The following is a 68708-nucleotide window of genomic DNA, read 5'->3' on the forward strand; positions in this document are numbered from 1 at the left end:
AAAAACAACTGTATCACAGAAATAGAGCAGAGAACCTGACTGGTGGTGATGGCCATCTATAAGTGGCAGAAGGAGTCAGTGGATAAGAATTTCAGCCAGTGGCCCCTTGCACCAGTGGTTGCCGTCTCCTGTCACACTGCTCATTCCCCTCTGTGTCATAGGGCTGTAAGGAGCTGCAAATGGCCTTTTCAAAACACACGACAGCTGGAACACAGGGCAAAGGTGACCCATGCAGTTGGGAGGGGCATGGGGGTGCAGAGAGGGGAGCAGCTGCAACCTCCAGCTCCTGTCTCACAACTATATGCCAACTCCAACCAACAAACCCACGATGCTGGATATACTGCAGTGTAGACGATCATGAAAGTAAAAGAAGAGCAATATATCAATATCTCGATAACATTGTGCATGATGTTTTGAAGATGTGTGAAGTTTGAATATATCGTTCATGGTAAAAGAACGATTTTACAGATTATTAAAAATGAAAATGAAAAAGTGATGTGTTTCTGCACTTTTGTGATACATTTTTTACAAACATTTCACATTTGTCAGATAATTAAACCTCAACTAATATGTTTATAGACATGTCTTAACACATTTCTGTTGGTTTGACATAATATCATCTGACTATCATTATCTCAATCATCAAGGCAAGTTTATTTGTAGAGCACAATTCGTACACAAGCCAATTCAAAGTGCTTCACACAACTGGAAAAATGGCATTAAAATACAGAAATCACAAAACAGTTCAAGACACAAAAGAGAAGAGTGCTGTAAATAAGAGTGTTATTATAATCTTTATTAAGAGTCTAAGATGTTTTTTATGAGAGTTTTTCTACAAGAGTGTTTTTTACTAAGTTATCTTTTTTTTTTTTAATCATTATTATGTTTCCCCACTGTGGGACAAATAAAGGTTATCTTATCTTAACTTAAATCGTTTCAGTCATACGCACAGCAATATAATGAAACTATATGGTAACAGGGGTGAATTTAAACTTGCTGTAACCATATTATAACAAAATAACCATTTAAAAAACAACAAACTAAAGCTCATCCATATACAGTACAACAAGGTAAACACACTTTACAAAGCAGATGTGTCAATGAGCTTATACAATGCAATAACTATAATAACAACAAAAGCCTTAACAACACTTCAAACGCCTCAGCCGCAGCCTGTCCATTATTACCACGTTATTACTGCTCTGTGGAGCTCTGTGTGCACCAGGTCTCTGTAGGTGTTTTGCTGGCAGGGCACCCAGTCGCTACTTGCTGCCGCTGTGTGAATCCTCGGAGTAGTGCAAAGTTACTGTGTCCACTGGCAATGGAAGGAGGAGGAGGAGGAGGAGGAGGAGGAGGAGGAGGAGGAGGAGGAGGAGGAGGAGGAGGAGGAGGAGGAGGAGGAGGAGGAGGAGGGAGGCCTATCGCGAGACTTGTGCCGTTATGAACCTGCTTGACACACAGCAGCTCTGAGTGCAGCCTGCCTCGCCAGGGTCGGAACCGAAGCTCAAGACAAGCGCAGGAGAAGCGAAAACATCTGGCCGCCCATCATGAACGAGCAACGGGATTAAAAAAAAAAGATTAAAAAAAAATACCATTCGACAAAGTTTTTTTCAGAGGAAACAAATGTAAGTGCCTTTTATCTGCTTTTCCCGTCTCACATCTGCGCGTAAAGTTAAAGAGTCGCTCGCTTCTTTCGAGTTCCTCCGCCGTTTAAAAGGCTCCGAGCACCGCGGATTTCACTGCGATCGTCCACTTTTGCACTCCAAACACACACGCACTAAAACACAAACGTAGTAAACGATTAAGCGATTTTTTTTGAGGCAACTTTCTACCATTCTCGCACGAGCCCAAACTTAAATCGCGGGTTTTTTTTACGCACGCGTCCCTGCGAATGGAACCGTGAGTGATCGTGAGTCGTGTGTGGGGGAGATAATAAAGTTTAAAAGGTGGTGAAACGTCGCTATGCACCTCTGTCTATTCTGGTCGGTGTGTTTTGTGCGCGCTTATAGCCCTGGGTGCACATATGGCGTAAAGGGGAGCACAGCTGGAGGTAGCGTTTCCATTGCGGTGATGTCAGAGCAGCTGACTCCACAGCTTGCGGTGTAATTAGCAAACAGAGCGCCGGTTCACTCACTCCGCACTATTTCTTTTTACACATTGGCTTTCCGTGCTTTCCCTCCCGATGGCCCGGTGTCGCTCGGTGTTTGTCCGTAAACATCAGGGTTGTGAATGTGTGCGCGTCTTTCGTTTCTCCTCCTCACTCCAGGCAGACAAGGAAAAAAAAAAAAAAAAAAAAAGTACGGACACCGAACAAACGCTTCTCTTGTTTGGGAGACCTCTGGGAGAGTGGATCCGCTTACGCTGTAATACACGGGTCGGTACAGTGTAGTGTGTGGGTGCAGAGATGGGTGCTGGAGCCTCTGGGGGTGTTTGAAATATACAGAATATACACACATGACCAAATTGTATGTTAATCTATTGTGTTTTTGTACTGCATGTGATTTAAAGTTGTGTTATTTCTGAGGATGGAGTCATTTGCCTCCCCACGTGTGTGTGTGTGTGTGTGTGTGTGTGTAGTGAAATGCCCTTTGCTGGCTTCAATGACTTTATCCAGTATCCTGTTTTTCCTGTTTTCCTCAGGTTATGAAGGAAGAATGGAGTTCCCAGACCATAGCCGCCAGTTGCTGCAATGTCTGAGTCAGCAGCGTCACCAAGGTTTCCTCTGTGACTGCACTGTTCTTGTTGGAGAGGCTCGATTCAAAGCACACAGAGCGGTGCTGGCCTCCTGCAGCATGTACTTCCATCTCTTCTACAGGGATGAGCTAGACAAAAGGGACGTTGTGCATCTCAACAGTGACATTGTGACAGCCCCGGCTTTCAGTCTACTCCTTGAATTTATGTATGAGGGAAAGTTGGAGTTCAGCACTCTGCCGGTGGAGGATGTGCTGGCAGCGGCTAGTTACCTCCACATGTATGACATCGTCAAAGTCTGTAAAGGCAAGCTCAAAGATAAGGAACTGCTGTGCCTGGAGGAAAAAATGGGCGAGGGCTTGGGCCTGAGCTGTCTGGACAGAGAGAACTCCTCAGACAGTGAGCTGCACAGTAAGCAGCTCGTGCGGCGACAGATACATGCTCTGTCTCAGGGGGCTCTGAGGGCACCAGTACCACAAGATTTTGACATGAACAACGGCGAAGTCAAGCTGCCTGTCACTGACTGTGACAGGTCTACACAGGGCAAGCAGAAGGCAAACGGTCACTCTGGCAGGTCCCCGGATCTTGTAGGTGTCAATTATGTGTCAGCAGAGGCCGAGCCCTGCCACCCAACAGCTGGAAAAACAAAAGCTGATGTCAGTGGTTCTACCATATCGCTGTCCCAGAGGTCCCGGGCTTCAAATGACATGGACTGTGCGCTGGATTTGTCTTTCAAGCCTCTGTCTAGCAAAGATCCCTTACACCCCTCCTACGTCTCGGGACAGCTGGCCCTCGACAGCCAGCAGCAGGGCACTGAGCCACTTGTTAAAGACGAACACGACTTGCTGTCAGAGCAGGAGGACAGTGAGCCCATGAGCCCTGAGAGCCAGCGCTTTGGGAATAGTGCCAGGAGCTCAGTGGTGACAGGGTTCGCTGCCCTCTTCCCAGGCAACAACGGCCCCACAGCCGTCCTACTCTCCCAGGAGGAGGACCTGATGGACGACGAGGGGGAGGCATGTGGGGGGAGAGGGGCCTCCGGCCGAGAGCTGGAGGAGAGGAGGGGCCGACTGCTGGTGGACAGTGAGGAGGAAGAAGAGGATGACCTGGCCTCTTCTGACATCTCTACTTCCAGTGGGGTGCTTCTTCCCCCGGGCCAACAGGTGTGTGTGTGTCCCCTCTGCAGCAAAGTCTTCCCCAGCCCCCATGTGCTGCAACTGCACCTCAGCTCCCACTTCCGTGAAAAGGACGGCCCTCGCTCTAAGCTCTCCCCCGACGGCTCCGTCCCCACCTGCATGCAGTGTAACAAGACCTTCTCTTGCATGTACACGCTGAAGCGGCACGAGCGCACTCACTCTGGCGAGAAGCCCTACACCTGCGGCCAATGTGGCAAGAGCTTCCAGTACTCCCATAACTTAAGTCGGCACGCGGTGGTGCATACTCGTGAGAAACCCCACGCCTGTAAGTGGTGCGAGCGCCGCTTCACACAGTCCGGGGACCTGTACCGCCACATCAGGAAGTTTCATTGTGGCCTTGTTAAAACACTTGCCATTGGATAAATGCCTCTCTCTAGTGCCATGACAAAAGCCCCTTCATACAGTCAATACTACTGAACAACTTCCACGCAGTGTACTCACGGTTTACTGGATCATATTAAAGATGTAGCAGCCCTAAAGATTTCCTCCTGGACTGTGTCATGGCGGCTGTAGTTGTGGTCAGAGGGCGCACAAACTGTTATGTCATGGCTGCTGTGAAATTCAGAGCTGGATTTATGTTTGTGTTGAACAAATCAGATGATGCACTTGTTTGTCTTGTTGGTGTCGATCTGTTGCGCTTATTTGAAAACATCCTTTATTTAACTGAAAATGGATGTGATAATAACACTGTAGGTAAATGCATTTGTCAGAGTTAGACTTCATGTATATGGGAGATTCTACCGTCCACAAGCAATATTATTATTGACTCCAGCATTATTTTATTAATAATAATATTATTATTTATTTATTTTTCAATCTGTTCTGTAAAATCAAATTGCTTGGCAGCAAAACTATTGAATGATTGACACTGGAAAAATTGAAGGATTTTGCTCTTTGAAATTTTGAATTTTATGAAGGAAGATGCAGATTTAGAATGTTAGCTAGAAATAATTCGCTTAATTTTTCTTCTGTTTTTTAGTTGCTCCTGCCACACTAAACTTTGCAGAAATAGTTTTCTACTACTTTTTCTACTAAGCTATTTCATTATGAGAAGGATACTGTCTGTTAACACTGGTGCCTACACATCCACCTAGAGTACTTACTTCAGTGACTGCTTATCACATTTATGATGAACCAGGAGGGGTTAGTCATCTCCCCTGCAGTGCCAATTGACCTTACTTTGAGAATTTTAAGAATGTATGAAAAAGTCAGAATTGTGTTAAATACTTCCAGGTTAAGTGGCCTTGTCCTGGTTTAGCACCAGTTTAAGTGAATCAAACTGAAGGTTTGTGTGCTGCCGTAAGCAATCAAAGCTATGCTCCAAGTGCCATTGATGAATTCAAATCTACTGTTATTCCTTCCAATTAACCCTTACATTCTAGCTGAATGTTTTAAGTGACTACTGATATAGTGGGCGCCGCCTTCGGTGACGCCGCCCGTGAGAGAAGCTTGTGCTAGGTGATTTTCAGATGCTGTGTGGACTCCTACTGGTGTGTAGCACTAAATGTTTGAAATGTGTCTAATCTTCCTGAGAAGACTTGATCAGAATTTATTTATTAGTTTAACTTGGTTCAGGGTTTAGTCTAGTTCTTATTTCTTTGAAAGACAATGCGTCTTGACTGCTAACTTGGTACTCATTAACTGGTATTGGGGCTGTCTATTTTCTCTGTGCAAATCGAGTTACTGTATTTTAATATGCTGTGTAGAAAACTCTTGAGAGAATGGGAGCTTTTCCACACAGGTCATAGAGAAGCACTTGTTTTTAGCATGCACATAGTTTCAACACTATTGCCTAGGCTGCTATTTCGTACTATTTGTATATTTAATGTAAATATATATTCTTTATTTATGGAGCTGTTTGTTTTCCATGTCACAACAACATGTACGGTGTCTTCATTCGGAGACTGCAGTTTTCTTAATGTGTCTTCCTGGCGGACTCTCCGTTTCAAAATATTTGTCGCCACCACAAATCAGAAGAGCGAGCGCTGTTCTGCCACAGGAAACAGTTGTTCACAAGCACAGACACACTGATCGCCACTGGATACCTATAGAACTGGGACAATACGGGCCATTGTTGCCACCCCCCTCAAAGTCCCAGGTAGTTCTCAAGGGATCATTGTGTATCACTTCTGCTGTAGCTGTAGGGGTAAAAAAAAAAAAAAAAAAAAAAGAAACAAAGGAAAAAAGCTCTCCCTCTCTCTCTCTTTGCACTTTTCTGTATTGAATGGAGCCATTGGAATGTGAGAAATGTATTTAAGCAAAGGGAGACCAAGGAGACTGTAAACAGGTGTATTGTTCAAAAGCATCAAAGAACCCCCCCCACCTCTTCTATTATTCAAGCATGACGCAGATAAACTTGTATTGTTTCTAAGGAGATGACACACCTAACTTGCACATCCATCCAGAGAGAGCTTTTGTAAATGTTTCTTGTTCTGACAATTTTCGTATTTAACATCACTGGGGATAATATGCCTTTCGAGCGCAAATCATTTTAGTCAATCTATTTAAACGGCAACAAGCAAGAATGTAGTTTTTTCTATAGCGGTGAAAGTTTTGTGTACATTTGTAAAGAGGTAGTGAACTAACGATTTGATAAGTGGTCCGCCGTTCTTCTTCATACCTTCCAGGATGGTCACCACTCGTGCCTTGTTGTAGAAACATAAGCAGGTGTTGCGTCTGGAAAAGCCCTTCCACTTCACTTTCACTGACCGCACCGAAAAGTGACCCATGAAGTTAAAACGATTGCATCATATCAGTATGCGAATCCGGACATATGTAGTGTTTGACGTTTTTGCTGCTTTTTGGAGAGATTACACAGTGATTTGATCTTTTTTTTCTTGTTTGTTTGACAAGCATTTTATTATTTTGTTTTTACGTCTATACTACTGGGAGCGCTCAGTTCCTCAGCTAATGTTGTCGTTGAATGTGAACTCCGAGATAGTAAGCGGAGGGCGTTTTGTTGCCTGGTCCATGCTGTATCAATCTTTACACTTTATACTGGAACTCTGCAGGTTACAACTGTGAAATTGTGTATACTCATGAAATATTTATTACGTCAATGCTTCTTGTGCAAAAATTTGACTTGGAGATTAAAACAAACAAATAAAACCAACACTAACTTTGAAATGTCCAACGGAAAAATCTTTTAATAGAATTTGTAGAAGTGCCATTAGAATTTAATATAATTTTTTAAATAAGAAAAGTCTATTTTATAGTAATCAATTGCTTCAGTGTTAGTGGTGTAGAGATTTAGACGACAATCTTTATGCAGAATTGACATTGCTTAGTGGCATTTTACTTTTAACCGTATGTGCTTTTCTTTGGAGTGTGCTTGTGTGCGTGCTGTGGAAATGTGACAATCTTGATTTAGTCTTTGTCATTAAGATGCATAGAATTAAATGGAACAACTTATGTACATCGTCTGTGTTATTTCTTCAGCAATGCAAATCAATTTCTTACATAATAGCTAGACAAAAGTTACTCCGAAGTTTATGATAAAAAATCTTCTTAGACACATCAACTCCAGTGCTCCAGACGACATGTGTGGGCAGCACTGCAGTGTGTACACAGACAACACAATGGGATAATACTTCAGGTTTTACAGGCCCTGTCCCACGAAAAACATCAACTCAAGGACGGGGCAATTCCAAGGATGGCCCCCCATTGTCCCAGGCCTGTTATCAACAACCAACACAGAGATAAACCGCGTCTTATTCCATCCAACTACCCTCAAATGTTTGTATTTCCTTCATTCACTATTGTTTACTGATAAACACTCGCCCCAAATATGTGTGTCTAATTGTGGGGGTGTTAATGCCAATTCACTGGACATTTACAATAGAGAGAAGTTTTAATTATTTCCCCGCCTTGCAACATGAAAGCAATCCAGCTGCTCTGCGACGTGAGCCCAATGGGGATGTTCTCAGGTTCCCACCACCCTCCCCCCTACAATACCCCAGTTCACCCCTTCTTCTGGGAACGCCATAGAGAGGGCCACACATCCCTAACTACCCCTGCCCCCCCAAAAAGTCTAACTAACCCCCTTCAAAAACAAAAAAAAAAAAAAAAATAGGCATGGCCCCCAAAACCTCAGCCTCATCCCTGCCTCTCTCCATTGTGTGCGTGGGTAGTAGCTCAAGCCAGGCCATTGTCTGGGCCCCTGCTCCCCGGCACGTACTTTTATGCACAAACAGACGACACGGCGGCGCTGCTCGGGCCAGTCTGCTGCAACATAAAGACAACAATGTCCTCCCAAGATCATTCAACGCAATAAGGGCCCATCCACACCGAAGCAGCAGCAGTTTCACAGCACAATAGCGGCAACATTTCACATCTGCCCCCAATTTGGATCCCGGTGCATTTCTTACATGGGACGAAGGGAAAGAGTGAGGCCATGTGATAGGGCTTATAGCTGCAGGGTGACGAGTCTGGATGTGTGCAGAGTAACTCGATGGTGTAATAAAACATTCCTCTGTGTGTGTGTGTGTGTGTGTTGGTACTTGCAGAGAAGTTGAGAGGTAAGGACGGGGAAAGTTGAGACTGTCCGAGCACCTCAAGAACAAGGCCAGCGGTGGGAGCCCTTGACCTCTGCGGGGAGGCGCATTGTTGGGTGGGGTGGAGAGGACTGCCAGGGACAGCTGGTGTGTGGCCCGTGTTTATTTATTTATTTCTTAACAAAAGACAGGTGGTCACACTTGAAAAGGGCAGAGGAAACACATGCGCACACTTGTGTACAGAGAACACACATGCACAGGTTGTTTTGGCTCTCTTCACATGAACAGCCGCGCATACACTTAACATCCACTTACTTCCTTTTGACTTTCAGGAAAGACAGTTTGGTTAATAAGCTAGAGACGCCCACGCATGCAACCCAGTCAGAAAAAAGTTGCCCCCACATAAAAGCTAAGCAAATCGTTATAGTTTAATATTTAAGTCTCTATAGGAAACCTTTCCCGAGTGTTGCTTCCAGCTTTATTTTGGTAAAAGATAATCAAATATTGCTTTTATTTTGTAGGTGGATCACACAATATTGATTGCTGTGTGCACATATCAACTAGTGGTCTCTCGCACTCTGTCACACAATATTTCCATCCTAAGCTGACATTACAATGACTTAAATTAATTTCCTTTAATATCTAACCTTTGTCACTACATGCCTAACATTAATCCTCTTACTCCTTATATTATTATGATGTTGTAGATCCAATTCTAAAGGATTTCCATCATGGAGGGGAACTGATTTCTGTCCCCAAAAAGGAGGCTGGTTCCCATGAAGTGAGTGTGTAAAGGTGTTGGTCCCCACATGTGATAAATACTCATGGCCACACACAAGGCTTGCCTTTTTTGGAGTGGCTCGCCCTGATAGTGCCAAGACAGTGTGTCCTTGGTCCACTGTACAGCTGTCACTTACTCACTCGTTGACGCATATTTATAGTAGCAGCATCATTGGGCCCGACTCTCACACGGCACACTCAGACCACAGCTGGTCCCCAAAAGAATGGGCCAAAGACAAAGCCATGTGCCCCCGCTGGCCCACTGCAGTTGGTGCTGTCTGGGGCTCAGTGGGTGATGGTGTGGCCTCTCGTTGCTTTTCTTCTTCCCCTTTCTTCTCTCACACACACATCCAGGGATATACATGTTACAGGAGGAGAGGAGCTGTGGAAAAAGGCGTAGCGTGACCCCTCTGTCTCTCCTCTGGGTGTCTCAAGTGGAGATGTGCTGAAAACAACAACAGCTGCAACCTCCTGTTTTGAAGATACACAGATAAACACATCTTTACACAGTTAAGTGAGCAGAGGAAGGAGCTAGCTGTGAAGAGCTGCCCTGGCCTTTTAACTTGATAGTTCATTATTTTTTAACTTTCTTAAATGACAGCATTAGCATTAAGATGGGAGTAGGACTTGTGGACAGGGCAATTGCTATGGATGGCTTGAATTCTATTGTTTACAACTTACTATGTGGCAGTGCCAGATCAATTTGTCACTGTCAAAAATTGTTGCCATGGCCAAAATATTAGGAATGTTTTTCTGTTACATAGTTTAGTGTTTTATCTTCATTATATGGTAAAATACTTGTCTTTGCTTGGGATGAGCACAAAACAGTGAGCTTATTTCAGAAAAGAAAAGATGTGAAACTTTTAAAAAAGGTGTGAAAACTTCTGCAATAGGGTCGGTCTTCCTTTCTACGATATGCACCATTTCAAGTTGCTATCAAACATTTTGCAGACAACTTGACGCTGTCTGTTCACTGAGCCAGAACTCAAGCAGTGTACCCTCGGACACCAACTGCAGCCTCCCTGAAGACTGGACCACACCGATGCTCCTGAGTAAGGATGGAACAAGACTGTCCATAGGCATGTTTGGGTAACGCTCAAGAAGTGTTTTCATCTAAAATATTGTAAAATCCACAATCCATGCATGTACCAAGACCCAACAATACATATACAATACCCTGTGTGCCCATTTGAGGAACCACAGCCAACAGAAAGTGATGACTGCATCAAGGTTACCCAGCAGTGGGGTGATTGTAGCCCTTTTACTGTCGAGGTCCAATCGTGTAAAACCTCTGGGGGCCGTTTTAATAAATTCAATAGCAGAATAATCAAGGTTAAACTGTTATCATGCAAAGGCCACACTGTTCTTACTACAGTAAAGAAAGGGTTCAAACTGTTCTCGTTATGCAGGCAGAATAACTTTGTGACTTAGGAGCAGTTTCCACATTTACTCAAAATCTTTTAATCCAGAAAAGTGGGTTCGAGAACAAGGAAGTCACCTAAGGGCTACGTTCTAGTGTATGCTGCCCTCTGCTGGCAAAGTCAAGACATGCAAAAACACTCCGTTTCTAGCTCGATTTGAACATCATTTATCCATCATGTACCTGAAGAAAGAGAAGCTGCATGCTATTTGTCTAGTTGTAGTAGTGAGGTTTCATATCTAAAGAAAAGTTGACATTTTGGTGCTTTGTTATGCCATGTCATAAGATCATAAATTATTCTGCTGACTCTTTGGCTATAGGTTGATATGGAAAAGCAAAAAAAAATACTGTATTATTGTAAGACATATGAATTTATTTGATTTGATAAAATGCACAGGAAATATATACATACACACAATAGCATTTGCATTACATACAAGAGTGGCGAGGGTATAAAAAGTCATAATTATATCTCATTACACTACATATGTTCAAGTATCGGGGCATTTTCTTTTGCTTTTCCTCACGTCGAGCAGCCACAGCATATAACTTCATCATATCTGCCACTGTAACTGAAAAGTCAGGCATGTTTCAGAATTTTGTGTAATAATTTGTATTTAAATGAAAGGCTTGATTTAAGTAAAAGTCAAAAACACTTACTCTATGGAAGTGCAAACAGAGCAGCAGGAGCTGGAGCAGCAGGAGCACTGCCTGGTGCAGGAGGAGCAGGCTGCTCGCTCACACTGGGAACATGGCGTTTGTATGCCCAGGCTCTTTAGACACACACAGCAGCTTGTCATCCCACTGGAGGGACCTAAACACAGACGTAAACATAAGGATCTAGCCCAAACACTGGGAGCTAATCAGATTATAGCAGACACTTTGCTGCCATCTAGTGGATTAGTTCTCTCAGAAAACTACCGGTACTCCCAGTCATGTCCCAATTCTTTGGTCATTTTGATAGAGATCATAATTATATAAAGCCAGTTTGCAGTCATTACATTGTAAACCAAGTTTTCAAGAAGAGTTAGATCAGGTCATGACAGTTTATGAGGTTGTCTAGTAACTGTCAATTGATAGTTGGTTTCTCATTCTAGCCTGCTCGTACAGTCCATGTGCAAAGATGCACTCCAGCCATTTCCTGGTGAGGATGTGGTGTCACTGGTGTGCAGGTAAGATTTGTGGTGGCCTTAAGTGCCAAATTAGTTTCAGGGCAACTGTAGCTACCACCACCAAGTGAGAAAAGTGAACGGATAAGCTACCATTTTAACACAGTAAACTTGGGGCTCATTTCGCCTCAAATCAAACTGAAGCTGTTCCTGAAACTTTGAGGACAAATGTTTGGACTCTTTGTGAAGCAGAGACACGATAGTTTTGGCCTCTGATGCCAGATTTACTTTAATACAAGGTCACAAACTGCAACGGTAAATTCGTTTTTAATTTTCTTTTGAAAAAAGAAAAAATGTTTTTTTCAGAGTAAAGCTGGTGTCTGGAGGAATGGTCTGATTAACACTAGTTTGGGAATTTGTTGCGTTTTTGACAATCCTTAACAGCTGAAGCCAATTTGACTAAATATAACATTTAGGAAAAAAGTCCAGGCAGAATCCATATTATTTATCTTTTCATATTTGAATAAATGAAGATTAAGTCCCAATCGGGGGCTCAGCTTAGGCGCTATGAGAATCTTACTGATTATTATTAAAATAATATTTTTTTGGCACGAAGGCTTTACTAGACAGGACAGCAGCGTGAGAAATGACCTGGCATATGTGCTGCCGCCTCAACCACTGGGCAGCACTTGGAAATTATTTTCGAGTTTGCCTTTGTTGTTGTATTGTTGGGATAAAATCTGAAATGGTAATTTATTTGCAACAGTTACAGGACGAGAATCTGAAGATATAGTTTAAAACATCCCATGTATGAGTCAGTTAAAAGACTACGCCCATATCAATAAACAGATGCGGCCCATGCGCTGGCATTTTAACACATTTTAGTGCCTCATCTTTAAGAGTAGTGTGTGCTACAAGAAGGTCAAAGCAAATGTTAAAAAACTAGATGGCTTAAAATGGCATGTTTTCACGTGCTCACTCACTTCTGGCACATGTTGCCTTGGTTAGTTTGCCGTCTTGTCCAATGAGAGTCTGTCCCTTCAGTAAGGACTGGCTGCTGGCACAGTCCTCTGGGTCAAAAGGTTTTTGGCTTGTGCCCTTATCGTCTCCAGTCCATATTTTGCCCATCACAACCTTGGCCCCGTTAAAAAGCAGGTTCTTCGTTTTATCTGGGGGTAAAACGACAATAAGTAAAACAAAACAACTTTCTGTCTCCATGCATTTAATGACAAAACCCAACGCATCTGTTCAGGCGATTGTTGACAACACGAATAATGCACATTATCCGGTGAATTAAAAACACGATATTAAGTAATTAATAATTAACTAAATCACATTACGCGTAGTTAAGCAAAAACTCAGCTACGTAAATAAGAAAAGAGCTACAGTGCTACAACATGGGTTGGAGGCGGGCAGAGCTAGAAACACACGGAGCTAAAGATACAGAAGCTAGAAGAGCTAATGTGCTACACGTGGGCTTACCGTAGATTTCTTGCCTGTACTCGTTTCCCAAGACTCCGTTTTGACATAGCTCATTTTTTCCAACATGAATCTTATATTGTGAGGAAAAGCTTTCAGGAAAAGGATAAGCTCGTTTTGGCATTTTGGCCCAAACAATCCAAAGCTCCTATGGCGCAGCAGTGAACTCGTGTGATGGAGGTTTGGTGCGGGAAAGAGACAACAGCAGTGAGCCAATCAGAAGCGTATTTTATTACCACGTGATCAGCTCCATCCAATCTGGGATTGATGCGAAAACCACGTGACATTTGAGGCGGGACACAGAAAAAGCTCAAAGAGAATATTATATATTTTCTTGCACTGCACTACTGAATATGTTTCTGCCTAAACATTCAGTTTTGACATATTTTGACGTATAAAGAGATTAATTGATTCAGACTTAAAATAACTTGAAATGTTTTCCACATCAGATTTTATTGTGTTTGGTGAAGTTTTCCTGACGTCTTTTAGAACATCTGGATCATGCACTCTCTGGACTTCCCAACGCCAACCCATTTGACTGAAAACAGAATAACATGTCACAATGAAGTCCCCAGGAACTATATAATGTCACACATTTATCTAGTTATTATGTAAAACATACTTGGGACTCCAATATGATTCTCGATGAAGCGGATGTAGTTCTGTGCCTTGGCGGGGAGGTCACTCCACTTTCTGGCTGCAGATGTATCAGTCTTCCATCCAGGGAAAGTTTCATATTCAACTTCCACTTTTTGCAATACATCCATATTGGCTATAAAAGAGGTAATAGTCTTATTAAAATGTCTCAAAACCATAAATGATTATATATATTTTTTAAATTTCAGTACCAGGGAAGTGGGGAATTCTTTTCCCATTAACTTTGTAGGCAACACCAACTTTGATTTCATCAAGCACATCTAAAATGTCAAGTTTTGTCATGGCGATGCTGTGAAGAAGAAAAAAGTCTACATAAAGCATGTGTACACTTATACTTTGAAGACAGATCACACACATTAATAACTGTGTGAAATGTTTTTTTAAAATTGTATAAGATTCACTTACGCAGTGAAGCCATTGATCATGTGAGCATATCGGACAATAACAAGATCCAACCAGCCACATCGACGTTTCCGTCCTGTGGTCACGCCCACTTCATGACCCCTTGTCTGCAGAAGCTCACCTGTTTCCTGTGACACAAGAGAAGAAGCCCTCGCTGAAATGGTTAAGTCTACTGTACAACCTGTAACTGTACATTTTGTGTACATAGTAAGCCTATTTTTATCCTATTGTAGATTTAAATTGTTTCTCTTTAAAGCATGCCCTTTTTGATTGTATATATGTTGCTTTATTATTGTTCATTGTTTTATGTTGGACCGAATCACCAAAGCAAGTTCCTATGTTTGTGAATTCTGTTTTCTTTTCCTTTTCTGATTCTGATTCTGATATACAGAAAGTCTACACAGGGTCAAAGGATATCATGGTGACCTTTGTCCGTTTGGTCAGTTTTGGACACAGTAAATATAACTTGAAGCAGGACTCTGGCCCTAAATTTAACCCAGTAAACATGTGACAGGCATAAGAAGTAAAGAGGCACAGTCTCTCGCAAAATCTGACAGCTGCACTCGCCAGAAGACATGCCCCCTCTCTCTGTCTGCCCGTCCTGCTGCCCATGTCCAGCAACACGATGAGAAACAACCTTTCAGCTCTGCATCGGACACTTACATACTTTACACACTTGCTCACACGAGAACATACATATAGTGCGCTATGAGCAGTTCACAAATGTAACGTGAAGCTCTTACGTTTAGTTGCTCTGTTGGAAAGGCTCCAATTCCTACTCTAGTTGTGTAAGCCTTTGCAACGCCAAACACATCACCAATATTAAGAGGAGGGATGCCCAGTCCGGTGCAGGCCCCACCCACAGTGCAGTTTGACGATGTCACAAAAGGATATGTGCCTAAAGACGGAAAATATTAATTAATAAAATTGCTGATAGCTGATCATATTATAAATTCAATTAGTTTACATATGTTCACTTTATTACCAAAGTCAATATCAAGGAGAGCGGCATTGGCCCCTTCAACCAAAATTTTCTTTGGGGATCCATGAAGTGCTTCATACATGTAATAGACCCCATCTCTAACCATTGGCCGCAATCTTTCTGCATGTTCCTGCAAATGCAATTTAAGTATTACTATAATGAGAGCCATTATTAGACGCAGTCACATGGCAATAAGCACCTTAAGCTTTTTTAGTTGGTCCTCCACGTCAACCTCCAAGGACGGGTACATGTTCTGATACTGGTGGACAAGATTCTTGAATCTAAAATAAATGAAAATAATCATTTTATTAACAAAATCAGATAGATACATATTTTAGGTACCAAAAAGCCATACTTGGTAGAGAAGTCCTTATAGTCACCCAGAAGGTCACAAACGCGCAGTCCAGTTCGAGAGGCTTTGCTGGAGTATGCAGGCCCAATACCCTTCTTGGTTGTCCCAATACTGTTTTTATAATACAATTAATTACAAATACAAATACAAAATATCTTTGAATTATTCTTGAAGACACAACCCTTACTTCTTCCCATCTTGTGCTTGTCGCTCAGTTTCCTGGAGACCATCAACAACCTGGTGGAAGTCGAACACTGTGCAAATACATTCATAAAGAACTCATATTTCTTTAAATAAAAACAAAACAACAAATGTGAAGGCATTGTGCTTGTACCAATATGTGCCCTGTCAGAGACTATCAGCCTCTTCTCCCAGCCTCTCAGTCCTAGTTTCATAAAGAGGAAAATGTGTTTTAGATTAGATTTGAGCTTTTATTGCATTATTCAAGACATACCTTTCTTCTCATTTTTTTCGCACTCCTCAAACAGGCCGGGAAGATGTATGACAACACCATTACCTGTAGAGAACAAGCAGGTTTTTTATGGTTCAACACACACACCATTTTTACAAATAGTGTTTACCGATAAGGGATGTGCTTTTCGGGTTGATGATTCCACTGGGGAGCAGGTGGAAGTCATATTCTTTGCCTTCCACCACCACTGTGTGCCCTGCATTGTTGCCACCCTAAAAATCAAAGCCGTTTACAGTAGATGGCCATGTTTTCAGTTGGTGACATGCTCTGGGTTTATTCTGCACCTATTTTAACAGATTTGGCTGGGACATTGGTGTCTCCTCCGCTCTGTGCCCCTGGCTAAGACTTGGCCTTCTCACATAACACGCCACCCTGAGAATGTGACCTCTCTCTAGCCCTGGTGGGTGGGGATCCCTCCCCTCCAGAAGTCTGGGTGCACTCCTGTCGGTGGAGAAAGTGCAACACAGGGACTGCTGGCTGATTTTGATTTCACTGGATCGTATCCTGAATGCAAAACCCTTTCTATAACAAAAATCTAATTATGTCTCCATTATTATTGCTTTAGGCTACTTTATTATAAGATAAGATGCATTGCTCTGAATTATTGAAGGGTCTTGGAAAACACTGAGCTTAGAATATAAACCATGATGATTAAAACGCTATAACATTCCGTTCATATTGTGTAAAATTGTATTTCTACTTAAAGTTAACAAACAACCCAGTTAGCACCAAACTATCCAATTAACTATACTATACTGCCATTACTTGTAACCCATGAATATAGACTGTTCTTTCACTGTCACTGTGTTCTGCAGCTGACCACCTGTTGCGTTCATGCGCGCTGCAAATGGTACTCAACCTGTCTATTACTGACAGTACAGTAAAGTACAGTACAGTACAGTAAAGTACAGTACAGTACAGTACAGTATCACAGCATATCCAAACAATACCTGACATCTGCAGACCATATCAGCCTCCGTGGCCAGAAGGTCGACCACCTTTCCTTTGCCCTCGTCTCCCCATTGCGCACCGAGCACTACCGTGACTTTGTTCCCCCCGTCATTACGCGCGCGCTTCTGTCCCGCGGTGGTCGGTGCGTTGGCGTTTTTGTGATCCTTGGCCGACCAGCTGTGGGACATGTCGACGGTGGCTCGAGTCTACGTCCGTCTCTGGAAGGCTGAAGACTAAACTGCTGCAGTCTGGCAGTGCCATATCTGTAACTTCAGAGGCTGTGATGTCAGAGCCAGGCGCACGGCGCAGCGCGTCTGTGCACAGATGTCCCTGAGCTGTGGACACTCACTTATCAACTCATTTAATACAGCTATTCTAGTACATCATTTTATTTCATTACTTAGGCTATATCATTATTTTCATAAAACTATTTTTGAAATGACCCCTTTAGCGCCATCTGTATGAAATAATGTGTATAGACCAACTGAATCACATTCATTTTTTATTAAAATACATCCAACATTAAAAGTGACATAATATAGTTTAAATATTAGAATTCATAATAAGATAACAAATTAAAACAGTTAAGAAGCACTCTTTAGGTGAGTAAAATTACATACTGTAGCTAACACTTCATTGGCCTCAAATGTAAAGCTTTTAGCAAAATAGAACACTTGCATATTACAACAATACAAAACAAAGCATATTTTGTCTCCCTTAACAGTGCTTAACCACCCATATACATGTAACATGTAAGCAATGTACATAAAGTGACATTTTTATAGTGCGGTGGCGATTCAAGTGTCAAACGAAGAGTCCCAACTTTGTCTTCAAGCTTTAAATTCACCTTGTCCTTTAAATGTCATTAACATTTTCTTTTACTTCTGGCCTTACTTCTTCTGGAGTCACCTGGGGAAAGACAGACTCAAATCAATAGAAAGTAAAGTGTAAGAATTTCACAAGTTACGACACCAAAGATTAGAAGGCTACGTAGCACAAATATACACGTTTTAGACTGTTTTAGTGCCACTTTAATGCATCCACAACACATTTCCACAACCATTTTGAACAAAAGCAGTTCACAGGGAGCACACATGGTTAGTAGCTTCCACAGCTTCAATGTTTGATTCAAGAATGGACAAAGAAATATGGAGAAAGAAAGACAACAATTATAAAAGCTTTTATGACTTCATGATTTCACAAAGTGAAAGAGGCCGTTTTGAGATCAGGTGTTAGACACACAATTAGATCAATTCCCACTGAATGTTAAAAGCTGGACACAGACACATGAAATCCAAATCCCATTTACACCATATGCAGATGATTGCGTCGTCATTAGTGATTTTATTAGGATGACGTCACTGCCATCTTTATCAGTTTGACCTACCTCACATCAAAATACAGCCTTTTTTATGCTTAGCGTGTCCTTTCCCACTGTTACCTTGTTTTTAGAAAGTCAAATAAAAAGCAGAAAATTCAAACACACCGTTTCAACCATTAATAAATAAGAAACAATCATGCAGCACTATAGTAAATATTTAAAAACAGCAGAATACAAAATGTAAAATGCAATAAAAAGAGAGATGTGAGAAACATGGCAACACTAGTCATGCAATTTTGATCTTTATTCAAGTGAATAGATATATTACCTTGTTTACTCTTTTTGTTGCGTTTAAAGAAGCTCTTTCTCTTTGGTTCAGGCTTAATAGATTCTGATGCAGCAGGCACATCTTCAACCAGCTCTATTCCATCAGGGACATCAAACGCCTGGATAACTTCAGTCTCATTGCTTTTTGGAGCTGATTTGGCAGCAATCTGACCACAAGGTTTAGATACGTCTTTACCTCCCTGCTCCCTCCCTTCTCGAGTCTCTTGTGAATGGCTTTTTACATCCTCACTAGCTTCACCATTGTTAATATTGCTTTGATCATTTTGGACCATTTCGGTAATCGGACTTTCCTCAATTTTAGTTTCTTCCAACTTCTCTGTTACCAAATCTGAACCTCCATCCAAAACAGCCTCTAGCAGGTCAGCATCCGCGAGTGAGGAGGGGCTAAGGGCGCTTGAGTCAGTCGATGTCGATGTGAACCCATTCGTCGTCGGGAAGGACAAGCTGCGGTCCGCTGGAGTTACGTCTCGGGGTGCCACTTCTGCTGCCTCTGGATTCTCCAAAGGTGCAGTTGTTTCGGTTGGTGGGGGTATCGAGGGTGCTGTAGATTCTGAGAGGGTTGTTGGAGTTGTTGTGGCTGTGGCGCTTTCTGGGGCTGGCGTGGGTGCTGCACTCTGCTCGGCTGGCGGAGGAGGCGGAGTCTCTTCTGACGGACTGCAGATACCGTTCACTTCGCTTGTGCAGGCCGGTGCTTGCGGCGAGGGTTGAGCGGGAATTGCGGCTTGTTCTGCGCTTTCTTTGTCTGCAGGCTTCACAATTGGGTCTGAGGAGGAGGGCATGGAAATCAGGGAGTTTAAAATTATACAGTATATTGGAAACAGAAGCAGCTAAGCAATGCAACTCTTGAAAAAGCGTGATTTTAAAAAAGGTACACTACCAACAAATTTGTCCAACCAACTTTCCCAATCTTTATCCTTTAATTTTTTTTCAGTCAAATCATGATTATTGTTAGACCACAACAAATGTCAAAATATTATATGTTGCTTACTTGTGCTTTAATTAAATACATGTATTGATAAGCTAAAACTTGGCACCAAATGTGTCAATGCAGTTTTAACTCAAACTGAGAATGTTTTTACGGATCAAATTCAATACAATCGGTTTTCTTAAAAGTAAGAAAACGTTTCAGGTAGTGTCCCTTTAAGTCACAGTGAAGCCAGGATACACAGTGGCAGCAGATGTGTGGCAGAAGTATGAGGACTGCAGTGGCAGGCAGCAGGGGATGCTGCGGTCTCTTGTCCTTACCAGGCGGGCAGGTTTCCCTACGCATTTCATTAGAAGGGAGGGTTTCCGAATCGCACCTGGGCCTGGTCTTTCTAAGGCTGAAACCTTTCCTGATATCAGCCAGCAGATGGTCAATGATGCAGCCATCGTCCTCAGGCACAACGCTCCTCTTGACTGAAAACACAATCAATACCGGTTTGTAAATGTGTGCTCTTGAGTTGATCTGCAGTTATTATGTCTAGAACACTATAAAAAGGTCGCTCACTTATCTTTCCATTCTCTCCCTTTTGCCTCTTTGATTCCTCCTCCGCCAGCTGCTTCTTTCTCTTCTCCGCCTTAGCTGCCTGCTCCTTCCTCGATTTGTTTTCCTGATGAACAAAAGGAGTGACAGTAATTGTCAAGTACATAATGTGCGAATGGACTTGTGACTGTGTGACATGAAAGAGATATTTTAACAGTTTTGCACAGTATAAATGACACCCTTCATTTGCACAGCAGATGCACGGCTGTCACACCACACAAATATTTGGAGAAGAGCCAAATACACCATCAGAATCCGTGCATGCTCATGAGACAGACCTTTATGGCTCGGATAAAAAGTTCTCGGAAAGTTTTGATGGTTCCAAAGAGGTCCTCCAGTGACAGCTGATTGGCATCTTCACACAGGTACACTGCCAACTCACTCCTCTTCTTCTCCAACTCCGAGAACTTTTCAGTCAGAGCTTGACAAGCCTCCCGATTTTTCTGAAAATAACCCAGAGTAAAAGGTATTTGGTATGTGGTGCTGAACACAATCAATATGCACATGTATGCACAGTTCAGAAGGAAAAATACTAGGATAAATATGTTTCATTAGCTAGGATTTGTGGTGAGGATTTCCAACTGTACTAGAAATTATTTTGTACATTTTTGTTTGTAAACTTGAAATTATTTGAATTTGCACAATGTAATACATAAATTCATACAAAAGCAGACTCACTTCCAGAACGCTTGTATATTGCGCCTTCACTTCCTCTTCAGAATTGGACACTTTCTTAGCAGAAACAGTCAGTCGCTTCAATAAGCCATTTGCTTCATTCTGAAGTGACTCGAGGTTGATTCTGCGAGGAAAGGATATTTGCAATTCCTCCTACTCAGCACGTAATCAATCAAAATTAAACTATAGATGTCAAACATTTTACCCCGCTGCTTTTTCACAGATTACAGTGTCATCGGGCAGTGCCAGCAGCTCGGGGTGGTTTGCCTCTGCCTCCTTCACAAAAACACAATGGACAATTTAAGAGATGGACGACATGGAAAAACATACAGTGTATACATGAGGCATCATGTGGGTACCTCCAGGATGTGGTGGAGCAGCGTTATGCGACTCTTGTTTGCCTTGGTCTCTGTGAGCTTGAGCAGGGAGCTGATCTTAAAGCCTTCTGCGTTCCCCGTGTGACTTCCCTGGAAGAAGACATATCATTAAAAATGCAAGTGCTTCATATTTCAACCAAAGTAAAACATAGATGAGAATAAAAATGGAGGTCTTACATAGTTGAGAAAATTGCCAACGTCAAGAATGAGCCTGCAGAAGATTGGCAAGAGTGTGCTTTTTTGGAGATCTGGAAGATGGAGATCAATATTCATGAATTAATCACAGAAAAGCAGGTCAAACATTGTGCATCAGCAGAGCTCTAGAAAAAAAATGGAAAAATATTCAGGAGCAAGTGAAAATGTCATCTTTTTTGTGTTTGACATGGAAAACTGCATCAAATTTGGGCCATGAAAATAACGTTAACCTTGTGATGGTGAGACACGAGTAGTAACAAATACCGGTAATAATAAATTAGCCTTATATAGCGCTTTTGCAGACATTTACAATTTGCCGCATTATTACGTCACACTTGATGGTGTTAAGCTAGGATTGTAGCCACAGCTGCCCGGGGGTAGACTCACGGAACTAGGCTGCCAATAAACGCCATCACCATTCACTTGCCTAATGTCACGACAACAGTTTGCATGGAGCGGTCCACTGTGGCACCCAGCGCTCTCTCATCCAAGTACTACTACTAGGCTAGTCCCCGCTTAGCTTCTGAGATCAGACAAGAACTGGAATTGGTAAGGCCCAAGTAAAGTCACCACCATTATTGAGGATGTAGTTATGTCTTCTAAATGTGGCAAACGTGCTTCCTAAAGAAAATATGCATTGTTACCATGGCAAGCCTCCTCCACCAGTTTGACTTTAGGCCTGAGTATGTCCAGCACTGATGCCGTCTCCTCACACAACAGCATGCACTCAATCCTCAGATGATAACTGCCAGGACAAAGTGACAGAAGATGAAATCCCCCCAGTAGTGTCAAGGGGATTGAGAGAAATCAAACTCAAAGCCTAAGACTGAAAACTACCGAAACTTTACAAGTATTGCTGAGGAAGTTACCACGACACTGTCAGGAGGGCGGTGTAGAAGCGGTCCACATTGGCAAGCTTGTCCTTGTCCCCTTGGAAGGACTTCAAATTCTCAATCTTTATTAATAGAGCATAAAACAGAGCGAGAAGGCTGTTAGAAAATGTCCATTCATGTGTACAGTACAGCTGTATGAAGTACAAACCTCATGCTTTTCAGGCAGCAGTTTCAAGAGCTGTTTTAGCACCTCAACGTCAAATTTGGTACGATCGCCATTCTGAATCATGGCAACAAAGTCATCGTTTGAGCTGCAGTGAAAAATGTGTGATTTTGTTAAAAACGCTGCAGAAAAATTGTAGAAAAAGGCGACTTTCTTAAATTCCTCACCACTTGAACTGCCTCAGGAATATGTTTAGATTCAAGTTTTTCTTGGGATCGATAAAGGTAATCTGGAGGAAAAAATAGAAAGATGCAGATTTGAGGTCAAAGGTAACTTTCCAACATTTTGCCAGTAAGTGTTGTCCAAGCACACCTCCTTAGGCTCCTTCTTGACAGGAGCAGCTGCCCCCTTGTCTTTGGGCTCAGTCACCGGGAGACAGAACAGCTGCTCGATACTGCTGTAGTCAGGCTGATGGGGAGGAGGGTCCTTCTGAACCGACGCCCACATGGAGTGACCGTCTGTGTGAGGAGGAGGGAGATAGGAAGGGAAAAAAATATCTGTCAAGATCATGTGAGCCTCAACTTAACTCAACAGAAAGCACAAAACAGGAAGCGAGTTATTTTGAGTTAAGTCTCATTTTCCTAGAGCATGGTAGGGTGGGTAAGCCCCGCCTAAATCCCCCCCCATCTAGTTTCTGTGCACAATACTACATATTCACTCTATAACTGCAAACTAAAGACAAAACTGCCAATCTGATAAGATTTTCTCCCGCTAACCTGCTACATTAGTTCTGTTCAGAAGCTCAAATCAGACATAGTTTTTGAAAATGTAATGAAATTACTACTGGCTGGCTTAGAACAGAAGAAATAGTAAAATTGTGATCGGTCAATTGTTTTGAATTTTGCAATTTGTAATTTTGCAGTAATTAAATATGTAGCAGAATTTAAAAATATGGTTTACCTTACATGAAAGGGGTTTTTTTTTATATAGTGCGTTAATTTTGTTGATACTTTTTTGGCCACACTATTTTGACTGAATAATGCGAGAGAATTACCAGTAACAGTCCTCAGTTTCTGCCAGTTGAGCTTCTTCATTCTCAGGGTGGGGCACCGGTGCGTCCGGAGAGAGGCACTGCGGCCAAGGCTCTGATCGCTCTGGGCCACTGTCATGTCCATGCCGAGAGGAGGGGGAGGCGGGGGGCCCATGCCTGGTAAGGGAGGGGGAGGTGGGGGGCCCATGCCTGGTAAGGGAGGGGGAGGTGGGGGGCCCATTCCAGGTAGAGGCGGAGGTGGTGGTGGGGCCATACCAGGTAGAGGCAACCCTGGAGCACATGGAGGCAGAGGAGGTGGTGGTGGAGGCGGGGGAGCTCCAAACAGTCCTGGGCCTGGCAGTGGTGGAGGAGGAGGGGGAGGAGGCGGTGGCGGTGGTGGAGGAGGAGGAGAGGCACATAGTGGTTTCTGAGGAGAGATTTGGATTTTGTCTGTCTTGCCGTTGACATTCTGACCGTCTGTTTGTACCGCTCTGTCAACTTTGCCCAGAAGTCCATCCAACTCGTGCTGTCCCTGGTAGCTCTTCCTTTTGGAGAACATCAGCCGCTGCATGATCTTCTCACCGGAGCCCATCTGAGCTACAGGCAAACACACATCAGTCATGTTAGGAATGTTAGGTCATTTTCACACACATTTGGGCACTCTGGGGAGGGGCCCAGAGCTCACTTGGAGTTGGTCCAGTAAGTTTGGTCCATGTTCACACGTTTACCATTCCTCTATTCATATTGTTTATCTTAACACTGATTGGCCTTTTCCACTTGCGCATCATTCTCACTGCACCTTTATTCTTGCCTGCATCTACTAGTCAAATGACCATTTATAGAATAGTCTGTGTGGCTCGTTCTGTTTGCGCCGCAGATAAACAAACTGTGTTTTGTGTTGTTTTGTGCCAGGATGAGAACAAACAAATTAAAAATGAAACGCTTGATAACTGTAGCATCTTTGCCTCAGCTGTAGAGAAATTGAGAAAATGATCATTATCTTATCATTTGTTTTAGTATTGATAAAGTTTTCATATTGTAATGAATTGGTTTCATGTTAGCGACAAACTTCTGTCAACCTTTGTTTTAAGTGCTTGCTGAATCATCATAGTATCTCTCTGAGTGGATCATGTGCTGGCCTTTAGACCAGGTTTACATGAGGTGAATGTTATCTTACAGTCTTGTGCCACAAGGAGGGCTCGGTTGATGATGGCTTCCACTGTGACCCATATATCTGTGCGCTCTGGTCCAAGCAGCAACAAGGCTTGTAGAATAGACAAGAGCTGAAGAGAGGCCGGAGAACTGCTCACCTGTGAGGGCAAGTCAAAAAATAATTTAAATTAAAATATGGCACCACTTGATTGTATATTTCATGCTTTGCAGCTCTTACTTTGTTGAAAAGTGTGGTGAAAACCTCCAGGTGGTTGCTCATGTCAATGCCACCATAGAGTCGCAGCATCTCTTCCTCATCTTCAGCCATAGCCTCTTCAAACGCTTCACATTGAATCATCAAATCCTCATCCTCCTGCTCCCTGTGCAACACGGCATGGACACAGTTAAACTTCTCTAAATGTCATCTGCAGACACAAACAAGCTAACCTTTTGCACTAAATACAACAATTAATGGAAGTTGCCTACAAAAAAACAGTTTGAAATAATGACAGGCTTTCAAACGATTTCACACCCAAAAGAAATGTTTGAGTTCAGGCATTAAAAGGAAATGCTCACCTTAATTTGGGGAGAATATCAAGTAGTTGAAGGCCTATAAAGAACAGTAAAACAGTGAATCAGCACTCAGCAAGTCTCAACAAAATCTTTGTTATCTTAGAATTGGGGATCATTCACAGAGGCAGATAGGATTTTGGAAAGTGAATGGTGATGCAGTTGAGCAATCAAAAAAAGAGGCGTGGCCAATCAGACAAATTAACCAATGGTAAAGGGTTAGGTCTGGAGGTCTTTTTTCACACGCTTGATACTAATTTGATCTCAAACTAAGCAGCTACAGGTTTGGCAGCGTTCGTTTTTTTTGTCCAACACATAAAGGATAATCTCTCAAAAGGTAATAGCATGAAAAGGCGCTCAACAGTGCTGCCCATTTTGAACTTTGTTGTGGTTCTGAAAGTAAACTTCCTATAAAACTTAAAATTTTGCTAAATGTTTGAATAACTTAGCATTTTATAGTTTTAGAAACTAAAAAAAGATTTTAAATACAATTTTAGCTATTGAGGACACTTAATATATTGTATTTTTGGAACGCCTATGGGAAATAAATGGGAAAGTGGTCAGCCTCTTAAAACATATAGACAAGGCATTTTACATGACAAACAAATAAAACAATAGAGTGGTAAATCACCCTTGGTGCTCCATAACAATCGGTTGTACATAAAGACTTATAATTGTGTATTTTATCAAAGTAAAAATGGGGCCATTGAACACATACATGGGCAGCCCTAGTAACAGAGAAGTTTGTATTACAGTGGGCGCTAAAAGCCGACCTCCCCTTTGCTTGCTCTTTCTGCATTTATACCATCATAAAAAAACAGACATTCTATTATGTGAACTGGGCAGTAATATGAAGTAAAATGGAAACGTACCAATAAATTCCTTTCGCATTCTGTCTCGCTGCCTGAGGTCATCGCTGCCAAAGATGATAGCATTGATCACGCTGAGCAGAGTCACCATGTAGGGGACATTATCTGTGCCTTGCAACTCATTCATGATCACACTGAACCTGTACTGTTGCATCTTTACACCCTGTAGAATAAAGTAAAGCAGTAAGTGTTGGTGCATATTGTTCACCACTAGATGGCATTGTAGAAGGAAACGTGAAGAAAAGAATTGGACACTTACCTTGTAGTGGTCGAGGGAATCCAAGGCAAGGCGATGTCCATCTGAGGAAAACATGCTGAGAGCGGCCAGCAATTCAAACACTTGCTTCTTCACCATAGTGTTTGAAGTATCCAAAGCTACAGAGCGTCATAAAAATATATACTTTAAGTTAGTGTAAGTCCATGATTCAGTCAGTAGTTTTACTGTGGTTCAAATGTAATCAGTCTCCCTCTTCCCAGACTCAAAGAGTGTTTTTTGCCTTTTAATCATTTCCAGTTGGACATTGCCCCCACAGAAGTATTGATATGGACCAGAAATATAGATTAAAAGGTGTGTTTTGAAGAGTTGAACAACAAACTATGATGTTATGGTGGTATATAATTTCAGGATGTCAAGAATTTGCCTTTTAACCAATATTTTATAAAAAGTAGGCCTGCAACGATTAAACAGAATCATCATGATCATTTTAATTAATAATACCATTTATTTGTAAATATGTAAAAGACTTCAGACACCATGTTTCAGTTTATTTGGTTGAAAATGTGTTCATAAATTGTCAGTCTGCTCATCTCCTGTCTGCTAGTATCGTTACACTGTGCCAGTCAGCCACGCCTCCTCATCAGGCCACTCCCTACACCCGTCTCTGCTCCGCTCTACCTGTTGGCCACGCCTCCTCATCAGGCCACTCCCTACACCCATCTCTGCTCCGCTCTACCTGTTAGCCACGCCTCCTCATCAGGCCACTCCCTACACCCGTCTCTGCTCCGCTCTACCTGTTGGCCACGCCTCCTCATCAGGCCACTCCGTACACCCGTCTCTGCTCCGCTCTACCTGTTGGCCACGCCTCCTCATCAGGCCACTCCCTACACCCGTCTCTGCTCCGCTCTACCTGTTAGCCACGCCTCCTCATCAGGCCACTCCCTACACCCATCTCTGCTCCGCTCTACCTGTTAGCCACGCCTCCTCATCAGGCCACTCCCTACACCCGTCTCTGCTTCGCTCTACCTGTTAGCCACGCCTCCTCATCAGGCCACTCCCTACACCCGTCTCTGCTCCGCTCTACCTGTTAGCCACGCCTCCTCATCAGGCCACTCCCTACACCCGTCTCTGCTCCGCTCTACCTGTTGGCCACGCCTCCTCATCAGGCCACTCCCTACACCCGTCTCTGCTCCGCTCTACCTGTTGGCCACGCCTCCTCATCAGGCCACTCCGTACACCCGTCTCTGCTCCGCTCTACCTGTTGGCCACGCCTCCTCATCAGGCCACTCCCTACACCCGTCTCTGCTCCGCTCTACCTGTTAGCCACGCCTCCTCATCAGGCCACTCCCTACACCCGTCTCTGCTCCGCTCTACCTGTTGGCCACGCCTCCTCATCAGGCTACTCCGTACACCCGTCTCTGCTCCGCTCTACCTGTTGGCCACGCCTCCTCATCAGGCCACTCCCTACACCCGTCTCTGCTCCGCTCTACCTGTTGGCCACGCCTCCTCATCAGGCCACTCCCTACACCCGTCTCTGCTCCGCTCTACCTGTTGGCCACACCTCTTCATCAGGCCACTCCCTACACCCGTCTCTGCTCCGCTCTACCTGTTAGCCACGCCTCCTCATCAGGCCACTCCCTACACCCGTCTCTGCTCCGCTCTACCTGTTGGCCACGCCTCCTCATCAGGCCACTCCCTACACCCGTCTCTGCTCCGCTCTACCTGTTGGCCACGCCTCCTCATCAGGCCCCTCCCTACACCCGTCTCTGCTCCGCTCTACCTGTTGGCCACGCCTCCTCATCAGGCCACTCCGTACACCCGTCTCTGCTCCGCTCTACCTGTTGGCCACGCCTCCTCATCAGGCCACTCCCTACACCCGTCTCTGCTCCGCTCTACCTGTTGGCCACGCCTCCTCATCAGGCCACTCCCTACACCCGTCTCTGCTCCGCTCTACCTGTTGGCCACACCTCTTCATCAGGCCACTCCCTACACCCGTCTCTGCTCCGCTATACCTGTTGGCCACACCTCTTCATCAGGCCACTCCCTACACCTGTCTCTGCTCTGCTCTACGTGTTAGCCACGCCTCCTCATCAGGCCACTCCCGACACCATGGATCTACCTGTCCCTACATCTTCAGTGCTAGATTGTTCTCGTGTCATGCCTGACTTTTCAGTGTTTTTCCCCAGACTTATTCCCTGTTGCCGACCTCATCTGTCCCTGACCTGCCTGCCTCGTCTCTGCCCTGGATATTACCTCAGCCTTCTGTCTTCAACCATGAGTTTCGCCTGTTCCCTCCTGGTTAGACACTTGCTTGGCTTTGTGGCTAAACCGCTCACCACTGAACTTGTCAGCCAGCCAGGTAATCCAACCGTGGCTGGCTTTGCAGTCAGTCAGCGACTCTAGACTCACTCGAGATCGGATCTCGCAGAAGATCACCACGAGCCAAGACTTTACACCCTGCCACTGTATAAACTGTTAAAACTGCTGTGATAATAAAGGTCATTACCGACTGATATTCCGTCTGCCTGTGCTGCCTTTGAGTCCTCACCATACCCGTGACAATAAATTATTCTTGTCTTTTTAGTCTAATCAACTAATTGAAAAATTGACCCAATAACCCTTCTCCTATATCTAACTCGTCAAAATCAAAGGGGTATGTTTGAATTTAGTGTTAAGAATAAGCTTTTGGAAAACTAATGATTCAAAAGTGCAAAATTAACAACTTGGGATCTGTAAAATTTGGGCTTTCCATTCCTAATCATTTTGCGATGTTGTTCACACATTAAGACCAGAGGAAAATCAAACTGTCTAATTGGTTTGTAATTGTTTACTTGTGTATAATCTGTTACTGTAATAAAAAGTAAACATCATTTCCTAGTAGAGCGCTGTGAGATTCACCTTGGGAGAGCTTGCGGATGTAGCCTTCGTTCTCGATAATGAAGTGTATCCCTGCAGAGGAGTTCATGACCGCACGGACACAGTTGACACAGGTGAGCTGCAGCAGGGCGTCTGCGATCCTGGAGCAGCCTCGTCCCGACAGGCGGTCCAAGGCTTCCAGCAGGAGGTCCAGCCCGCTCAGCTCCAAAAACTGCACCATCCATGTCTGGTCACTGCCCTCCAGACGCCTCTTCAGTCCGGAGTAGTTGACCACAGTGGGCACCTGCAGCAGCCGGATGCACAGCTCCGGATCGGCGCTCTCCAGGTTGGCTTCCTGTGTAGTGTCGGAGTCCTGGGATGACCCCAGGCGACCTCGCACCGCTGCCCATTTATTTTTGCAATCCGATTTGTCCGACATTATGGCTGAAAAATCTACACAGGAAATACAAAATTATGTCAGGTTTAGAGGAAGCTCATTTCTGAGATAACTTTTCAGGATATGTAATTAGGACATATGCTTTAAAGATACAACATTGGATTGATCACTTGGGTTAAAAATGTTATCCTGCGCAAAGGAAGCAGACCAAAACAAGACATTATCAGTGAGGGGAAACGAGAATAGGAAATGACAAGTTGGCACATTGTGGATGAGTCAGAGATGTTTGACAGCTAGCCAGTGCTATCCCATGCATTCCCCTTTAATCCTGCATAAAAGACTAAACTTACTGTCAGCTCATCCAATGTCCAAACAGCTGGGCTCAACAAAAAAAGAGAGCCAGGGGTGGGCACTGAACTTAGACGGATACTAGAACTAGTATAACCTAAATTTGACACCGACCTGATTACACGTTTAGGTCCCACCAGAGCACCTTCTGCTATAGAAGTCCCAGAGCACAGTTTCCTCTTTTATCAACAAGACACACCCTCCCACTTGTCAAATATGTTCACTACAGTCCATGTAGTTGGTATGAACACATAACTACCCGCTGCTAAATCAACAAGCAGCAAAAAGAGCTTCTATGTCTGATATTAAACACATATTCTGTGTCTACTGTTCTGCTGGTTTAGACTTGGCAAAGACAGATTCACAGATTGAGCAAAGGTGTTAAGAAAATCTGAAAACGTTTCTAACAGAACTGTAGTATTCCTTGTACAGAGAAGTAAGGCCTTGGAAATAGCTGGTTGGGGGTGTATGTTCTACCCACGAGCATGACTCAGATTTCACAGGTAAGAGGAAATAACAACTTACAAAACATCCCCAGCCAATTGGGTTTAAAATCAAGTCTTTTCTAGACGTTTGTCACATCTGACTGCTGCATTAGTTCTGCTGCCAGTGTGTTACCGTGGCAGCAGCAGCAGCCACACAATGGAGATTCACAAAAGGCCTCTTCACAAAGCTGTGTTCAGACAAATGCTCCCTTAACCCGGTCTGCCCAATGAGAAAGAACAAAGCAAGTGAAAAAACCTCCACCTTCCCAGCACTGTTAAATCCATCAGCCTCTATCACTGACTGACTTCTGAGTCATGAAAACTTGTGAAGACACTGAGCAGTGTGAGATGGACTGAAAATGGAGTAGAATGAATTCTCTCCCAGAAAAGCCAAAGTTGTGAGTCAGAACACTTGAAAAGAAACTTTTTAGGAGGAAGGAAAGGACTTTCCTGGCTCAGGAAAGACATCATGCGATAAGCATGCTGCATATGAACTCATGTTCCTCTTTTTGAGTATTTTTATTTCATGTGTTTATTCCTCTCCATTGGATTTTTTTTTTCCAAGAGCATGTTGCATAATCGAAGAAATACATTTGCATTCTTGGTGCACTTCTGAAATGATCCGTTTGATGTGCTGACCTTGTCTGCCAGCGCTCCCACATGCCTAACACTAAAAGCAGTCTGATTCACAGTATTCAAGTCGAACCTTCTGATGTGTCCTCTGGTTCAGCCGCCCCCACATCAGCCCACTCCTCCTGTACAGCAGCAACACTTAGGTATGAGCAGGAAACATCACCAGCTCTTTAATCACACAAAAACATATGCACTTATAAAGACTATGAATATTAACACAGATATAACTCTTTTTATATCAGCCCAGTCTTGCTAAATACTTAATACACTTGGATATTTTTTTTATTGGGTTTGGTCAACTATTTTACTGCATGATGCAGACTGTCTAAAGATACAGTGGACTATGAAATGAATGGTTAAGCCAGCAATTAATATACAGAATAATGATTGCGACACTGGCCATCATTTAACTCACTGCAATAACCGTGCACTCCTCAGTTTCCCCCTTCTTTTTAGGGGAGGAACCATCTGCATATTTCTGGAGTTTTTTGTTTTTGTGGCTCTCTGTCTGGGCACTTTCTGAGTATTGTGATGTTAATACAAACATCTGGCCCACGTCAGAGAGAATGGAGGACTGCCAACATAATTGGGGCTGAATAGAACAAGCTTCAACATATCACAAGACATTCAGCTTCTGGTTCTCAGGAACTCTGTCAACGATCCCTCCATTCCGTCCACGATGAGGATGAGAATACGGGATGGAGGACGGTGGCACCAGAACACCATTCGACAGCTGTGCAGTGCATACATAAGTAATTACAAAATGATTGTTGGGAAGAACAAGAGTCTGCGTTTGTCACTTTGGAATGTTTCCCTTTCTTGCCCCTGACTATAACGGGACCCATCGCCCCATCGGCTCATAAACACACATTCTTTGCAGAAAAGCAACTGAAAGCAAAGGTGACTGCGAACCTCTATATTATTATACCGTTACACGTGAATACACCATGTGTATTGATAAGGATGGCTTACCTGGCTTTATTCCATAGATTTGGACATTAAAAAAAATAGCATCCTCTTGCGTTTCTTGTGTTTTAAAGATGTGATTGTCCTCTAATATGGCATCTTACTTATTGTCAAAGCATGATACGCTGGGCTGGTGAAAGTGCAGGCACAGTGTCCGTGTGGTATGCGGGTGGCAGCTCGTTCAGAGCGTTGCGGCCACATCAGCCCTTTAAGTCATTTGGGAGCGCGAGATTGTTCACGTCAAGTGCGCACAGGGTTTGGCACAAACATCCTGCTACTACTTTCAAAATAAAAGCAAAAACGCGAACCCTTGTGATAACTGCGTGCACAACTTTGGTTCCAGTAAAAGACATGAAAAACATGTGTCTATGTGTCTAAAAAAGTAAATCATATGATTATTAATTTTCTCCACAAGCACAAATTCCGCAACAAAATTAATTTGAATTAAAACAAAATCTAAGTTATGACTATAAATTGTGAAAAATATGAATAATATTTTCATAAAGTTCACATTCAAACTGGCCAATTTCCTGTTTCTTGTCATTTGCCACTATCAAACTTGACCAGAGATTGCGCTGCGGTGGACCCATGGTGGACCCTCTTCATCAGTCCCCATCAGCCATGACATGTACGTCCCTTCATTTAGACCAGGTCAAAACCAGGACAAAACCAGGCCTATTCTAGGTGCTATAGGCTTGGCCAGGACCAAAAGTAATTGTAAGTCATTTAAAAAGAGCAGGAAAACTGCCCACTTAACCTACATATAAACAATAGAAGAATCATCAGTAGTTTGTTTTGTTTCACAGCTAATATGCATCTGGAATTGTATTATTTTTAAGGTTTTGAAGACACACTTGTTTAAAAAAATAAATCATTTTCTACCGCATGTTCTTGTTAGGGGTCGTAGGTGACTGGAGCCTATACCAGTGACTTTGGGCCTTAGGCGGGGGACAGGGCCCAGATCACACAACTCTACTAGGGGCGATTTACCCAACACATGCATCTTAGGACAGTGGAAGGAAAACAAAAACAAAAATAATGAGGCTAGTAAATGTAATCCAACTAGGCATATATATTTTTATTATAATCACTTAGATTACAGGCTTATCTTATCTTTACCGTAAACAAGTATTTGATTACAGTAATCCTTTACTTTGTAACCAGTTACTGCCCAACACTGGACCCTAAAAACCTTTAACATTTTAGGACCTATGAGCTCGGAAAGCTGACAAGATATTTTAGTGTCCGCCACGTTATGTCTATTTTCAGGGGAATTTTAGTGCCTTTAGCTCTTTGGGGGTTCTGCTGCATGTGAACTATTAGCAGACTGAATATTACAGGGTGTAGGAAGACTTCTTTGTAGAGCACTGTGTGTATCTGTGTCATTCATGTCAAGTGTTTGTCTTGATTTGAACTCGACTTTTCCCCAATTTATTTTAGGCCGTGGCTACAGAGCCGCGGCGCGGTGAAATAGCCCAGCAGTTTCAGGAGCCGCAGCACGAAATAGCCTAGCAGTTTCGGCCACGCGAGCGGCTGTGTAGACACTCCCTTTACTTTAACATCATGAGTTGAAAGCTTGTGAAATCAACCAGCTGGAGCAGCCGGCGCAACTCCTGTGCGTTATTATAATTATAATTAAAAACATATTTATTTATTTACTAGACAATGGTTTTATCCGTGCGAGTATCCCTGTGAGTAATGGGCATTTTGACATGGGGTTATAAAGAAACGAGACACACTTTTCCAACAGAATTCCCTCCAAACATGAGATGTACATATATTTTCCCACTCTTCATCATCCAGAACAAAGTGACCCTCTCTTTCCAATTTACTCTTCATGTAATCAGTAGAGTGGCTGCTCAGATTGTTAATACATTTCCCCTTGAAAGTTCAGATTTATAAGCTTTAATAAATATTTCAGTAAAGAGTTATGTTGGTCATCATTCTTTTTTATTTCCTGATTATAAAAACTCCTTATTTGTACATACCTAAATAAAAGTCCTGTTTCTCTATGCAAAAGGATCCTTTCAACTTATCAAAGCTCTTCAAATGATTCTCCTTTACAATCTGGTAAAATACCTTTATATCTTTTGTTGTCCAGACTATAAATCTTGAGTCTGTTCTGTTAGGTGTGAAATTTAAGAATTTAACATTTTTGTTTAGTTTGTATGTTTTGATTAGTTCCTTCCATGTTGTAAGAGCAGATGTCACCCATATATATAATAATAATAATAACAATACATCTTTTATTTATATAGCGCTTTTCAGGGACCCAAAGACGCTTTGACATATACAAAAAGCGGGGAGGAGATGAAGGCATGGATGAGGGGTTCAGCAGCGGGGAGGGTGAAGCAGTGTCTGATTTTGGCGATGCAGCGGAGGTGGAAGTATGAGGTCTTGACGATGTGGCTGACATGGGGAGTGAAGGAGAGGGTGGGGTCCATGATGACACCGAGATTGCGTACCAGGGTGGAGGGAGTGATGGTCGAGGTATCAATGGTAAGTGAAAAGGGACCAGTTTTATTGAGAGTGGATTGGTGCCAATGAGGAAGAGCTCTGTTTTGTCACTGTTCAGTTTGAGGAAGTTTTGAGTTAGCCATCTTTTTATTGTAGAGATGCAGATTTCGATGTGGGTGAGGGGAGGGTTTTGGGTGGATTTGGTGGTGACGTATATCTGGGTGTCGTCAGCGTAGCAGTGGAAGTCCAGGTTGAGTTGGCGGAGGATGTGACCAAGGGGGAAGAGGTAGCAGATGAATAGGAGGGGGCCGAGGACTGAGCCCTGGGGGACCCTGTGTTGCTGGGGGTGGATGAGTGACCGGCGAGGGAGATGAACTGTTGCCTGTTGGCGAGGTAGGATGTGAGCCAGTAAAGTGCACCCATGGGTTCTCAATCCAAATGGCTCAGCCGTTTGTAATCTGCCAGTAAGGCCTGCACAGGAACCAATGGCACAGCATTAATCTCAATGTTTTACCATTGAGCTTCACATTCTTCACACCAGTATAGCGAGGCTCTGATCTGATCTGAAATAAAGTAATTATTCAAACAAGGTAAACCCCAGCCTCCTTTTTTTTCGATAGTTGTAAAGATTTGAATCGGGGACGGGTTTTTGTTCTTTGCCATATAAATCTTGAGATTATTTTATTCCAAACAGCCGGCTGGGGATAGAAATCTGAAGAGTCTGGAACAGATAGAGAAATCTGGGCAAAACATTATTTTTTATAGTTTCAATCCTTTGACTTAGGCTTAAATTAAGTTAAGATAAGGTTAAATTTTACATATCGTTTTTCTCCAGAATAGTTGATAGGTCTCCATGAAGTACCACACCTAAATATCTAAGAGATTCCATTTAAATGGGTAAATCTTTTTGAAGGTCAGAGGTTGCCAGTAAGAGATAACTTCAGTTTTTTGTACATTTACTTTGTATCCAGACATTGGACCAACTTTTTGAAGAAAATTCATCACATTGGGTATGGAAATGTCTGGTTTGGTCAAATGCAATAGCAGTCAATTTTGTGATATGTCCCATCAATTATAACACTGTGAATTATGTCTAATATTAACTAATCAATCAATTGATATTGACGTGGTTTGCTTAAGATGTTGTGTAGTTACAAACAAATAAAAAAGCTTATTTTATCAAGTCAAGTAACTTTGCATTGAGGACTCCAGAAATTAACTTTGATGGGTAGAAAAGGTTCCATAGCCCCAAAATGTCTGGAAAAGGTGGGCGGAGCTTCACCATCAGCATAACTTTTTCATGCATATCTGCTATGATTATAACATGCAGTTTGGCATTGAGGGACTTTATTCAGCTATTTTATGATTAAGTTATGCTCATAGAGGATGTGTAATCAAAATACAAAATGGTGGCATACATTTTATTTTAAAAAGGAGCAACCACCTATTTTCCATCTTTTTAGTGCATGAATACAACCCATAAGGCAAAGGTTAATTTATAGGCCAAGGCCTAATAACTGATACACGCTCTTGTTTGATACAGCCTGATAAAAGTCTGTGAATATGGTTTATTTGAGGATATCAGCTTTGCCTATTTGATAATGTTTCCATGAATGTGAGCTAATTTACAAATAAGCCTACAAAATCCAAACCCACTCCCAGTCTAGTTTTTGTGCTAATTGGCTAGTGAACTGTGGACATAACAGTTACAACAATGGATTACATTTGTGTTGGCTTGTCTGCCGATAGCAGGATGTTTCTGTTATTCAGCTGTTGTGCTAAGCTCAAAACACACACGGACATGTTTACGCAGTGGGAGGAGAAGTAAGTGGGCATGTTGGGTAGGTTAGTAAAAAAAGCTGATTAAAAGTAGTTTTTGTTGTTCCAGTGATTGAGTTGAGAGCTTGGCATACAAGGGGGTGTCCAAACTTTTTTCCACCAAGGACTGCATGTAGGCCACAGACTGGTGGGTCATGCAGATACATTTTACACTTTGATATATTTAGCCTACTTTCAATAAGGCTGGGAACATTACTTTTAGGTCTGTATCACAATGCAGTTTGATGTTAAAGTGGTAGTATTACAGCCTCAGGAGGCCTGAGGGCCAACAAAAGATGAGAGCCACATTTGGCCATAGTTTGGAGACCTGCCAGATGGATGTTTCTTTTCGTCTAGATTACACAATTTAAATATAACTTAATGTATGGCACTTGGCTCTGTGCACGGAGCAGCAGTTGGCGATTTATTTTTAAATTGTTATGCCTCAACAGTAGAATCAGCTTTAGCATTGAGACACAAACATCCCTGTATAGACCATCCCTGGTCCCCAAGTGTCCTTTGGGGAAGTTTTCACCTGTTTTGTATTGCCTTGATTTTTATTGTGAAGCACTTTGGTAACTTTGAGTGTTGCAAAGGGCTCTATAAATAAAGGTTGATTGATTGATTGATTGATTGATTGTAATGTCTTTAACATGTTGTCAAGGAGATCCACCTCAACACGCTGTTCACTGCCTGAGCTTATTCATTTTAGACTGACTTGGTGAAAACTCCATAGAGATGAATTAGACAGGAAGTACTCATGACCCTCAACTAGCCATTTTTAAAACAAACATTTTAAAAATAAACAGTCACCTGCTGCTCTGTGTTCCTCTGTGCACAGAACCAATGTAGAAGAACAAACATTTGGAACTACATTTCCCAGAGTACAACGCGAAACAACGTTCAAAGGGGAAATACGTCAAGCACACGCGTCCTCGAACTAATAACAAACCGTTGCTAAAGAACAGTGTTGTGAGATATTTTATATATATTTATAGATTTTTTTTCAAAAAATAGACATGTCCGTAAAAACGAAAGAACTTTTGCAAATGGACCTGTATGGATTACTCGGTGCAAAGTGTACAGCGACAGCTAAAGAGGTTTGTGGACGAGATTTTAGCTACACTTAGCTAATGCTAAGCCAATGCTAAGTGTAGGCAACATGAGTGAAATCTGCCCAAAGGAAAGCTCATTCTGACAAACTCTTTTCTTAAACAATTGAAGACAGTGTGTGTTGGGCACATACATGTTTTAAAGGCATGCCATGTCTAGCTGGTCCAGTTATTTAGATTTGCAGTTATAGATATCTACTCTCACTGTACGAACTAAATACCCAACTGTGCACAGTCTGGGTAAAACCGCATGTCAAATACACTATTATGAAATGCAGCTCTGGATTTTGCTAAATCAAATATTTTTGGGGGTAAGAAAATGCGAAAATCCCCCTCAACAGTCGGTGTTATTAGAATCATGGCTGTGGAATAATAAAAGCTAGAGGTGTCGTGGGTTCTGTTGCTGTGGCAATGGCGGCGGCCATCTTTTGATTGTATATTTTACACAATACAGAATAAACAAGGCCAGAAAATTCATTGATGAAGGATTTTTAATTGACATATATTGGTTAGCTATATTTGTGGTCCCAATAATGCAAGGAATCTTTCCTGTCTCTGTCAGGCCGTTCTTTCTCTGAACTATGAAAATTCATTTTTCACCCTCAAAATTTGTTCACATTAGTATGGTCAAAAATGGAAATTGGAAGAAATAAAAATCTGAAAGCATTCAAAGTGACCTAAAGTTTCCATTTTGCTGTATACATTAGTTTCTCCGTTGCTTGGCTAACAGCAGTGGGAGAAGAACACTTCACAGAACAGTTAATTTCCTCAACACTAGACACAAAAACATCTTATCCAAGTTAAGAAACATGATCTGTTCAGTAGCAGTGGCCAATGTGCGCTTTATGAAGGACTTTGAGAGCCACATTAAAAGGAATAAAACTTTGATCAGGGCGATTTTATTAAAAAAAATAACACATTTTAAAAAATGTTTTTAAAAGATAATTTACTAAATGAAATGGCAAATGCTTGGATTAAAATTGTGTTATATTTGCTGAATCTACATATTTTGGAAAGAAAATTTGGTAAAACAAACTTATAGTTCCTTCAGTCAATGTAAGTTAAAGTAACCTTTATTTGTCCCTCACAAGAGAGGGAAATTCCTGCTTTCCCTTTGACCCATCAACCAAGTTCCTCTGGGTGATGGGTCGTGATGTGCCGCTCAGGGACCCATCTCCAGGTCCTGAGCTCATGTTGGTCAGGACTACTTTAGCTGGAGGATTTTTAAATGCAAAAACTACATTTTACTATAACATTTTTTTTTTACATGAACTCTAACTCTTTTTCTAAAAGTATGTGTTAAATTACTTAATATATTCCAATGTCTTGTCGTGTATCAGAGCAAGGACTCCCAGACTCTTTCTATGCGCACTTGCTCCAGCTCTTCCGGGAGGATCCCAAGGCGTTCCCAGGCCACAGAGAGGCTTTTAGTCTCTGCAGTGTGCTCAGAACGCCTCCAGAACAGTTGCCCGAGCCACCTCAGCCACTCTTCGCCATGTGGAGGAGTGACTGAGCACCTCACCCTGTCTCTAAAGGAGCACCCAGCCACCCTGCAGAGGAAACTCATTTCAAAAAGTGTCTTTTTAAATTACTAGTACTTTTATAACATTTTCTTTTTAAGAATAAATACTTAATACTAATAAATATATGTATATAACCCAAACACTTTAAATAATCTTTATTCTTTATAACTGGCTCTCAGCGTCCTCCATAGTGCCACATAGTTCCTGTCTTATATCTAGTTTACAGTACTACTACAATATAGTGTCTACTTTTGAACAAATGCTACATTGGGTACTTACAAAATTTGTTGGTTTAACTAGGCTAATTAATTAGGCTTCTGAAAATACTGGTTGTTTGTGGCGACACAATCCTGAGCTTTATTCTTCGTTTAGCAGACTGAATCCACTGCTTCGATTTGGAATTGTTGCTTGATGTTGTTACTTGTAATGTTCCCACATAGCCACTAGATGGAGTCGTTGGTAAGCTTCATGTACCATTCATGATTTGAAAATACAGTTGGTCAAAGTAGCAAAAGTTAGTATTACAGTTCATACATATAAACATGAATACATACAAACAAATACAAATCCATTCTCTAGTATTCTCTATTTTGACTGCTCTTAATAAGAATCATCCAAAATAAAGGAAAGATTTTGAAGCCTTTCAGGAAAAAAACAACTCCAACTCAAATAAAAGCCTTTATTATGGGTGTTTTATTACACCAAAAACATGATAAAACCCACAGTTTTACTGTCAGCAGGATTGTCTGTTCACAAACATTTTCTCTAACCATAACCTTTTCCAGCCAATGCCTAACCTTAACCGGACTCAGGACTACAGCAAAACATGAAGGGTCCGGGTGCCCGCCCCGCTCCATTACTGCGTGACTCCCACCTCGCTTCCTTTTTCCTCGTCTCCGCGTCTCAATTCTCTCTGCTCAATTCCGCGATTCGTCAGCTGTCAATCAAATGCGTCATATTAAGCATTTGTCCTAAAGCCACGTATCTATTAAAATATCAGCTCAGAGGAAACTACAGATATTATTTATACAACACTTTTCCACCTTCAAGGCACTCAAAGCACTCCAACAGTTTCCCATCCAAGTACTAACCAGGCCCTGTCCTGCTTAGCTTCTGAGAGCTGATGAGATCGGGCACTGACTGAAGCGGATATGGCAGGAATGAATGTTTGGCACATAGAAGGAGGACGAGATCGAAAACTGGAGTTTGCCAGAGCTGTGGCTGGGCAGTTTTGGTGTTTGTTTTTTGTGTGTGTGGAAAAGCCCCCCCTTTTGGTCTTGTGCATTATTTCCAGGTGGTTTTCAGTAGGAGATTAACATGCATTTATTTTGAACCTGTGGGAGCTTTTTGTTTACTGTGGGTTGCATGGAGGCTTTATCTAAAATAATAAACAAAAATGGCTAAAAACATATATTTTCCTGGAGAATGTTAAAGTTTGATAAAGCCATGGATGCCTTCAGGTAGCATCAATGCTGATTTCTCTTCCACCGATGCTTACACTGTAAGTCAGTGGTTGTGGCCTCTGTGGAAATTGCGAGTTATGTGTATTCGATTGTCATATGTCTTTTCAGTTCCTTCAGTCTAAACCATAGACATTTCGTGTTTAAATATACATAAAGTAACTTATAGGCGTGGGCGATATTAGAAAAAATGAAGGTCATGACTGTGGGTCATCCAGACCCAAAGATGGAACAAGGGTTAAGTTGGCTCAGCCACAGCCTGCAAACCTGGTGTGTTGACCTTTGTCACTGGTTCAGTGTGGTATCTCTGACCTTGGCCACTCACACTATCTTCACTTGAACAATAATTGTGAGGTGAAAATGGCGTGAGTTTTGTGTATTAATCATACAGGACCTTTGGGGCTTTGCTGAAGACTACCTCATTTAATTGTCCTGCAGCGGCTCATGCTGCTGATAAACTGCAGTACGGGGCTTGTACACTAATTAAGGAGGATGGGCCGTGGCAGATCAGGCATCTAATCAGCCACAGAGAGCCGGCACCAGCACAGTTTATCTGCTATAACGGACACCAAAGACTGCCCTAATGAGGATAAGATGTAGTAGAAGTCCAAGCTCTGGAGAATTTTGAATTGCAATAAACTAAAGAAATAGTTTTTTCAATCTATGTTGTGCTGTGGATTGAGTCTGGAGGAAGAGGCAGGAAAGAGAGGAGGATTAGTGATGATGAGGAAGGCGTCTGACATTACTACTGGAAGGATGACTTGTCAGGCAAAGTGTTAACAGGACCGTGAACAGGTAGTCAATGGGACTGCTTCACTCCAAAGTGCCTGATGCTTTGAAATGGCAGCTCAGCTGGTCAAACCATGTCAAACATGTGCTGAACAGAGCTACAGACACTTTTATCTTTTCAGAAGTCTGTGATGAAGGACATGAGAAGTGCAGTTTGTGCAATGTGAGGACACAGAGAGGCTTTATCCAGCAGACATTGTATTGACAATAGATTCAAACCTGATGCATGCCAGTAGAATTAATTGTATGCAGCAAGTATAACTACATCATTGATCACATAATTGAATGCAGAATTCAAACAAATCTGCCTTCAAAAAGCATTACAGAGATCAACCACAATTGTATGATGCAGATTTAAGATGACTTAACATTAGAGAAAGCCATAACTGTTGACAGATAGTTTAAAAATGCTGCAGACAGAACTACATAATCAATTTATTTCAAATAAAAACGCTTATTAAATGTCAGAGGGATAGCTCTGAAGCAACACACCTAAACAAGGAATTGCTTCTTGAGTCTATTGGAAGTGGGTCCAGGACAGTCCAGCGTAAGTCCACATGCTGCGTGTCAGAGGCAGCGCTGTGAGCCAAGCACCGAGACTAAATATCCTTAATGATGTCTGTGCAAGGCCTTTCCATGAACCACACATCCATTTAGTGTTGGGTCCAGGATGAGAAAACGCCAAGCTGACCCTGAGGTAGAGCAGAGGAGCTGTATTTGAGATACTACAGTTTCTGTGAACAATAAGCACGCTCACTACTGTGTGTGTGTGTGTGTGTGTGTGTGTGTGTGAACTGTCTTTAGAGGCTGTTTGGAGCTGCTGTCAAAAGGTCTGGACACTGATGGATTATATCATTCTGCTCAATTGCCTCAGTTTTGCTCTCCCCCCAGCAAAGCCAGGTTTGTGTGTTTTGGCAGAAATACATCAAATAAGTGCAAACGATTGCACGGGGAAGCACGGCACATGCCAGAGGACATGGCGCCCCGTCCAAGCATTTCCCAGACGAGGAGGGAATTCCTGCAGCTTCAGGCGGCTTGGGCAGAGCGGTGCGGAGCTCTGGCATGAATGAGACAATCTGTATCTGTGTGTCTGAGCCGCACAAACAATGATTTATGAGCTTGAGCTTTGGCGTGCCACGCACAAGAGCGTGTTTTTGTGGTTTATGTGATGGCCCCACTGGTCTCCACGGCAGATTAGACCCACTTCCTTCTTTTGGCCAGTGGCGATCTAATGAAAAACACTTGCCATGTACTAGTTTTTAACCCTAAAATCAATGGTTAAAGCGTGACTGTAATGTTACTACATACATTGTCCAGAACTGTCCATCAGGTACAAACAATTAAACGCATTCTGTTTATTAAAATATATATATCCATTTAACATTCATTCACCAACAATAATTTTCACTCCAAACTGGCACGGAGCCTTAGAATAGTTTGAGATTGTTGTAAGAGTAATTTAGCGTGAACTGTAATAACATGTCATAAAGACGCAAAGCAGTGTTGATTTGGTCCAAACATTACAAACCAGAATTTAATCACAATTACATCCACATGTCATGCTTGTGCCAGATTTGATTTAGAGTGTAAAGTAAAAATGTTGTCTATAAAAATCCAAATCCATAAAAAGGTTTCTGACTTTTTGTGAACTTCCTCTCTTTTGCTTTCAGCTTAAAAAAGCGTACCGACAGAAAGCCTTGACATGCCATCCGGACAAGAACCCAGACAACCCTAAAGCAGGTAAAGTGGTCTTATGCCATTAAAGAGCATTCTAATCATTTTGTTTGGTGAATATTTATCACAGTTTTATATCAGTAAAGTTGCAGTATGTCAAGAGAATGTTAATGCAGATGCAGAATACAATAAGTTCTTAAGTCTACGGTAGTCACTAAGAGAAAGCATCAGCTTCAACATTTGTGAGTTTATCTTTTGTTATTTATATTTCATGGCCAAGTCCAATGCAATCAACAGGGAAAAGTGGCTCTTCAGATTCTATTACAGGAAGTAGAGCTGGGTTCTAAAACAGAATCCCTCCGTCTATTGTTGCTTTTCAAATTCTAGATTACCACATGGGGATTCGTTGAACTTTGCCTTGAAATATCCCAAAGATAAAATTCACAAATCCTGGTAAAGCAGTTTTTTTTTCTGACAGTTTAAACAATCATTTACAAACAGAATGACAGAATAAAGGTGTTGTCAGGTGTTATTATTGGTCAAATCCTAACTATTACATACTTCATATGTATTTTGACCCTTATTTACAGTATGGATTGCTAGATTACAGTTGTGGAATTACCTTCATGTCCTGTCTGCTGCTCATGTCTAACCAGGAAGGGCCCACAGTCTTAGGTCCCTTAGACAAGAGCAATATCTTGTCGTTTCCTCCGTCAGATGTGACCACCAGACGGCCACATCACATTCAGTTACGCCTCGTCTTGTATTGGCGTATTGTATTTGCTTTCTATATTCCAAAGGAAAAGTCACCTTAAACTAGGGCTGGTCACGATGAAGCATGGTTTCAAGTGAGGTCTCTGTGGTTCCTGGAGGCCTCAGAGTATTCATGATAAAAAAGCTTCAAACGTGCTCTATCGCACGAGAGCGCTGGAACACACGAGGTCATCTGTGGGTGACCAGACTGGTACTACTACGGTCACCCTCCGCATGGCCACGTGTCCAGGTGCTGAAGGGCCTGAAGTCTTTTCACTTTTCACTCTGATTTCAGTCAAAAGGAACACTGGCATGTAAGTAACGCGAGTGCTGCTGCAGCGGTGTGATGTCCAGAGCTGTGTGCAGAGAAACTCTATCTGTCTGCGAGGCCCCCCATAAGTGAATGATTAGTCTGAGCTGCAGCGAAGCGATGTAATGGTTCTGTGATGGAGAGTGGTATTGTGGTCTCCTCACAAGTATGCGTGTGTGTTAAATGACAGCTGAGGCCTCTTGATGTACTCTTATAGAACACGGATAAGAGAAGCATAACGTGATATACAAACGGCATGTTTTCCCCTGGTAAAATACTTCAGACCCACTTCGAACAATAAAAAAAGTATTGTTTTAATTTCTAAGTTGTTGTAAATCTACTTTTAAATGTCCTTCCATCATAATGTCTGTGTCTCTTTGCAGTCGAGCTCTTCCACCAGTTGTCCCAGGCTCTTGAGGTTTTGACTGATGCTGCTGCCAGAGTAAGCGCTTGAATAGTTCCCATTGTGTTTTTGTTTTACTAGACATTTTAACTACCTACTTCTGTTTTCAGGCTGCGTATGATAAAATCTGTGCTGCAAAAAAACAAGCAGAAGAAAGAAATAGGAAACTTGATGACAAGAGGAAGAAAATTAAGCTTGGTGAATATTAATATTGTTAACATAATGTAATATGTGAGTCGTGTGGTCCTCTGTTAGTTATTTATTTATTTTTCATTTATTATATTTATTTATTTATTTATTGTTCTTTTATGCTTTTACTGTTTTACTTAACTGGTTTTAAGACTACTAACATTTCTTATTGTTTTGTTGCCTCTGTGCAGCACTGGGAACGTTATATGTGCTGTATGAATAAAGAGACACATTTGAACTTGAATGTACTGACTTTGCTTACTTTTATAGACTTGGAGACAAGAGAGCAACAAGCTGAAGACTACAAACAAGATGAAGCGCAGATGACCAGGACACTCGAGGAGGAGGTAAAAGCAAAGCATGACTCTAATATTGCTCAGTGCACCCAGGAGGTCATGTCCAGAGCAAACCAGTAGATGGCACTAGTCAAATATTCACCTTCAGGTGCACTTGCTTCAAATGACACGATCTAGTAATCTCTCTCATGTGGAAACTTTGGGAAAGTTTATATACAAACACTGTGTTCCATGTTGGTTATCGTGCCTGTGTTTTCCCCAGATTGCCCGTTTGAGAGAAGAGGGATCCAGACAACTGGAGGAGGAACAAAGGCTCATTAAAGAGCACATTCAGAAGGAAAGACAGAATCCACAGTCCAGTGAGTCCACTCACATCCAAGTATTATCTCCTATTGTAGAGACACTTTTCAGCACTGGGCACACAGCTCTTAAAGCATATTGACACATTAGATAACTAATTATTATAGGTATTTGGTATTCATTTACATTTTATTCTTGTCTTTTCTAGACAGATGTTCCCATGTCACTCCAAAACTGAAGGTATGTTATGAGCAGTGACTGCGTGAATGTGAAACCACACTAAACCCATGTCATTTACATCTTCTAAATTATATACTTTCCATGAATTTAGATTGGCTTCATTTCAAGCCTATGACAATAGTTACAGATTATATACACCTACAAAGACACAATTGCATCTACATTTGAATGTCCACCTTGTCTATGTTTCTTAAGTAAATGCAAATAAGCCATATATTTTTTATAATTCTGCATTCTTGAATAGTAAAAATATCACTGCAAAACAATTTAACTCCTCTTTCCAGCTCAAGTGGAAGTGTAAAAAAGGTGATGAGACTAATGGGGGCTACTCCTATGACATCCTCATGAGTCTTCTCCAAAAGGTATGTCTGGTTTCTGATTCTCAAACATGGCAATATATAAATCATTTGTCTCCTTTTATGCCACGTTCACACATTGAAATTATATATTCTCTCCTATAAACAAGGCCCGTTAAAATGTAGAGACAGTGAAATGCTGTGTGTGATACAGTATGACTTACAGGGTGACTTACACTGCTCCAGCAGGAAGTCAGAAATGTGCCCCTCTCGTGCAACCCAATGTCTCATGCAAGTGTCACTGGTTTAAAGTTCTCCGATGCAAGCTGAACATTGTGGAATACTGTTAGGCTCATACAGAAATGTATTTAGCAATGAATTAAGCAAAAGGACAGAAGTAGAGGCAAGCACTGTTTTAGATGACAGGCAACGCTGAGAGACATGTAATGGTTTGGAAATATTGTGTGTATCCATTGTGTGGAAAAGCGGAATGTGGTATGTTCTTCTTTTGTATTTGTGTATATTGGACTCAAAAAAGTACACATTTATATTTAAGGAAAAATATCATGCCAAGATCTCTTTGTATTTTGAAATCAAGTCCTTTTTTGGAGTCCCTTTGTCACTGTTGGCCTGATCTACTCATTTCTCATATGATTTTGAATTCCTGGAATTTCCTGTTCCCTGCTAAGTTTTTTGTTTTTTTCTCAGATTATTGGATTCTATAGCCTTGTTTCTTTGCTTCCTTTTATGTGGATTCTGTTGTAAAATAAATTATATAGTGAATTTCAGTCAAGTAGCTTTCTTTGGATCTACTACCAGATAATGTAACGTCGCCATCTAACCGTATTTTTTTCTGTGTCTTTTTGAAGTATGGCGATGTCTCGAATCTCATTGTGTCAAGTAAGAAGACCGGAAGTGCTGTGGTCGAATTTGCAACAGTGAAGGCAGCGGTAAGCACCAATCAATTCACCCTGTGTTTGTCCTTTTGCTCGTGTTGTTGTAGTGCTTTTGTTGCTGTGGTTTGCCATCATACTGGACATAGAGCGTCTCTGCTGGTCAACTCGATCTGCTCATCTCTGAATAGACCGTAGACACTAGACAGCACCTGGAAGAATGGGCATAATGACATACTAAACCATTCATGTGTGTTTTAGGGGCTGGCAGTGAAGAATGAGACTGGCTTGAGTCCAAACCCATTGAAAACGTCGTGGCTCGAAGGAGAACCAGTGTCTGCTCCTCAGATGGATCCGCTTATGTCAGGACAGGTCTGCCACACATCATTCACCATCTGTCACCAAACTGTATCACTTATGTTACCAAGTTCAGCTATTTAAAGATAGAACTGGTGTTTCCTTTCTACTCTCATATGGGCAAACGCAATCTTAAACAGACATGACACTGTAAAAACCCGACGCAGTCCAACATATCAGTCTTATTTAAACTGTACAGCATTTCTCACCTGTCATAATCTGCAATTCGTGTCTTTTAAACATGTGTACACTATATATGTATACTAGTCAGTTTCTTTGATTTCACATCTATTTATTCCTGTTGAAACTCAGGCGAGCTGGGACAGTATACTAGATGTAATTTGTATAGAATTGGGAAAGAGTTCATCACGGCTGAGCAAGCTGGAGATATGTGGTTTATTTAGTGTCAGCCATGCAAATATTTCCCGCTCCGCACACTCTTCTTGTCTAGCCTCAAACAAAGCGTTTGGATAATGGGCCTTCGTTTATTTCTGTTGGATTCAGAGGCAGTGGCCCAAAGCCATCGCTGCTTCTCCCATTAACTGACCCTCCAGATCCCGGGAATCCTGTAGTAACTCTCCGCCACGATGGAATGGCACGACTCACTCAACGCTTACAATCAGCGAGCGTGCCCTGGACTCCGTTTGATAATTAATGTTTTCCTTTTAACTATTTGTCCAAAATGTTCTGAATTTGTAAAGCTTTTCCAGTGGGGATTGTGTTTTATTTGCTCTGCAGTTTTTCAGATTGATCATTACAGATACTTTTTTTTTTAAATCCCATGAAGAAAGTATGCATCTTCTCGGCTTTTGAAATTGAAAGTCTTATGTTTTACTTGATTAGATTTGCTTTGTGTTTTGTCTTTGGAGCTAAGCACGCATTAGAACATTAGATCTTTTTCCTGTCTCATTATAATCCGATTTACCCTATTTCTAGTATAACAAAAATCATCCTGTAATGAGGTTAGCAGAATGTAGTTGTTGTGCTCTGGAGTCTTTTGAGTTGCGGCTTTATCTGGACAATGAAACCTTGGGTGGGAATGATAGCACGTTATGCAAAGTCCCTTCAGAATTCCAGTATTTGTTTCTTGAACTGTGTTTCACCCCGCAGCTCAATTTCCCTGCCCTTATGTCAGCCTGAGACCGCACACTGGGGCTTGTCACTCTAATCTCTTTTAATGTTATTATGGTAACCCCCTTTACCAAAGTTGATTGCCTCAGTGTTTTTTTGCCCTACACCTGAGAAGGACAGCACAATGATTCAGCGTACTTTTCACGTTAGCCCGATGTGAATGTGCTTCTTGCTTAAGTGGACCCACATGACATAATTGAAATATCTGTTTCTCTGGCCTTGAGGGGCGTTTGAGATGGAGATAAACTGAGTCCGAGCTGCCGTGGCGGTGGGCCATGCAATCTTGTTGAGGTTTTTTACCATGTTAACAAATGTAACTGAAGAGGCCATACATACAAACAACGGAAGGTATAATCTATGTATATATGACCTTAGTTTCACCTCTTTACTCTCATTCAGTCACCACAGACAGTTTGAGGCCTTTACTGTATGAAAAGAATTTTATTGGCTTTCCTTTTCTCTTGACTGATTTTTGTTGAAGCATGGTGTTATGGATGCCTTAGTGTTCACTTAACCTGTTGTAGTTTCAGCTAAGTCTGTTCTTTATGCTCAGATTTTGTGTAGATTGAAGTCTAACTTGAGTAACAGCTTCAGACGGATCTGTGCCTCCTGTTTTACCTTCCATAGACAAAAGTATCAGTACTTTTTTACCGTAATAGAAGTCAGACACCTTTGGTTTTTCAGAGTTAATTTAATAATTGCCTGATAAACATCATCATACGTCATAAATAGATTTTGCACAGATAATTCAACAGTTCATATCTCACTTTTGTCATATACAGATATGATATAGATTTATTGACATAAAACCCATGCCCTGTTTTGTACATGATCCTTAGTCAATGTGTCATGATTTATGGTTCACTGTAGCTTTATAGCTTACAGCCAGGTCTACATGAAGGATTTATACTTGTACTTTATACGTGGAGAATCACAGGAGGCAAAACGGTGCACCTTCAGCCTAGGAGAGATGTATTGTATGTGTCGTGCAGTTGGCTCATTGAACCCGGGCTGAGCCTTCTCTGATGATACAATGATACAAACAGTTTAATAATTCTCAATACCAAGATCTAATGCGGCATCAGAAAAAAATATACACAGTTTAAGTTAGTTTTTGACAAACAAATGACTCCGTAACTGCTACCTTTTGGTCAAGATGACAGGATATTTCTGTAATCTGTGTGACTACAAGTTTATTTTTTAGGCAGGAGAGAAGTGGTACCAGATGCGATGGGATACTTCACAGCTTGACCACTTTCTGTGTAGACAAGATAATTTATCCTCAATTATAGGCTCTTTGTTCTTGCGTCAGTCATTTGGCTGAAAACTCATTGTAAATGTAAATCCAGCCGGTCTCCACACTCACTTTTGTTGCCAGAAGTCATACAGCCAAGGACTCGTGCTCAGAAGAAAATAAGAGATCTTTGCCTGTTACCGTTTGTGTAAATTGTGTTGCTTGCTTCAAAATTGCAGTTCTAAAAGGTGGTCTAGTTTGTTATTTTTTTATTTTATTGAAATTTGGGGTAGTTCTTTTAAAAAAAAAAAAGAAACCAATGAAGCACAGGATCTTTTATAGGATTTTGGCTATCCCATCCCATTCAAATATCCAAATCCCATTCAAATTCTTGAGATGTTCAGAGACATGACAAATGGCTGATATGCCTACAATACGGCTGCTTGGTTTTCATCTTACCCGTACTCTCCATATTTTCTTTGTATGAAAAACAGAGTGGACATTGCACAGACGTTCTCTGGTGCAGTGTGTTGTGGATTTAAACTTGATCACAGTTGCATGCAGCTATTCTTTCATTGTATGTCGATGTATATTTTCCCCCCCACATGTTGCTTGTGTTTATTCAGAAGGTAAAGTTTAAATCTCCATTTTGCTGCTGAAATGGGTCTCTGTCTCTGCACCCGTGACACCCCCTACAGAAGTATATGTATGTACAAATGTATGGAAGTATCACATTACTCTTTACCACTGCCTCTCGTGCTCCATCACCAGAACATTGGACTCTGATTTGCAGCTAAGAAAACAGCCTGCTCTGACTTTTTTCAGTTTTGAGGTCTTGGACTTGTGGCCTGGCTTTGTCTGCAGCCCAATCTGCCACTATAGCCTGGCTTTTATTAAAAACAGGCTAAGTGTTTGTTTTTACTATATTGTTGGGAATAGGAGATGGGGGGGTACCTTGGTCTACCTAAGAGCAGGGCCTCTGGGATGCGTGCAGAGTATAAATTGCCCTGTGCACACAATAGATTGGCAAGCACGTCAAGAGCCAAGACATCACAGCTTGAGGACTTTGGATTGGAGCCGCGGCTTTTCTTCTTTAAACACCGAGCACTTTTAAGTCTGAACAGCCATTCTTGGTGCGGTATGGTGGGTTTTGGTTATTCCTACAAGTAATATGAGGTAAAAATGTGTAACAATGGAATGTGATGAGAGGAGGTACATTTTAATGCAATGCTAAGTCAACCCTAACTTGGTGTTGCCCACACTGGTTGTCATGAAATTGTTGACAATAAAATAATGTTGCTTTTTAGACTTCTAATCTGATCTTGGTTCATTGCAGGATCTTGTAATGCGAGGTAATCCTTCGGTAAAGCTCATCATTTGTCCTTAATTATTACGTTTGTCCATCACTTGTAGTACATCATCCAAGATGGAGGGGCCCAGGTCAAGGCTAAAGGAAAACCCACTATCTTCATCCTTTGACGTTGTTGCAATATTGTCTGAATGATCCTCCCCAGTGGCTGAATGTTCGTTGTGCTGTTTAGGGCTATTATTTTGGCATAAAACATGATTTCCTTTTTGGAAAACAGGCTCAGTTTCGATTTCTCCATCATCGCTATCAAGTATTGGCATTGAACTGCACTTTATCCTCTTCTGCGACCCCCATTCAGGGCTTTCTGAACCTTCAGGCTCGTCCAGGTTGAGCCGTGGGGGCTTTGGTGGTGGGGAACAGGCCATGAAAAGGTTCTGCTCACTCTGGGAGCTTTGCAGAAGAAGACTATGACCCTCCTTAAGAAAGGACAGGTCTCCAAAGCTGTCTGTGTGGGCGTCGTTGCCGATGTGTGTGATGTGCCGAAAATCAGCCAGTGGCAGGCTGATCATGTTGACTGACAACACATCTTTGCGCTTCCTGTTGGACCAGCGACTGGAGGAGGGCTTTCTGTAAAAGGACGTTCTCAGGGGCATCTTGGCATGTCCCTCTTTGATGACTGCGTGTTTGCAAGACCTCAAAGCCTTTGTGTTTCAAGAGAAGAGCCTCAAAATGTTTCACGCGTTGCCATCTACAAAATAAATACACAAAAACATCATTAAAACAATATTAACTCAAATCTAAGTTTAGCTGGGTTGTCAAATACTATATATTACGTTTGTTTTAGCTCACGCGCAGCAGGTCTGAGCATGTGTACAAGCACAGATCCAGATGGAAGTAACATGATGAGAATAAGCAACCATTGTGTAGTTAGTAACTGCACCTGTTCAGCTCTGGTCTCTCTTAATAAGACACAGCAATTTGGCAAGAGACGATTCAGCTACGCTTCAAGGCCGTTATTTCAAAATGTTTGTTCTTGTAAGCTCAGACCAAACGCTTCAGACCACACCTGCATTTATGGGAAGAGCTACGTCTTATTAGCCCTTCATGCCAAAAGCATCAAGTTAACAATTGTTATTCCTCATGCAAATAAATCGCTTTCACGTACGCTTTGTTTTGAAACAATAAAAGGGTTTTACTATTAGATCTGTGAGCATTCAATTTGAAAACTAAAATGGAAAAACACACATTCATTATTTATTTAGTGGCTGTGCTGTAACTAAAATGTGGAAGTTAATAATAAAGCTTCCACCCTGCAGCTTTGTGTTTCAGAGAAGGTGTGGGCGGTGTTACACAGTTGTGCGTGTCTTGTTCACTTCCTTCCACTCAGCACCACTGTGAGTGTTGGTCGATAATAAAACCTGCAGCGCCTTTCGTGACCTGTAATCATTTGATTGAGTAAAAACAAAACTTGCTTAATCAACGCTGGCATGCTACTTGGATCATGCTCTCAGTGTCTGTGATTTTATAGTCTCGCGAGCAGCTTTGCCCACATAAGATTTGTTTTCGTGACATGAAACACTCACTCTGTAAATTTGTAAGCCACTACAGCAAACAGGTTTTGTGTGCCTGTAAAGGTTTTATCGGTACTTTAGCAGCAGCAGGAGACCGCAGAGCGTGGACACAATAGCATTCCTTTCTTAACATGTCAGTTTGACCAAGGAGGAGTGGTGGGATTTGGTCCAGGAGTACTGTGTTTAAAGCCAAATCAAATTAATGAAGTATATTAAAACTGGTTGTCTAATACATCAAGAGCTGCTACTTCTTTTTAGATGACTCAATGGCCGTTCTAATTAAATTATATAAAACTAGAGACAAATATGGGTTTTCTTAAGTAAAGGTAAATATGTTAAGCCGAAGTACATAATAATGTCTTACCTGTATTTATAAGCAAAAGGAGGATCTGTTATTCCAACGTATGCACACACCTCTGTTAGGCAAACTGACTGTGTCTAATACCTGCACACTGACAAATGCCTCCCTGACATGATTGGGCTTGTTCAGCTTTTACAGGTAATGCCACTTTGAACAACTTCACTGATCAAGACTCAAGAGTACAATCGAACTCGCATTGTTTCCTAACACGGCTTGATCAAACTGAATTTGTGATTATCTCCTGGTTGATAAAGAAAACAATTTCTCACCTTTCATTTTGTCGCCCTTCTGACACTCTTCATAATACTTTAAAAAAGGAACTTTGAGTGTAGAGAAGCCCTTTCCAAGTGCATTGTTAGTAACAGGTTAGTCCGTCAGCGAGGGCAGGTTAAAGTACACCACAGGTGAGCAGTCAGGTGCAGTCTGGCAATGATCAATCAGAGGAGCGACCAATGTTCAGTCAGGCTGATGTCGCTTAAGAGGCTAAAGAGAGACAACGCTTCAGTGCAGAAAGTTTCAGCGTGTGTCAATGTCTGTAGGCCAACGGATCAGATGACCAGAGGTGTGTGTGTCTGACTGATCCTGATTTCCGGCTACACGATGCTCTCTTCTAGCTTAAATCCACAGGATCTTCTGCCTGACTGGAGGCCTATAGCTTCCCTGTGTAATCTTCGCATACTATCACACGCAGGCATGTATGCACACGAACATACATGCCATACATGCCACAAGACAATAACTTGTTGGATTTCTCACGCCTACAACTGGTTATCTTTTAGTGGAATAGTAATACTTGAATACTGTAGTAAGACTTTAGGCAACTGTATTGTGATCAGACTCATTTATATCCATGGGTTGCCATAGCAATTAATCAATTCCATACTAAATATTATATCTCTTGGTCAAAAGCTGAAAACTATGAACACCTGTGGGAAGCGTAAAATATTTGCTCTTCTGTGACCTCACGTAACCTTCACTGTGACCGGAGCCATGTTGTGTTGGCGCTGCAGACTTGGGCAGATGGGTTAGTCTGTATCTGGATATCGTTTCTAAGGCCTGACTCTCGTGGCTAGTGTGGTTTGTGGAGCTATGTTGACATTGAAATCTGGGATGCTGTGTTTTTGTTGCTGTAAAATCAAAAGTGTTTCCAGATATTGCTTTGACTGGCAGGAGGAGCCCAAACTAAGGCTTGTGTGGAGGTTCTTCTAGACTCTTGTGCATCACCGAATTCTTAAAATGTATGCAAAGTCTAAGTGCCCAATCATTTTATACAATATTACTGGGTAACTGAGGGAGACAAGTGATGGCAGGCATGACATGGCGCTCTCTGTTGGTGAGCTGAAGATGCTCTTGAACCGGAGCCATCTGTCTGTCTGGATTTAGGTGCAGAAGGATGTGACACCAGCCTGAGACTAGATGTCATCACTTTACTCAACCTGAAGTTTCTCAATGGCCTCTAATCATCACGACTGATTCATAGTTTGTGATGACGCTTTTACTTGCTTTATGGAGCGGATTGCCCCATAATTATCAGAAATGAGGTCATCTTACAGTTAAAGTCTTTTAGCTTGAATTGTACTTGATGGATTGTCTACTGTTTGGATAAAAGATTCAACACACATACATTATATTTGTATTATTTACGCTTTCTTCAAATGCTTGCTGTTTCACATGGTGTATGGTGCTGGTGGCTTTATCACAAAATACATGCATACAATAACAAAATAAAAAAGATATACATATATATTTTGTATAATTCTCTTCTCTCTGAACCCAGTTTGTTATAACTGGAAATTGTTTAGACATACAGCTTTTCCAGTAAGGTTGAAACGTGCAGGGCATTTCCTCATCTAATAATGCATTGTCGCACAGCAGAGGCCAAACCATAGCACTTACCATTCTAGATTCCCTGCTCTCATCATGTAAGTTCAGCTCTCTTCTCTCCTCATTGAGTATTTGCTTTTACTTCAACTCTTTCCAAAAGTACTCTCCATCTCAGGTATGTGGTCAGCCTTGGACTTCAATACCAATATACATTTATAGTCATTTGTCTTTGATTATTACTTTCTTCCCAAAGATTACACATTGTACACATTTATCAGTCTTTATGGGTACTCGATGTGATGTCCAATTGTTGTGATGTCTGTTGGAATGACATGCGACGTGCGACCGTTACACGCTCTTTCACACTTTTCTAGAATAAGTCTGCTGTGTCGGTAGTTGATATAAATGTTAAGTATACATTATTTATTGATATTACACGTGTGTTGTAAGATCCCACTTTTCTGGGGGGAAAAACAAACAAAAAACAATTTAAAACCGCATTATACAAGGGAAATCTATTCCATTGAACCTGGAAAAAGCGGGATGACGTCACCATTTAACAATCCCTGTTAACTTATGAAACAGAAATAATGCACTGTAGTTGGCGTTAGAATTCTCACTCACCACAGTATAATGACCGGCAGTTATACATTTACGTTTTTTTTTCACAATAAATGATGAATAATCTGTAATTTCACCTTGGCCTTGCATGCTCAGAGTCCTGGCTTACAGTCTGTTTGTTTTAACTTAGTAAAGCAAGTCTTCACCTCTCATTAATCACCAGCTTCAGAGCTCCATGACACGCACAGAAAGACCACCACACGCTGCAGACCAATAACTCCTTCAGTCACTTCTTAAGAGTCTGACATGTTTGCGTCGACACGAGAGTTCAAAAAACAACATGAAAATGTAACTTTCTGATGGAGAGTTCCTTCTGCGTGTGTTCATGTTGATGCTGGGTTGTTTGTGTGGAAGGTTTAACAGTACGGCATTCAACTTTACTTCCTCCATGGAGACAAGCAGGTGGCGCCGTCAGGCTGAGTTACAGGCCAGGTCTATGGCGACTAAGGTGACTTTGCTGACTGTAAGAATGACTAAGAAATAATAACAAGAAAGACTTTTTTGTGAGAAATACTTTTACGATTAATTGTAATTGGCATTTCCGAAGCCCTTCAGCAATCAGCATCAGTATTGGCTCCTAAAATTCCTTTGTGAGCAATAAAAACACCTGTAATTGAATAAATTTAAGTTTAATGCTATACTGCGGAACATTCCGGGCAAAGCATTAACATCTACAAGAGACAACATTTCAAAATCAAGCTGTTCATCAATAAAGGGGTTGAGACATATTTATTATATATTGATATTCATAATAAATATAAATGTATTACTAAGCTTCAGTTTGGTCTCATCTCGTGCGCCCCATATTTCAGGCCCCTGCTGCCCAAATGCGTCACATGGAACCTTTTAAACTCCAGGCCTGGCTCACATGCAGGTGGATGCTAGACATTCGAACTTCACTGGTAAACAACAAACATACACCATAGAAACCAGACACACACACCAGGCCCTAGATGTTCTTTCACAAGCTGAGTTAGACTTTGGATATGAACCATAAAGATATAAAGATGTTTCCTGTTGACTTCCATTCAGAGGGCTTGTGGCACGCCTGGGTTTCCTTCTTATATATATACTTAAAGTTTAGTAGTACATTCCATGGATTCTTGACATGCCACTTTCAATCAAAATAGGTTGTATTGTCTGTTTTTTTATCTCTCAACAAGCGTTATTTAGACTTCCCCCTATTCAAATCAGACAGAGATGTTCCCTGTGCCTCGCCGGCCCCGCCGCGCTCTTCCTCACATCTCACACGGGATTCGCAGCTGACCGGACGGCTTTTTGTGCAAACGGAGCACACAGTGCCCACCTGCGCAGAGAGGAGCCGCCTGACTCGGTTTGCGCTGACGGTATCCATGATGTCATCCCTGGCCCGGGGTCGCGGAGGGGGTGTTGTGGTTTAGAAGCGTAACTATTTGCTGATGTCACACCACAAATACTCCTCTTGTCTGTGTATGCGTGCGTGTTTTACTATCCTGCCTCGTGTAACCTCCCAGCCCTCTCTCTCTTTCTTTCTTTCTTTCTTTCTCTCACACAGCTACATTGGGGGCCCATTGTTTTTGTTCTGTGGTTTCCTACTCACCCCGGGCCTCAGCTTTCTACTGCAGACACGCGAACGCACGCAGGCACAAGCAAATGTTTAGTAACAGCGTGATAAACCGACTCAACCTGCATGTCGTAAGTTTGCACCTACGGCAAGGAAACATCCAGCACGGTCCACGAGCGGCAGCGCGTCATTATCTGAAAAGCACCTGTTAATGGTCAGAATTCCCCTTTTGTCCAGCACCTTGGCCTGCTGCCTGGTGTGCTGCTTTCTCAACGGGAACTCGTAGTCATCAGGTGTAGCCAGTAGAGGGCAGAAAAGGGCGATGAGAGCTCCATTTATTAAGCAAGACTGTATATTGTCCTGATTTTTTGTAAAGATGCAAGACTTGTTTATTGCCCTAATGGTGCTCGCGTGATTTTTCATAGTTACGTGTAGGACAAGAACTTGAGCTCACATTACAGGAATGATAATCGCAGCTTTCCTCAGTCCAAGGGCGGAGGGGGGGAGTTGGGGTGCTTTTTCACACCATTCTCCTGTGTGCACATGGATGCTGGAGTCCCCTGTGATGCTTTCCAGATGCTGATTGGCTCGCCGAACGCATGGACAAAACACACCTTTCCAGGCTTTGGAGCTCGTCGTCTCCCCGTTCCTCAAGCCAAGTGCTTTTGCAGCTTACCGTCTTGTTTCGAGACACTTTCTTGGCCTCAAAGACGTCCTGAATAGAAATGGCAGCTTGTGATTAAACGTTGAAAATTACAGGAAGTAGTGCCGAGTTCGTTAAAGGAATGTCATGTCGTCGATACACAAAAGTCTAAATCTAAAATGCAGAGGTAATGAAAATAAATACGAATGTACTGGTGGTGTTATGTATTTTTATTAGTCAATTAATATGGTGTAAATTAGACACGCTTTGACCCTTGTTTACAGTGTGGTTTCTCCATAAGAGTAATTACCTCTACATCACATCTGCTTTGTATGTCTGTTGCCACCAAACTAACCCACCAAAAACCTTCTCACTAAGGAAAACTACACAAGATGCTAGACAAAACTTAATATAATAATAGTAATAGTAATAATAATAAAAGTATAGTAAGTATAGACTGTGCTAAAATAAAGACATGCTAAATAAAATGTGTAAGAATAAAAAGTAAGTTAAATACAATCTATAAAATATAAACACAACAAGATCAGATGATTAGATCCTCCCATGGTTAGTGCAAGATCGTCAGGTCTGAAGTGATCACGTAGCTGGTTGCCGTAGTAATGTGAAATTCTGTTGCTAAGTGGAGGTCTAAAATGTTTTGTGTATTATTTTATTGTAAGATTAGATAAGGTGATAAATGCTGCTTTCCCATAGACTTTATATAAACCTTTTATTTTTGTAATTTTACAAAAATAAAAATAAATGAGAGTAAAACAGAACTTTGAATAGATAAACAAAAAAGCAACAAACATTAAACCTCAAACGGTTAAAACATGAAACATCACAAACAAAACTTCCGTAGTTTTCCCAGCATGCCCCTCACACGCTACATTCCCTGTCTCCTCTAACCCTCAGACACAGTGACCGGTGGGCCAGGCCCAATCTGAACTCACACTGTTGTGTTGCTCTGCGTGCTGATTACTGCTGGTTCTCAGTCATGGCGATTGTAAACAAGTACATGTCACTGGATGTATATGTCACTGGATGTACATGTCACTGGATGTACATGTCACTGGATGTACATGTCACTGGATGTACATGTCACTGGATGTACATGTCACTGGATGTATATGTCACTGGATGTATATATCACTGGATGTACATGTCACTGGATGTACATGTCACTGGATGTACATGTCACTGGATGTACATGTCACTGGATGTATATGTCACTGGATGTATATGTCACTGGATGTATATATCACTGGATGTATATATCACTGGATGTACATGTCACTGAATGTACATGTCACTGGATGTATGTCACTGGATGTACATGTCACTGGATGTATATATCACTGGATGTACATGTCACTGGATGTACATGTCACTGGATGTATATGTCACTGGATGTACATGTCACTGGATGTACATGTCACTGGATGTACATGTCACTGGATGTACATGTCACTGGATGTATATATCACTGGATGTACATGTCACTGGATGTACATGTCACTGGATGTATATATTACTGGATGTATATGTCACTGGATGTATATGTCACTGGATGTATGTCACTGGATGTATATGTCACTGGATGTACATGTCACTGGATGTACATGTCACTGGATGTACATGTCACTGGATGTACATGTCACTGGATGTCTATATCACTGGATGACCCAGACTCCCATGTGTGGTTGTGAAAGCAAACAGACAATGCCAATTTCAATAAATGTTACAAAGCACTCTTATGTACGACTGTTTTTGCAATGGGTCCTTTTCCATGGGCACTGAACAGGGGATTATGTATGTAAAACAAGCCTTGCTTCATTCTGGAGGATGGTGAAATGTTACTCTAACTTTATATCTCCATGTCTGTTGCAGAATCCCCTGACCAAAGAGCGTGACTATGAAAGCATTGTGATGATGAAGATGAGGCAAGCAGCGGAACGACAGAAACTCATCGAACAAATGCAAAGAGAGGACGAAGATGAAGCGGCCAGTTCATAGTTTACAAAGTCCATGTCTTTTTTTTTTTTCTTCACGTGAATGGTGACGTTCCAGATTGTCATTCTTCTTAATAAACATGTTTTCCTCTTCTGACTGTACAGTTCATCCAGGTGACATTTCTTTCAGTTCTAGATTATGGTGATATTCTATATACACATTCTACAGCAACAGTGTTAGAACCTCTGAACTCAGTTTATCATTCAGCTCTGAGGTTCAGCTCTAAGGTTCAGCTCTGAGGTTCAGCTCTGAGGTTCAGCTCTAAGGTTCAGCTCTGAGGTTCAGCTCTGAGGTTCAGCTCTAAGGTTCAGCTCTGAGGTTCAGCTCTAAGGTTCAGCTCTGAGGTTCAGCTCTGAGGTTCAGCTCTGAGGTTCAGCTCTAAGGTTCAGCTCTGAGGTTCAGCTCTAAGGTTCAGCTCTAAGGTTCAGCTCTAAGGTTCAGCTCTGAGGTTCAGCTCTGAGGTTCAGCTCTAAGGTTCAGCTCTGAGGTTCAGCTCTGAGGTTCAGCTCCGAGGTTCAGCTCTAAGGTTCAGCTCTGAGGTTCAGCTCTGAGGTTCAGCTCTAAGGTTCAGCTCTGAGGTTCAGCTCTGAGGTTCAGCTCTAAGGTTCAGCTCTGAGGTTCAGCTCTGAGGTTCAGCTCTAAGGTTCAGCTCTGAGGTTCAGCTCTAAGGTTCAGCTCTGAGGTTCTGCTCTAAGGTTCAGCTCTAAGGTTCAGCTCTGAGGTTCAGCTCTGAGGTTCAGCTCTGAGGTTCAGCTCTGAGGTTCAGCTCTGAGGTTCAGCTCTAAGGTTCAGCTCTAAGGTTCAGCTCTAAGGTTCAGCTCTGAGGTTCAGCTCTGAGGTTCAGCTCTGAGGTTCAGCTCTGAGGTTCAGCTCTGAGGTTCAGCTCTAAGGTTCAGCTCTAAGGTTCAGCTCTGAGGTTCAGCTCTGAGGTTCAGCTCTGAGGTTCAGCTCTAAGGTTCAGCTCTAAGGTTCAGCTCTGAGGTTCAGCTCTGAGGTTCAGCTCTAAGGTTCAGCTCTAAGGTTCAGCTCTAAGGTTCAGCTCTGAGGTTCAGCTCTAAGGTTCAGCTCTAAGGTTCAGCTCTAAGGTTCAGCTCTAAGGTTCAGCTCTAAGGTTCATTACAGGAGAAGGATACAGAACTCGCCACTGAATTATATTCTAAAATAGAAAGTCAATCATTGGATACAAGAGGAGAACAGCACTGCCTTTAGTTTGTGTAGAAGGCTCTACTTGGAATTTTGCCTGATTATCTAGTTTATTGCACATGAGTTCATGTATTCACCGTTTGAGGTCTCGGGACATTTTTATCTTACAATCCCATCGTGTTAACACAGAGACAGGAAAAAAGGCTTTCTACAACTTTGCTCCCTCCTGTGGAACAAAACACAGAGTAAATCATTTTATGCCTTTTGATGATTTTAAAGCACTGGTCAAGGACGACCCTCAGTGCTAATGCACTTGTTTGATATAATTGTATCTCAGATTGTATGTTTAAATGTGTTTTCATGTATTGATTCATTGTAATGATTGTTTTATTTGTGTTTTAGTATCCTATGTTCGTTCTTTATTTTGTGTGGTGTTTAAACAGGGGACCCATGAAAAAGAGAATTCTTCTCATTGGATTTTTCCTGTATAAATAAATACATGAAATTAAAAGTATTTTCATTGTGCGAACATGTGAAAATATTCTTTTGAACTATTTTTGTATTTTTATTGCAAAGTCGTAAGGAATTTGAAAGAAAATGCAACATAATGACAGGAGACATACTATATACAGTTTATAAGGAATACATTCTTTTATACCAAAAGTAGCCTGTGTAATCCCTCAATGTCCAAGTACGTTTTACAGTTAAACCAATATGTGTAAACAGGACATCCACTTAGGTCAGTAACCCTATATTTAACACACATTTCTGCAGAATCAGACCATTAAACCATAGCGTTTTGTCCTTATTGCAAGATGAGAACACTGAAATGTCACTTCTAATTCACGAACACTGGTAAAACCTCTTCAGTAACACAGTGTTGAGCTGGTGTTGCATCAGTCCAAACCACAGACACTGCAATGCTAAAACAAGGCAATCATTTCATCCCCATGTTAAACCAGTAATCCAATTGCATTGGGAAAACTATAAGCATGGGAATTGTTTTGGCCCCATGTTGTGAAAAGTAATCACACACAAAGGGCCCTGTTATAAAACTAGTGGGTGAATGATTGTTATCGAAGTTACACACATTAAATCCAAAGTTTTTCTCCAGCCTTTCGACTAGACCCACTAACAATCATTCAATCTGGAAGTTCCTATTGCGGGAGAAATTGTTCCTAGAATTTTTGCCTTTCTGCCTTATATTGTATACATTTTGTTGTAGACAATATACATAATGTATTTATAGCTTATCAAGCAACTTTCCTGAAACTGTTATGTCCAAGTCAGTCCACTCTGCACATCAGTTTCTAAAAGGTTCTTCATTGACCTCTGACCTTGACTAAAAGGTTTTTGTCATTATGGGGCTACAACACAATGCGTTGCCTATGGTCTTAGCTTCACGAGTGTCTGCTTTAAGAGAGCGCAGCATCATTGCAACATCCAACGCAGCCACCCATCTCCCTGCCCTGTGCTGCATGGCTGTGGCTGTTACACAATGTCCTGTCCAGCTGTGGCCCGAGGTGGTGTGGAGGGAGACATCTGCTCCTCTCCTCCTACAAAATCCCCTATCACATGGTTTTGTTTACCCGTACTTCTTATTCATATCCCGGCAATGTAAAAAACAAAAAAACAAAAAAACATTCACAAACACACAAACTCCAACCAAATGACAAGAAAGGAAATGCAATTACAAGAAACATATTCACCACCAAACCTCAGAGAATGGGAAGATGAGAATGTCAGTCACTCTGCCATGTAAACAATTACAGCACATGCCTGGAATCCTCCTTGTGCCTTCTCACTCTGACCTCTTCAAAATGCCCATATCAAGTCTAGATTTGGTAGTACACATGTAGTGTAATGGTGATTCTGAGCTGGATTCTGGAGGAGTTGCTTGGGATCTGGCTGTGAGGCACATGGTCCCAGACAGGAACTAACAGACTAAGGAATGAAACCACAGTTTTTGGCTCTGGACGTTAATGCTACTCGGTCATCTCAGGCAAAGAGATGCTTCATGTTTATGAAACGACTAATTGGATTATCAGAATGCTGCATAGTGTTTCTGCTAAATAAAATGACAGCAAATTGTTTTCATTTGATACACATAATAATGCGTAGCATTACATCATCTAATTAGAAGCATATGTTACACTTAATACCAGACACAATAATGCAGGAAACTTTAAACCAGTATGTTCATTTACATGGCAAAACAAGACTAAGATTTTGAAGCTAGAAAACTGATCTTGTAGTGACACAATTTTCCCAGCAAAGCCTCTATGTAGAAAGAAAAGAGAATACAAGGTTTTAGCAGTAGAAGGCTCTGTGACGCAGTGCGCTCATATTCTGTAGCTTTGATGTTACTCCCTTCAGTCTTACTTGGTAATTGGGAGTCCTTTTCGTGCTGACACATTCTCAGATATGTGTTTATTTTTCCACCAAAGGCACATAGATTTATCAGAAAGTGAAAGTCACTCTGTCTCTTTATGTAGGCACCACACTAGGGTCTGTCCCACTCCGGTCATCGACAGCAGGCGGAAGCCAATCTTCTCCAGCTTGTCCAGCACCAGTCGAGGTGGGTCATCCACGTGGTACTCAGAACTATGGGGCATAATAAACACTGAGTAGGTTTACTTTCACACACATTTTCTGTTTTCTGTTAATTGTTCTGGCGCTTGTTCATTTCCTTCCACACCTTGATTCATTTCCCAGCAGCATTTGAATCACATTGCCAATGACAACACTTAGCGATCTGTATCCAATTAGCTCCCTGGTTTACTCCACAAGCAGCATCCTTCCTCTGCAGACTTCACATTTCTCAGCATGATCGACAATTGATCAAAATAAAAGGACCTCAATGTAGAAAGAGTAATCACTGTAATGGTGTTGTACTAGCGCTGGGCAATTCATTATTTGGAGAGTCCACAGTAAATGATCTGTCAGTGTAAAACATGAGCAGAGGTCTGACTTTGGAGGAAGAAATTTGAATATTATTTGAGTTAACCGGCACAAATTAAACTAAAAGACATTTTTTTTTGCCATCAAAAGACATTTTTGGAAAGAACAAATAAATCGAGAATTGAGATCGATATATGGATATATATATCCATATGAGAAAAAACTATCATCCATATTGCCCAGCTCTACCTTGAACATTTATAAACTCTTATATAACAATACACAGTGCCTTTGTATTTTTGCCTGAACCCAAGAAAGAATACCATACATAATGTTTATAACACACATTTATTGAGATACTTACAAATTATTCCCCAAGACAGTTGTCTTTCTCGCTCCCAGATAATTCATAATATATGGATCAGAATGTTCATCTCCAACATTTGTTGGACCATTCTCCTGAAAAACAGCATTAACTATTATTGATCTATCTATGGATCAATGTCAAGTTGTATACACATATATATATATATATATATATATATATATATATATATATATATATATATATATATATATATATATATATATATATATGGCGTGACAGGAAAAACATTAATTTGATCATTTGATACTTCATAGTTTTTATGTTGCACAATGTTTGTGCATTTTGCAGTTTTTCATCAATAATCATACAAAGTGTCCAAAATGTTATTTTTATGTTCCACCAATAATTGAACAGATTGTGTGATAACTTTTCATAATGTCATGACCAACTTCATCAGATTTAACTTTAAAACATGCAAACTTTTTCTTTGATCAAAATAATTAGTCTGGTGAAGTAGTCAAAGTACAGCCAGAGGTCAAATTATAATAGGGACTAATGCAGGTGCCATTATGATGTCTGCTGCACTTTTAACAAGTATTACTTACAATACTTCAATAACCAAAATCCATCATCGCCTTGGCAACAAAAACAAACACACAAACACACACACAAGACCGTTACACAGTCACCAGATGCAGCCTCTGGCAGGTGCAGGGCTAATCTCTAATAATAAGCCTATTTATAGCCCACGCTGTAGTAGTCTGAGGCTGTAGTAGTCTGAGGCTGTAGTAGTCTGAGGCTGTAGTAGTCTGAGGCTGTAGTAGTCTGAGGCTGTAGTAATCTGAGGCTGTAGTAGTCTGAGGCTGTAGTAGTCTGAGGCTGTAGTAGTCTGAGGCTGTAGTAATCTGAGGCTGTAGTAGTCTGAGGCTGTAGTAGTCTGAGGCTGTAGTAATCTGAGGCTGTAGTAGTCTGAGGCTGTAGTAGTCTGAGGCTGTAGTAGTCTGAGGCTGTAGTAGTCTGAGGCTGTAGTAGTCTGAGGCTGTAGTAGTCTGAGGCTGTAGTAATCTGAGGCTGTAGTAGTCTGAGGCTGTAGTAGTCTGAGGCTGTAGTAGTCTGAGGCTGTAGTAGTCTGAGGCTGTAGTAATCTGAGGCTGTAGTAGTCTGAGGCTGTAGTAGTCTGAGGCTGTAGTAGTCTGAGGCTGTAGTAGTCTGAGGCTGTAGTAATCTGAGGCTGTAGTAGTCTGAGGCTGTAGTAGTCTGAGGCTGTAGTAGTCTGAGGCTGTAGTAGTCTGAGGCTGTAGTAATCTGAGGCTGTAGTAGTCTGAGGCTGTAGTAATCTGAGGCTGTAGTAGTCTGAGGCTGTAGTAGTCTGAGGCTGTAGTAGTCTGAGGCTGTAGTAATCTGAGGCTGTAGTAGTCTGAGGCTGTAGTAGTCTGAGTCTGAGGCTGTAGTAGTGTGAGGCTGTAGTAGTGTGAGGCTGTAGTAGTCTGAGGCTGTAGTAGTGTGAGGCTGTAGTAGTGTGAGGCTGTAGTAGTGTGAGGCTGTAGTAGTCTGAGGCTGTAGTAGTCTGAGGCTGTAGTAGTCTGAGGCTGTAGTAGTCTGAGTCTGAGGCTGTAGTAGTGTGAGGCTGTAGTAGTCTGAGGCTGTAGTAGTGTGAGGCTGTAGTAGTCTGAGTCTGAGGCTGTAGTAGTCTGAGCTGTAGGCTGTAGTAGTCTGAGGCTGTAGTAGTCTGAGGCTGTAGTAGTCTGAGGCTGTAGTAGTCTGAGCTGTAGGCTGTAGTAGTCTGAGGCTGTAGTAGTCTGAGCTGTAGGCTGTAGTAGTCTGAGCTGTAGGCTGTAGTAGTCTGAGGCTGTAGTAGTCTGAGCTGTAGGCTGTAGTAGTCTGAGCTGTAGGCTGTAGGCTGTAGTAGTCTGAGGCTGTAGTAGTCTGAGCTGTAGGCTGTAGTAGTCTGAGCTGTAGGCTGTAGTAGTCTGAGGCTGTAGTAGTCTGAGGCTGTAGTAGTCTGAGTCTGAGGCTGTAAGCTGTAGTAGTCTGAGGCTGTAGTAGTCTGAGCTGTAGGCTGTAGTAGTCTGAGCTGTAGGCTGTAGGCTGTAGTAGTCTGAGGCTGTAGTAGTCTGAGGCTGTAGTAGTCTGAGGCTGTAGTAGTCTGAGCTGTAGGCTGTAGTAGTCTGAGGCTGTAGTAGTCTGAGGCTGTAGTAGTCTGAGCTGTAGGCTGTAGTAGTCTGAGGCTGTAGTAGTCTGAGGCTGTAGTAGTCTGAGGCTGTAGTAGTCTGAGCTGTAGGCTGTAGTAGTCTGAGCTGTAGGCTGTAGTAGTCTGAGGCTGTAGTAGTCTGAGGCTGTAGTAGTCTGAGGCTGTAGGCTGTAGGCTGTAGTAGTCTGAGGCTGTAGTAGTCTGAGGCTGTAGTAGTCTGAGGCTGTAGTAGTCTGAGCTGTAGGCTGTAGGCTGTAGTAGTCTGAGGCTGTAGGCTGTAGGCTGTAGTAGGCTGTAGGCTGTAGTAGTCTGAGGCTGTAGTAGTCTGAGCTGTAGGCTGTAGGCTGTAGTAGGCTGTAGGCTGTAGTAGTCTGAGGCTGTAGGCTGTAGGCTGTAGTAGTCTGAGGCTGTAGTAGTCTGAGCTGTAGGCTGTAGTAGTCTGAGCTGTAGGCTGTAGGCTGTAGTAGTCTGAGGCTGTAGTAGACTGAGGCTGTAGTAGTCTGAGGCTGTAGTAGTCTGAGCTGTAGGCTGTAGTAGTCTGAGGCTGTAGTAGTCTGAGCTGTAGGCTGTAGTAGTCTGAGGCTGTAGTAGACTGAGGCTGTAGTAGTCTGAGGCTGTAGTAGTCTGAGCTGTAGGCTGTAGTAGTCTGAGGCTGTAGTAGTCTGAGCTGTAGGCTGTAGTAGTCTGAGCTGTAGGCTGTAGTAGTCTGAGGCTGTAGTAGTCTGAGGCTGTAGTAGTCTGAGGCTGTAGGCTGTAGGCTGTAGTAGTCTGAGGCTGTAGTAGTCTGAGGCTGTAGGCTGTAGGCTGTAGTAGTCTGAGGCTGTAGTAGTCTGAGCTGTAGGCTGTAGGCTGTAGTAGGCTGTAGGCTGTAGTAGTCTGAGGCTGTAGTAGTCTGAGCTGTAGGCTGTAGGCTGTAGTAGGCTGTAGGCTGTAGTAGTCTGACGCTGTAGGCTGTAGGCTGTAGTAGGCTGTAGGCTGTAGTAGTCTGACGCTGTAGGCTGTAGGCTGTAGTAGTCTGAGGCTGTAGTAGTCTGAGCTGTAGGCTGTAGGCTGTAGTAGGCTGTAGGCTGTAGTAGTCTGAGGCTGTAGTAGTCTGAGCTGTAGGCTGTAGGCCTATTAGCTTGTTGGGATTGCTGCTGGTGCAAATTCGCAGTGAAAATGCACCACAGCAGGTTGACGTGAGGCTTTCATCGGGATAACACGCACGCACGCACGCACGCACGCACACACGCACGCACACACACACACACACACACACACACACACACACACACACACACACACACACACACACACACACACACACACACACACACACACACACACACACACACACACACACACACACACACACTTTGCTTTCAATATCTGCAGCTCAAAGAATAAAGCCTGTACACAGCTATTGCGCTCAACCTTTGTAAAATCAAGTGTGAAATCGCCACGTCTCGTTACAACATTATGCCACGATCAGAGAGTAAATTCTATGCCTCGATGTCCGAACCGCATTCGAGGCGCGTGTAAAGTCGATCTTGTAACGATACGCACCAGTCGGATCTGCGTGCTGACCATGACGTACGGCATCGTGTCTGCGGCTCCACAGGTGTGTTCCCCGGGACAAGGACAAGGAACCTGCAGAGTCCTCGAGCAGCGCGTGTTTCCAGTCACGATCCTGCTCCTGATCGTGCAGAAACTCCCTCCTGCACAGACCAATCAGCTGTCTACTCTGCAGTCCGAGCGCACACGTTGCTCAATATGTTTTATACACATTGAGTAAACATGGTCATTTCATATGCAATTATAAAATAAAAGAGCAGTGATGAAACATTTTCTTCACTTTGAGATGTTCTTCATTATTATTTCCTCGAAGCATCAGTAATAAAGCAGGATAAATCTGGTGACTCTGTGCTCTGACCATCTGCAACGTCCTTCTGTCCTCACAGACTCTGCCGGACAGTTCATAGTTCATGTCTGATCACAGCAGCGTTTATTTCAACATGTCATGATCCATTTTGAACTCAAGCTCAGAGCTGTAAATCGGAGTGGAACCGGCGGTGAACACCTCTCAGCTTTGTTCACTGCAGACAGAGCAGTTACATTATAATTGTGTCATCATCATGCAAAGCTATTATATATTACTGCTTTATCAACAGGCTAGTGTCAGGAACACAGGTGACCATTGATACCACCTACTGGTTTCAGAGAATATAAACAACAATATTGTGTGCGTGTAAAAGCCAAAATAACTCAACCAAGTTTCCTGTGCGTGCAGATTATTATTTTTTCCCCTCAACTTTTTGTATTTATTTTTGTATTTTTTTCAATTTAAAAAAAACAAACACAAATCAAACACATAAAACACAAAAGAAAGAACACGACTCAAGTAAACAAAATTAAGTCAAATTACAGCAAATGAACAAATGAGTCCCATCTAAACCAGAGGTCTTCTTTCCTGGTATCAAAAGTATCGATTTATTGGGTCCAAATACATAGTTCTAAAATTGTATAATTTATCATTTTTCATTGTTTTACGTTGCATCTGCAGCGCAGAGATGATATAACATGACATCACTTTAATGTAAAGCCTAATTGTTTTAAATACAGCATGTCACAGATGATGCTTAAAGACCAAGGCTACATTCCAGGTACTGTCTGGTCATTGTCTAATGCTGTTGTAAAATGCATTAAGTGGCCAGAGGTCCTTTTGGGATGAAGTGACCGCTGAACTATCTATTGAGAAGGTCAATATTAACCCCCCCCCCCCCCCCCCATGACATATTATATGTTGGCCCTTGTTAATACCAATAATCTACTAGTACTACTAATGTGTACTAATGTTTTGAAAGTTTTACAAATAAGACCCATGTCTGACGCACCAGAGCCAAAAGAGTGGACAGGCTCATAGAAGAAAAGGAGGGGGCACGTTGTGAAGGTGAGGAGCAACCACGGAGGGAGGGCAAGCAGTAGACATGGAGGGAGAGTGAGGAGTGGACATGGAGGGAGAGTGAGGAGTGGACATGGAGGGAGAAAGAGGAGTGGACATGGAGGGAGAGAGAGGAGTGGATATGGAGGGAGAGAGAGGAGTGG

General features: G+C 42.1%; 8 protein-coding genes across 9 annotated transcripts; 2 read left to right on the forward strand and 6 right to left on the reverse strand.

Annotated features, from left to right (window-relative positions):
• Window positions 1-1440: 1440 nt before the first annotated feature.
• On the forward strand, window positions 1441-7295 carry zbtb42 (zinc finger and BTB domain containing 42). The gene is made up of 2 exons (XM_072457102.1): window positions 1441-1625; window positions 2641-7295. Exon 2 carries the CDS (start codon window positions 2655-2657, stop codon window positions 4245-4247), a length of 1593 nt encoding a protein of 530 aa, XP_072313203.1. The 5' UTR covers window positions 1441-1625; window positions 2641-2654; the 3' UTR covers window positions 4248-7295.
• Window positions 7296-11014: 3719 nt separating this feature from the next.
• siva1 (SIVA1, apoptosis-inducing factor) lies at window positions 11015-13377 on the reverse strand. The gene is made up of 4 exons (XM_072457511.1): window positions 13169-13377; window positions 12670-12855; window positions 11238-11391; window positions 11015-11149 (listed from the first exon to the last, which is right to left on the reverse strand). The coding sequence occupies exons 1-4, from the start codon at window positions 13287-13289 to the stop codon at window positions 11101-11103; spliced, it is 510 nt and encodes a 169-aa protein (XP_072313612.1). The 5' UTR covers window positions 13290-13377; the 3' UTR covers window positions 11015-11100.
• A 216-nt stretch (window positions 13378-13593) lies between these two features.
• Window positions 13594-17233, reverse strand: adss1 (adenylosuccinate synthase 1). Its single transcript, XM_072457510.1, has 13 exons — window positions 16981-17233; window positions 16140-16242; window positions 16013-16075; window positions 15893-15943; window positions 15746-15812; window positions 15562-15669; window positions 15406-15487; window positions 15210-15336; window positions 14968-15122; window positions 14228-14352; window positions 14014-14111; window positions 13788-13937; window positions 13594-13703 (listed from the first exon to the last, which is right to left on the reverse strand). The coding sequence occupies exons 1-13, from the start codon at window positions 17167-17169 to the stop codon at window positions 13651-13653; spliced, it is 1371 nt and encodes a 456-aa protein (XP_072313611.1). The 5' UTR covers window positions 17170-17233; the 3' UTR covers window positions 13594-13650.
• Window positions 17234-17466: 233 nt separating this feature from the next.
• Window positions 17467-20447, reverse strand: LOC140370171 (uncharacterized). Its single transcript, XM_072457192.1, has 5 exons — window positions 20140-20447; window positions 19896-20048; window positions 18631-19413; window positions 18369-18428; window positions 17467-17890 (listed from the first exon to the last, which is right to left on the reverse strand). Exons 1-4 carry the CDS (start codon window positions 20279-20281, stop codon window positions 18370-18372), a joined length of 1137 nt encoding a protein of 378 aa, XP_072313293.1. The 5' UTR covers window positions 20282-20447; the 3' UTR covers window positions 17467-17890; window position 18369.
• A 4725-nt stretch (window positions 20448-25172) lies between these two features.
• On the reverse strand, window positions 25173-32178 carry inf2 (inverted formin 2). Its single transcript, XM_072457193.1, has 5 exons — window positions 31948-32178; window positions 29155-29565; window positions 26299-26414; window positions 26043-26202; window positions 25173-25210 (listed from the first exon to the last, which is right to left on the reverse strand). The coding sequence occupies exons 2-5, from the start codon at window positions 29549-29551 to the stop codon at window positions 25173-25175; spliced, it is 711 nt and encodes a 236-aa protein (XP_072313294.1). The 5' UTR covers window positions 29552-29565; window positions 31948-32178.
• A 4933-nt stretch (window positions 32179-37111) lies between these two features.
• Window positions 37112-59296, forward strand: dnajc17 (DnaJ (Hsp40) homolog, subfamily C, member 17). The gene is made up of 11 exons (XM_072457676.1): window positions 37112-37316; window positions 42771-42840; window positions 44221-44279; window positions 44351-44438; window positions 44700-44776; window positions 44988-45084; window positions 45234-45265; window positions 45550-45627; window positions 46431-46511; window positions 46716-46826; window positions 58939-59296. The coding sequence occupies exons 1-11, from the start codon at window positions 37236-37238 to the stop codon at window positions 59062-59064; spliced, it is 900 nt and encodes a 299-aa protein (XP_072313777.1). The 5' UTR covers window positions 37112-37235; the 3' UTR covers window positions 59065-59296.
• On the reverse strand, window positions 49777-52895 carry LOC140370510 (cdc42 effector protein 3). 2 transcript variants are annotated; one of them, XM_072457677.1, is made up of 2 exons: window positions 52687-52895; window positions 49777-51233 (listed from the first exon to the last, which is right to left on the reverse strand). In XM_072457677.1, exon 2 carries the CDS (start codon window positions 51136-51138, stop codon window positions 50560-50562), a length of 579 nt encoding a protein of 192 aa, XP_072313778.1. In that variant the 5' UTR covers window positions 51139-51233; window positions 52687-52895; the 3' UTR covers window positions 49777-50559. The 2 variants fall into 2 exon arrangements, with proteins under 2 accessions (XP_072313778.1, XP_072313779.1); XM_072457678.1 differs by lacking the exon at window positions 52687-52895 and adding an exon at window positions 52421-52501.
• Window positions 59297-62625: 3329 nt separating the features above from the next.
• gchfr (GTP cyclohydrolase I feedback regulator) lies at window positions 62626-67279 on the reverse strand. The gene is made up of 3 exons (XM_072458024.1): window positions 67170-67279; window positions 63470-63564; window positions 62626-62808 (listed from the first exon to the last, which is right to left on the reverse strand). The coding sequence occupies exons 1-3, from the start codon at window positions 67203-67205 to the stop codon at window positions 62679-62681; spliced, it is 261 nt and encodes an 86-aa protein (XP_072314125.1). The 5' UTR covers window positions 67206-67279; the 3' UTR covers window positions 62626-62678.
• Between the last annotated feature and the right edge of the window lie 1429 nt (window positions 67280-68708).

Source organism: Eucyclogobius newberryi, unplaced genomic scaffold, assembly GCF_026437365.1.
Source record: "Eucyclogobius newberryi isolate DKJ021-1_F unplaced genomic scaffold, fEucNew1.0.hap1 SCAF_21, whole genome shotgun sequence".
NCBI classification, from domain to species: domain Eukaryota; kingdom Metazoa; phylum Chordata; class Actinopteri; order Gobiiformes; family Gobiidae; genus Eucyclogobius; species Eucyclogobius newberryi.

What these genes read in the sequence shown, in the direction of transcription:
- zbtb42 (XM_072457102.1), top strand. Translation starts at nt 2,655, where the DNA reads ATGGAGTTCCCAGACCATAGCCGCCAGTTGCTGCAATGTCTGAGTCAG.
- siva1 (XM_072457511.1), bottom strand. Translation starts at nt 13,289, where the DNA reads ATGCCAAAACGAGCTTATCCTTTTCCTGAAAGCTTTTCCTCACAATAT. An exon ending in CAAGGCAACATGTGCCAGAA is followed by an intron (nt 11,392 to 12,669) that starts GTGAGTGAGCAC and finishes GTCTGTGTTTAG; the next exon opens with GTCCCTCCAGTGGGATGACA. An exon ending in TCTGTTTGCACTTCCATAGA is followed by an intron (nt 11,150 to 11,237) that starts GTAAGTGTTTTT and finishes CTGACTTTTCAG; the next exon opens with TTACAGTGGCAGATATGATG.
- adss1 (XM_072457510.1), bottom strand. Translation starts at nt 17,169, where the DNA reads ATGTCCCACAGCTGGTCGGCCAAGGATCACAAAAACGCCAACGCACCG. An exon ending in GAAAAGCACATCCCTTATCG is followed by an intron (nt 16,076 to 16,139) that starts GTAAACACTATT and finishes TGTTCTCTACAG; the next exon opens with GTAATGGTGTTGTCATACAT. An exon ending in CAAGCACAAGATGGGAAGAA is followed by an intron (nt 15,670 to 15,745) that starts GTAAGGGTTGTG and finishes TTATAAAAACAG; the next exon opens with TATTGGGACAACCAAGAAGG.
- LOC140370171 (XM_072457192.1), bottom strand. Translation starts at nt 20,281, where the DNA reads ATGTACTTGACAATTACTGTCACTCCTTTTGTTCATCAGGAAAACAAA. An exon ending in TAGGGAAACCTGCCCGCCTG is followed by an intron (nt 19,414 to 19,895) that starts GTAAGGACAAGA and finishes CCTCCTCCTCAG; the next exon opens with ACCCAATTGTGAAGCCTGCA. An exon ending in CAACAAAAAGAGTAAACAAG is followed by an intron (nt 18,429 to 18,630) that starts GTAATATATCTA and finishes TGACTTTCTAAA; the next exon opens with AACAAGGTAACAGTGGGAAA.
- inf2 (XM_072457193.1), bottom strand. Translation starts at nt 29,551, where the DNA reads ATGTCGGACAAATCGGATTGCAAAAATAAATGGGCAGCGGTGCGAGGT. An exon ending in CATCCGCAAGCTCTCCCAAG is followed by an intron (nt 26,415 to 29,154) that starts GTGAATCTCACA and finishes GACGCTCTGTAG; the next exon opens with CTTTGGATACTTCAAACACT. An exon ending in AATGCGAAAGGAATTTATTG is followed by an intron (nt 25,211 to 26,042) that starts GTACGTTTCCAT and finishes TGTTCTTTATAG; the next exon opens with GCCTTCAACTACTTGATATT.
- dnajc17 (XM_072457676.1), top strand. Translation starts at nt 37,236, where the DNA reads ATGTCCGTAAAAACGAAAGAACTTTTGCAAATGGACCTGTATGGATTA. An exon ending in CCCAGACAACCCTAAAGCAG is followed by an intron (nt 42,841 to 44,220) that starts GTAAAGTGGTCT and finishes GTCTCTTTGCAG; the next exon opens with TCGAGCTCTTCCACCAGTTG. An exon ending in ATCCGCTTATGTCAGGACAG is followed by an intron (nt 46,827 to 58,938) that starts GTCTGCCACACA and finishes TGTCTGTTGCAG; the next exon opens with AATCCCCTGACCAAAGAGCG.
- LOC140370510 (XM_072457677.1), bottom strand. Translation starts at nt 51,138, where the DNA reads ATGCCCCTGAGAACGTCCTTTTACAGAAAGCCCTCCTCCAGTCGCTGG.
- gchfr (XM_072458024.1), bottom strand. Translation starts at nt 67,205, where the DNA reads ATGCCGTACGTCATGGTCAGCACGCAGATCCGACTG. An exon ending in TCAGCACGCAGATCCGACTG is followed by an intron (nt 63,565 to 67,169) that starts GTGCGTATCGTT and finishes GCTGTTTTTCAG; the next exon opens with GAGAATGGTCCAACAAATGT. An exon ending in ACTGTCTTGGGGAATAATTT is followed by an intron (nt 62,809 to 63,469) that starts GTAAGTATCTCA and finishes TATGCCCCATAG; the next exon opens with TTCTGAGTACCACGTGGATG.